General features: G+C 44.7%; 2 protein-coding genes across 3 annotated transcripts in view; one reads left to right on the plus strand and one right to left on the minus strand.

Moving 5' to 3' along the window:
• Positions 1–1760: 1760 nt before the first annotated feature.
• Positions 1761–39667, minus strand: LOC307237545 (xenotropic and polytropic retrovirus receptor 1 homolog; the record flags this gene model as incomplete). 2 transcript variants are annotated; one of them, XM_080010280.1, is made up of 16 exons in its annotated part: positions 1761–1815; positions 1964–2185; positions 2776–2915; positions 3419–3585; positions 3730–3924; positions 4831–4996; positions 5550–5729; positions 6724–6821; positions 7336–7422; positions 7603–7684; positions 8030–8113; positions 8649–8798; positions 9058–9281; positions 9523–9624; positions 21721–21772; positions 39599–39667. In XM_080010280.1, the coding sequence occupies 16 exons, from the start codon at positions 39665–39667 to the stop codon at positions 1761–1763; spliced, it is 2073 nt and encodes a 690-aa protein (XP_079866406.1). The 2 variants fall into 2 exon arrangements, with proteins under 2 accessions (XP_079866406.1, XP_079866405.1); XM_080010279.1 differs by having other exon boundaries at positions 7336–7425.
• A 16901-nt stretch (positions 39668–56568) lies between these two features.
• The window catches only part of LOC307237748 (dual specificity protein phosphatase CDC14AB-like), a gene marked incomplete at its 5' end in the record, with an annotated part of 16619 nt that continues 1098 nt past the window's right edge, over positions 56569–72089 (plus strand). Inside the window, 11 exons of the mRNA XM_080010512.1 lie at positions 56569–56614; positions 61344–61434; positions 64235–64310; positions 64894–64986; positions 65121–65200; positions 69102–69168; positions 69771–69833; positions 70191–70278; positions 70588–70818; positions 70940–71078; positions 71523–71835. Coding sequence (XP_079866638.1) covers positions 56569–56614; positions 61344–61434; positions 64235–64310; positions 64894–64986; positions 65121–65200; positions 69102–69168; positions 69771–69833; positions 70191–70278; positions 70588–70818; positions 70940–71078; positions 71523–71835 — 1287 coding nt within the window. The remainder of the gene's footprint in view (positions 56615–61343; positions 61435–64234; positions 64311–64893; positions 64987–65120; positions 65201–69101; positions 69169–69770; positions 69834–70190; positions 70279–70587; positions 70819–70939; positions 71079–71522; positions 71836–72089) is intronic.

The following is a 72089-nucleotide window of genomic DNA, read 5'->3' on the forward strand; positions in this document are numbered from 1 at the left end:
GGTGTGGTAAAAAAAAAAGGCTGGAACCTACCAAGTACTATATGAGGGGGGAGTATAAAACAGATTAAAAAAAAAAAAAAAAAAAAAAAAAAAAAAAAAAAAAAGAATAATACAAAAGAAAAATAAAAAATCCTGAACTTTGCTTTAAGTGAAGAGGGTTGGAGGAAGGCGTGGGCTGACGGAGAACTCCATCAACATTCCAACACACTGATCTGCCTGACTCTCACTGACAGGAGTTATGTACGTAAATAAAAAAAAACAAAAAAACGTCCACATACATTCAACAGAATGATTCAAAGCTTCCGGGTGAAAGGTTGTTACTTCTTCACGTGTCCACAGGGAGCTACTGTAGAAGAACTGGAGAGGTGGGCCTCCTCCACCCTCCTCCACCATCGCACCACCGGCGAAATTCCTTCTGGGCTCACGATCCACCCCTCACAGTTTGAACTCTTGAATTATTACTTACATTTTTTTTTTTTTTTTTTGTGCATTTCATATATTTTGAGGAATATTTTCGGAATTACTTTCCTCCACTTTGGTCCATAGTTTATCTACAACTTTGTTTACACGCGAGCCCGTGACTATTTAAGCGAGTGGGATTATTATTATTTTTTTTAATGAAGTAGAAAAGAATCCTCGCTGGCGTCGGTCCGTTCTACGAACAATAAAAAGAAAATATTTAATCTTCTGTGTGTGTGTGCTCGCGTGCATATGACAGATAGGCATCACTTCTTGTTCTTGCCGAAAAGTTTCAAGTCTTTCTCCTGTGTGTGTGTGTGTGTGTGTGTGTGTGTGTGTGTGTGGAAAGCATGTAAGGTGCAGGTAGGCAGCTATGTGACGATCTGATTGGGTAAGCTGAGCGGGGCAGGGTGGGGTCACGGGCCTTCAGCAGCCAATCAGGAGGAAGCCTGACGAGCATCAGACAGGCAAGTCCAGGCTCCATCCGGGGTGTGGGGGGGTTTCAAGAATGACCCGTAAAGCAGCCTTTCCACAGAATCAGACGAACGAAAAACAAAAAACTCACAGGAAGTCTAACTTCTGACGCTAAATGTGCACAAACGCACTGGGTCAGCCGCCAGACGGGGGGGGGCAGGCGTTCAGAAGATCTGATCCGTCTTTCGGATTCAGTGTAAAACCGACTTAAGCCCGTCGAGGGTTTTCAAGGTGACGCCGTTGAATCCCGCCCCGAGGGGAGGAAGTGTTCACGCTTTCGGGTCGTTACCCGAAAGCGTGAACACTTCCTCATAGAAGTCCAGCTTCTGGAAGGTTCTTCTAGAAGGTCCAGAAGGTTAGGCCCTTCTCCGACGCAATTCAGGGGCCGGGAAGGAAGTGGTCTACCGATGCGTCGACACGTACAGGAAGGGGAAAGCGGGATGGGATTGCCGGCCTTCGGGATCTGCTTACGTCTGGTTTCACATGAAGGATGTGATGTAAGAGCAGGTTGTAGCAGCCGGGCGGGGCGGGTACGTATAAGTCATCGAAGCCCACTCCTCGTGATTATTTATAGTCGTTTTTAGGCGTCGGGGCAGCTTGAGAGTTTGTCACCGGAGGAAGCCCCCCCCCCCCCCCCCGAGACGCTCTGCACCCGAGGGCCTTTGCGTTGGAGGAAGGCGGGGTCACCCCCAAGGTTCGGCGTCAAGTTTGTCGGTTCATTTTCCACAGGGTTCGACGCCCGACTCGCTGGGTTCCTTCCTTCATGAGGAGGCAGAGTTTCCTCCCTTGAACAAGTTCTGGACCCAGGCGATGGGCGTGGCCTGATGTCAGGAGTCGTCGTCCGTGTCCTCGATCAGCACCTTGGTGTCACGGGTCTTGGACCTTGAGCGGAGAGAGAGAAATTTGGCGATTGACTAGAAATGCCAAAGCAAAAGGTTCAATTATTCCGAGGTCACAGCCACAAATGACATTTCCTCACAACCGACTGAAATGTAAACGTGGAGTCGGCGTGAGCGGGAGCGGGACTCACTGCGAGGCCAGGCGTGGCCGGCGCAGGCTCATGCTGTAGCTCCGCTTCCAGCTCTTCTTGCCCTGGCGGTTCCGCACGCCGTCCTCCTGGTCCATCATCTGCTCCAGCAGCGTCTGGTCGTCGGCGTTCAGCGGCGCCACGCTGATGTCGCGCACCGCCCTGAACTCGCCGCAGTTGTTGAGGTGCTCGTTCTCCAGGCGGAAGAAGTTCCACACGAAGCGCCTGGAGGAGGGAGGCGCAGAGGTTTTTTTCCCCCCGAGAGTTTGGTTTGGCTCGATACGGTACAGAGGTGTCGCGGTTCGGGGACATTTCCAGAAAAATAAATTGGTGAAATATCCTCAGGAAGAATGCCAGAGAATTCACGACTCGATATAAACATTTTAATAAGGCCTGGGAACCTACATTGCTATGACCCGGGTTGAAAAACGACAACCTATGCTGATGGGTGAGGCCACCTACTGGTAGGAAAGGGTATGGCATTGTTAAAAGTAAAGTTATTTTCACAATACATGGATAAATTATCATAGAGGTAAATTCTGGAGACATACTATGATCCGGGGATACTATGATTTAGGGATGCGCGAAAAAACATTTCATTTGGATCCTGAGTACGAGTCACGAGTTTTCACCTTTGGGTAATTGCTGCGATAGTGCATGTAATATTTTTCATTAACTGATTTATATTTCCTGTTTTTACACAAACACACAAGCAGAATACCAGACACAATGGAATTATCAGTGCATCTCTACAAGGAACAAAACAAACCAAAAAAATAAATAATTTCACCCAACCCCAGTGTGTGTGTGTGTACCTGAAGACCTCCATCGGGGCCAGCACGGTGGCCAGTATGTCAGAGATTCCTGGATAACTGCTGAATGTGCTGAGAGAGAGGGTCAGAATCCAAGAGAAACGCAACAACACATCCTCCACTATGGCACTGTAGTAGTAAGCCTAGAAGGAGAGAAAGAGAGAGAGGGAGGGAGAGGGAGGAGGAGCGAGAGGGACGGACAGAGAGGAAAAAATAAAGGAGGGAAGAGACGGAGCGGGTGGAAACAAATGATTGCACTGAGTTTTAAACAACGTATTGAATTAAAAGCAGATGTCACACCTAACACGGGTAATTAGATGTGACGTGCTCTGATCACCTCCGAGCTAGAATTGACAAAAACAACACATTTACAATAGCTTCTCCCGTTAGCCCCGACTGGGAACCAATGGCAAAAGCAATAACTGTGGAAAAAAAAAAGCCTGTTTGGGCAACATCTTTACAATCAATTTTGCAACCGTTTCTACAAGTTTCAGAAAATACATTTTGGAGTACGTCTTCATTTGACGCCGTTCACTAGATCTCAACTGCATACCCTCCTAATATAACAGCTCCTTCAATACTGCTCACCGTTTGAGAGAGAGAGAGAGAGAGAGTGTGTGTGTGTGTGTGTGTGTGTGCGCGCTACCTTTTGCGGATAGACAATCTCCTCTCTCAGGAAGGTGTTCTCGCCGGCGTTCCTGTCGAACAAGCCCCAGTCCATCTTCAGATCCCAGATCAGCGTGTAACAGGAACTGACCACGGAGCAGCCAATGAGCAGGTAGAAGAAGATCTGGGCTTCTGCAGGGTTTTCAACTGGGAGAGAGAGAGTGAGAGTGAGAGAGTGAGAGTGAGAGAGAGAGAGAGAGCGAGCGAGCGAGCGGGGACCAGAGCAGTGTTCAACAGGGGTCTAACATTCACGGTCACATCGTGTCGTGTACGTGTGTGCGTTTGTCGTACCTTTGTGTGTGCTGTAGAGCGCTCCGAAGGTGATGGTGAAGAAGGAGGTGGAGTACTTCCCGGCGTTGACCAGGTGAGGGAACGCCCGCTTGGTGTCGCGGTAACGCCGGAGACACTGAACGAATCGGAACCAGGCGGGGAGGCACTGGATCACCGCGCGCACGCCGTACGAGTACGAGTGGCACGTGTTCTTCCCTGAGGTGAAAAACTAATTCAGCAAACTGCAATATCGATATTGTGTTCGGTAGTGATGCAACTCCTTCTTAAATTAACCACAAATTTATTCATGCAAGTTATTTATACTGGTCAAAAATTATATAAATATATATATATATATTTTTTTTTAGATTAAAATGTATTAGTATTTTTTTTTTAAATATATACCTTTATTAGCCCCATAACAGGGACATTTGCAATTTCTCTGCATTTACCATCATGGTGACTGACGTATCTAGGAGCAGTGTATTGTGTGTGTGTGTGTGTGTGTGTGTGTGTGTGTGTGTGTGTGTGTGTGTGTGTGTGTGTGTGTGTGTGTGTGTGTGTATGTATATATATATATATATATATATATATATATATATATATATATATATACATACACATATATATATATTTACATTTATTAGTACTGTATTAAAAAATACAAAGAAATAATAAAGAGCAAATGAAATATTAAATTTCTGTATAAAACCTGAAATTTGTTCTGTGAAACCTGCATGTTTGTAGTGCACATCAGATGGTAGCAATTCTTATAGTCTATAAAATGACAATATATTGATATATTGTTTTTTGCTCATTATGATCATTATTATTACCATTATTATTATTATTATTATTATTATTATTATTATTATTATTATTATTATCATCATCATTATTATTATTATTATTATTGATAAAATCAAGTCATATTGCGAGACCCATTCAAAAGATTGAATGTTTTAAGTCTTAAAGCCTTGCCCAGTGGACTGCGCTCAAGCAAAGTGCAGCAGAGTGTTAAGCTTCTCAGTAGCTCACAAAGTTCACTCAAGAAACTAAAAAAGACCAACGGCAGAGCAAACCTATCCTTCCAGGCTGCTCTGCGGGGAACCTCTCCGTTACCTTGACTGCTGATGAGGCCGTCGTGCCTGTGCCAGTCCAGCTCGAAGCTGTAGAAGCAGATCATGTACTCCAGGTCCATCAGCACCACGCCCAAAGAGTTGAGCTGGTCGGCCAGCCAGAAGTCGGCAAACTCCACGCGGTGGAAGGGGGCCGTCACCACGCGGAACTGCGGAGCGGGAAGAGCAACGACGTGTTTTAGTGCCGCCCAGAGGAGGAGAGCTCCGGGTTCCAGGGTCAAGATTCGAGAGGTTTATTCGTCATACACATATACATACTTTCATACATATATGCAGTGAAAAGTAATGCAACGCACCCGGTGATAACACACAATATGTCCTAGGGAAAAACTTCTTTCTACTAGACCAACTAACTGATTCCTAAAACGTAATACAGTAAGTCGAATACTTATAGAATAAAAAAATAAAAATATATAGAATAAAATGGAATAAAATAAAATAAAATAAAATGGAATAGATAAAGGGTATATGCTTATGTATATGGGATAGGCAATTACGTATATGAAAAGAGGTAGTGTTTGTGGGATTATACAGCACAGTACACAACAGTACGGCTTAACAATACGGTAACACCGAACAACCCTGAACAGTGACACAGTATGCGGTACAGTATGCTACATACAGTACAGAAGGTAGTGGAGCCTATGTGTGTGGCTCAGTGAGGACCCCTGGTGAGGTCGGGTTAGTTAAGGTGATGGTTACCAGCAGCTTGAGGAGCCAGAAGCGGGACTTGTAGTAGCAGGTCTTGAAGGGGTTGATGAGGAAGAGGAAGAAGAAGCCGTACAGAGCCAGGGGGTTGGCCTGCATGGGCACCAGGATGTTGTCGCTGAACAGGCAGGAGAGCAGGCTGACGCACCACAACACGCCCAGCAGCCCGGCGATCTGCACGGGCGGCAGGAAGACAGCGCTTTAGTACAGCAGCTCTAGGTCAGGGTTTGTGTCGATTCCTCAGCCGGCATCGACAAAAATAAATAAAATAGCTCCTTCGGGTATCTGGTGTAGAAGGGGGACGATTGTTGCTTTTCACAGTTCCTTTGGGAGTGGGTTGGTTTCAGTCCATTTTTACATCTGCATTTTTAATTTTTTTATTTGATTTTATTTTTATTTTTTTAAACGGAGAGAGCTTTTTGATTTGCCATTTAAGAACTCAATTGTGCTTTCTGCGTGACATATTCTGCATAGAAGTATCACAGAAAGAAGTGGAAATATTTTAGTACTCATCTTTTTTTTCTTCCTCCCAAAACATAAAAGAACTATGCGGATCCTGGTCACAAGAAAATGTAACACTGTGCTTTTGATTCGTTTCCAGCACGATTTAAATTGACGTTTGTTGTTGATTTGGCGATTTAATGCAGAAAAGTATCAGCAATTTTGCAGAACTGCAAGCTCTTGCAAATATTGCGGAGATTGCCGTCGAATTTGCATTTATTATCGCAAAATCACAATTTCCTGCAGGGACAGTTGCATGCAGATTTAATGCCTGAAAGTAAAAGCTTCTAATTTCCTAAACATCAGGCAATAGTATGTGGGGTAGTATGTGTACATTAGGATGTGGGGATGGTAGCTCAGGAGGTAGAGCTGGTCATCTAGTAATCTGAAGGTTGTTGGTTCGATCCCAGGCTCCTCCTGCTAGCATGCTGTAGTGTCCTTGAGCAAGACACTTAACCCCTAATTGCTCCTGATGGCTTCGTCCGTCGGTGTTTGAATAATTGTAAGTCGCTTTGGATAAAAGCGTCTGATCAATGCAATGTACTGTAATTTGCCAAGAATGCAAAGAATTAACTTCAGTGCAGACGCCATCTTGTCTCTTTTAACGGGACTCTGTGTGCTTGAGGTGGCGGGTTCCTTGGCTTCGGAAGCGTCAACATACACATACCTCAAAGAGATGCTGGTGTGAGAGATTGTTCCGAGGGTTGAGCTCGAAAATGAGCACGTGGTTCACCCCCGCCTGTCGCCAACCGTAGGTATTGATGCCTGCAGGGCGGAGCACAGATACCGGGTCCCACTCAAAATTCAAGGTGATGTTTGTCGACTTTTCCATCACCACATTCCACAAAATTCCACGTCCAATGAAAAAAAGTGAATTATTGACTTTGTACTCAATTTTAATGAGACAAAAATGTGTTATTGGCATGGACCCTTATGGACAAACCTAGCAAGGAATATAAAAAATAAAAAAAATCACCAGTGTGAATGAATTATGCCGAAACAAGACAAACAGTCTAATAGCAAGAAAAATGACCAAGGATAGATTCAGCCCAGGCATAATGAACCCAGAGTTTAATTTTCATAATTGGAAAACCATTTGGTGTTAAGGTGTTTCCATGTTTCTCCTTGTGAGGACAGCAGAAAAGTCCCATGTAAAAAAAAAAATAATAATAATAAATAAAAACATATATAATAATAATAATAATAAAATCCTTCTCATTTGACTTGATGAATTAACTGTAAGTGTGTGTGTGTATTCATGAGTGTGTCGTTATTCTACCTAACAGGAAAAGGAACTCGATCAGCAGGAAGCCTCCCCGGTAGATTCTGACCAGAGGCCAAACGTCCGCATTCCGGATCACCACGGCTCCTGGAGACGGGAGGATGAGGAAAGAGAGACAAAGGGGAAATTAAAAAAGAGAGGCGTAAGACTACAGAGGAAGACAAAGTAAGTTGGGGCCCATTAGAGCGTAGCGATTGACGTATCATTGTTTTATATTCCAAGACAGCCAGAGTGTGTCCGTACGCCGTCGTACGTGTGTGTTACCTGTGATGACCACGGTGACCATCAGCACCAGGAAAACGCCGCAGTAGAGCCCCACTCTGAATGTGGTCCAGGCCGGGGCTGGCTGCAGACACACGGAGGAAGGAGAGGATTCAAGCAGCCCATAATCACTGTTTTCAATGCGAAAACTTTTGAGATTCTGCGGTGCCAGAGATATTGACTCTGAAAGGGAACTTGATGAATCGTGTTGACATGCACACTAAACCTCCAGCTTTACTTCGAATAAGGCCATTTTTTTTTTTGAATGTTGCAACTGCGATGGCGATACACATCTTTAATTTTTGTGGATTATTTTCATGTAAATCAATGTCTTCAGATGGACAGAAAGGAGGAGCTCGCGGTCCATCGCACGTTGTCCAGGTGCCGACGAGAAGGCAGACGACAGAAAGGGCGCGTTTGTTTCTCTCACCTGTGCAGCACCGAGGGGCGGGACACGGAGCCTCTTCATGGCCTTCTGCCTGTCCCCCCCTTCCAGCTCCGCTGTGACCAACGCCTGGGAGACAGAAAGACGGAGATTTACCATTTCTGCATCAAAATGAGCGCGTATACGCAGGTTTTTAAAACCCAACCCGCTAAAAATAGGCGATTGCGCCCTTCCAAAGTATGCTCTGTATTAATAAAAGAAAAACAGTGAAAGCACCATGGAGTATCCACGCCCACATGGCAGCGCACGATGCGCGGGAGAGCCGCGGCGCACCGGCCCGGTCCTTCGGCAGCGGACTTGGGGCGGTACAGAATTCAAACTCCCCCAAAACAATTCACGGTTCCGAAAAAATTCACTAACTTCTGGTTTTAATTTGGAATTCTAAATAGAATGGGAAATGATCTGATGATACACAGATATTCTTGTCTTTCCGCGCGCCAATGTCCGCACTGAAGCCAGATGTTCACGGGCGTTACCGGATTTTTGGTGCGGTGGAAAAAGGGTAATAGAGACATTTCATTTCATGATGACACCGTACCGCAGAATGAAGACTTGAGTTTGGCGCCAGCGGGGCTGCCGTCCAGCGTCACTACGTGCACTGTACCTCCGTCTCAGAGATCAGCTGTGTGATCTTCTTGCAGGTGTAGAACGGGGCCACTTCCACGTGGGCCACCCTCCAGTCGGCGCCCCGCGAAGTTTCCAGGATCTTGTCATGCTTCTTCAGAATCTTCCGGAAACCCGTGAAGTTCAGGTTCTGTACGAAGACAGACAAGCAGAGAGACAGACAGTCAGTGGGAGAAGTCATGGATAAAGTGCAGGGGTGCATGGGTACCATTACTTCTGACGCCGTCTTGAGACAAGCTAGTAAGATGGCGGCAGGGGACTGGGCCAAATTTTCCTGGGGTTGCCATGGAACCGTCCATCACGCTTCTGTCCTGATGGACTGACCTACGGCCAGGTCCTTCTAAACAGGCTGCCAGCGATTTAACGACAACGCCCCCGTGCGCGCACACCTGATAGTTCTGCAGCAGGATCAGGCTCAGGTAGAACTCGGAGAACGCCAGCTGCAGGTCCTTGATGTTCCTGTGCTTGCATCTCTCCTGCTGCGACAGCGCAAACACCGTCTTCCTGCGGCGCAGGCCCCGCGCGTGGGCCGAGCTCTCCCTCTGGGCGTCCAGCGACGACTGCAGCTCGTTCTGAAGCGTGGCGAACCGGCGCTGGGCCTCGGCCAGCTTCTCTGGAGGAGCAGAGCCGGGACAGGAGATGTGTATGGATATCGCAGGAGGATGGCTACTAAGTGTGGATCCATTCTCAGAGTTGCTTAATAGATATATAAAGTACAATAATTTTAGGCCTGAATTCTCCCTAAACTTAATACTTGTTCAGACTCCTCAATGACTCGCCAAAATCCGGAAAGATAGATGCATGTGTGATGATGCGTTTACGTGTCAAGAGGCTGCATTTACAACTGTGATTACCAGAGTAGAACGTGTTGATCTTGGCAAGCTCCTTCTCACACGCCTGGAAGAACTTCTCCTCAAACTTGGCATAGTATCTCTTAACGGTGTCCTCATCCGTGACTGCAGGAAGACACAAAATACACATTTGGGGAAACTGAACTACAAGGCTCATTATAACATAATTTGAGCTTAGAACTAAAACACACAACAAAAAAAACAAAACAGTCGTATGTATTCAGTATGTGTAGAATTAAATGGTCGTCCCATGTCCTACTGTATTCCTGCCAGCTGCCGTGGTGGCAGCTTATGACCAGCAGGCGGAGCAGTGAGACAGCTCAGAAGCAGGCTCTATAACATGGGTTTTTCTCAAAGGCCTTGTGGCAGCTACACACCAAAGAGACCTTCAGAAGACAGCATCGGGAGATGAGAGCGTGCATTTAACGACTGAAGACGAGGGCTCTCTGAATGATTCTCTTACAATCTTGAAAATTTGTCTGCGACTCAAAATTCCTTCTATAAAAGGTCCCTTGGCACAACCTCAGACTTGGAATTCAACCCAGTCCTCACCCAGTCATGATCATGACATTTTAGCTGACGATGAATTGTCATACAATTAACTGCGATTAATGAATTGTCTTATTTCCTTAATTTCATGTCTATCATAGTATACGTTTATAATGCTATAACAACATACATCAACTCTATGGAACAGAATCATCTATTGACATTAAAACACCTAATTTACTTTTGAATTTGTTGCAACATTTCTCACATTGGGTTGAAATTCACTCGACCTGAAATGAAAACATAATAATGGAGCCGAATGATGTTTTGTTGCTCGTATAGTTTGTTTGATGAAAGAGTCAAACATCTGACAACCCCAGGAGGAATTTTTGCCCTTCAAAGTTCTGCTGTTGTTTCCTCTACAAGGGAAGATAAGCACAACTTTCAGAGCAAGGATCATCTTTATCAGTAAGTATACAGTTGATTGATTCCTTTTTTGGGCCGGAAGAGCTTCTGAATAGGCTGTGTTGGTTATGCACACTGACCTTGATGCATGGTTTAAAACAACAACCTGAAGATTTATAAAAACAAAACAAAAAAAAACAAAAAAAAACACATGAAGCAGATATTTAGTCCAATCCAACACCCCTAGTTCAATACTTCACCTGTATGAAACACATGTGATGGCAGGGAGTAAGGATATCAAGCCTGGATATTTTCCTGACAACAACATACACCGATCAGCCACAACATTAAAACCGCTGACAGGTGAAGTGATAACATTGATCATCTGGTTCCAATGGCACCTGTGAAGGGATGGGATATATAAGGCAGCAAGTGAACAGTCAGTTCTTCAAGTTGATGTGTTGGAAGCAAGAAAAATGGGCGTGGTAAGGATCTAAGCCTCTTTGACAAGGAGCACATTGTGATGCTGGACGACTGGGTCAGAGCATCTCCACAAGCACAGCTCTTGTGGCTGTTCCCACTCTGCAGTGGTTACTAGCTACCAAAAGTGATCCAAGGAAGGACGACCGGTGAACCGGCGACAGGGTCATGGACGCCCAAGGCTCATTGATGCAGGTGGGGAGTGAAGTCCAGCCCGTCTGGTTGGATCCCACAGAAGAACTACTGTAGCACAAAGTGGTGAAACAGTGAATGTTGCTATGATAGAAAGGTGTAGAACACACAGTGCATGGCAGCTTGCTGCGTATGGGAGCTCACAGTGTCCATGCTGACCCCTGTCCACCACCCAAAACACCTACAATGGACACGTGAGCGTCACAACTGGACCATGGAGCAATGGAAGAAGGTGACCTGGTCTGATGAATCACCTTTTCTTCTCCATCATGTGGATGGGGTTTGGGTCCGGTCCGATCCGATGGAGCATCTGTGGGATGTGCTGGAACAACAAGTCTGATCCATGGGGACCCCACCTCACAACTTGCAGGACTTAAAGGATCTGCTGCTAACGTCTTGGTGCCAGATACCACAGGACACCTTCAGAGTCTGGTGGAGTCCAAGCCTCCACAGGTCACAGCTGTTTTGACGGCACCGGGGGGAGCTACACAATATTAGTGGTTATTGGTGATGGTTTTAATGTCGTGGCTGATCGGTGTAAACGTAGAGCGGCACTGTGCTGCTGTCTCTGATCTCAGTTTTCGTTACCACGGGGACGGAAGCCCAACTCCCATGGTGGTCGGCCCACAGAGCATGCTGGCGGGTGAGTGTGGACGACGATCCCTGGCACTGAAATACACTCAGGTTTGAACATTTACTTCGGCTATGTAAACTGAGCAATGCCACATTTTAAACTGCAATGATGGGTCTACAGGTCCACATGTATTGTGCTGTTTGGATGTAAAACATGGAATAAAGAAACCGTACAGTGTCGGTGTCCAAACAGCGGTAATGATGGGGCATTTAGCACCATGTTTACTGTACAGTGCTTTATTAGAACCCTTTCTAAACTCGGCCAGCCAGGGTTCACATTTGCATGATGGTTAGTATTCATATGGTGCTCGATTTTGGCTACAACAACAACTTAGAATTGCTTTTTTATTTGATTAATCTGGAGATTTTTCCCCATTAGTGGATTCCTCTACGCAATTAATGAAGATCATAAATCATCACAATAAGTTCAAATAATAAGCAATTTCAACTTCAGACACCTTGAAATTATTTAATTTCCAGCCAGCAGTTTAAAATATAACTTTATATTTCCATCATATGGAACTCAAGACAGGCATTCAGATGTAGTTCTGATTCTGAAGTTGGGTAAACCAATTATTCGTAAACCAAAATGTAACTCAATTATTTTCATGTTGTCAAATAATTGATTGTTTGGTTAATCATTTAATTATGCAGCCCATTTACTGGGTATGCAGCTGGGAGTTGTTTCAACATGATATAAAATCTGTCAACACAAAAACAAGGAATAAATTAGTCCCGTTTTCCCCACGTGGCTGAGAGAAGCACCCAGACGGTGCAGGTGGGTTTGAGTCAGCCAACGCAGACTCTGATTCAGCGGCTTACGGACTCAAGACTCGGTTTTGTGGAAGACGGCGGATGAAGTAAATTGGAGCGTTTAAGTCTCACATGTATACCGCATGTGCACCACATACACACCCAACCAACCCCACCCACTCTCCACCAGACACGCACGCACACACACACACTTGCGGACGGCAGTAAATCATCTCGGCCCCTTTTTGTTCCTTATTCTGCGGTTGCTTTTGCTCCCTCCCTCCTTGGTGTAATTATGATCATTATCAGTATTACCATTATGACACGTCTGTGTGTCTGTAATAGGCTGTACTTTCCATTCGACAATAGCTGTTTTTTTATTTATTTTTTTTAGACGCCTTCAAACTGATACCTTGCTTAACACGCGCAAGCCTTTCAAACAGTCACACGTGAGCACTGCCCTGTGCCAACAGGGCAGTGCTCAGAGGTGCACCGATGAAGAGCGAGCACTCACTTTTGGGCACTACTTGCTGATACAGAATAAGCAAAGTGGGGAAAGAGGGAAAGTGAAGCCATTTCAGAATGAACTGCCTTTTTTTTTTTTCCTCACAATGTAGTGCTGGACATGCACACAAATATATTTCATATGGAGTCCAGGTCCTGGTGCCTTTATAAGCCGTGCTTTGTTTTCAACTCTTCTTCAGTTTGAATTTGTGGAGCATCTTTGTCCATGGTGAGCTCACAAGTCTTTGAGTGCTAACTTTGCCTCGTTCTGCGTCCAAAAACACGTACTCCATACTACATTTGTGCCTATGATATCAGCATCACATATCTGCATGCTTGAGTATGTGAGGAAAAAGAACAATTGCTTCTTAGAAATACTACATTGTGATATAGCCGCTCCACTTCCGTTCAGCACGTTCTGGGTTGATAACCACACTGCATAAACTTTTCCCCTTGCCCTCAATGAATTGTGGGATATGCTTGCCCATAGAGTGTGCAGTGTTTACATACTATGACATATCACTGGATGTAGCATGTCATCTTGGGACTTTTCATAGAATTTGAACATACTGTTGTTTTCGGACATATTGAAAACACTCACAAACAAGGCAAAGTAAGTAATGCATATTATGCAAATTAGAACAAAGTGGAATTTTACCTGGACTTTGACTCTTCGGTCAAAGTCCAGGTCCTTGCCTGAAATCTCCTATTTAAGAAAAAGCATGAAATCTGTTAGCATTAACCACGCAGTACCCAGGTATATTTGAAAACTATTTAAATACAGGACCAAAACAGTCAATTCACCTGGGGAGCCGTCAGGGATCATACTGACAGAATCCAGCAAAGTTTGGAAAGCTAAGTGAGGTTGTGCAGTATCTGTAACTATCATTTGGCTGAATACAAGGCAGAAGTAATAAATCAGTCTGGGAGTGTGATCTTGAGCCAACAAATTGTTGGCCACACTTGTTTCCGCCTGGTTTCTGGATGGAAAATGACTAGAATTTCTTCACCAGATGACATTGTCACAAAGGCGAACTCTGTGAGGGGAATGCAGTGCACGTGAAGCTTTTGCTTCCACTTATGGAAATCGTGAGTTTATGGAGATCCCACGACCAGCCCCTTTTAATGTTGCTGCATAGAAGTGACTGGGAAGTAAAATGTGGAGTGTCATGGTGTTAATCACACCCAATTTTTACACTGTTTACTTGCCACATTGGTTCATGTAAAGACAGGGCCGCTTGGCTACGTGGGTGGGCGCTCGGGCGAACCTCCCCTTTGCGCGGGGTTGTGGGCACGGGGGCCCCTCCGGCTCGCATGGGGGCTCAGCCGGCTCGCCTGTGGGGCAGGGAGTTCTGCCGGGGTGTCGGTCTGGGACCTGGCATTGGTGGCCCGCGTTCTGCGCCTGTGGGTGCATCGCTATGCCTGCACGTGGGGGGGTGGGGTTGTATGTGTACACATCAGGGGAGGAGCCTTTCCTGCGGTGGTCTTTTCCACTGATTGGAGGCGATATGATATAATTCCGACCTCATACACCAGAACTTATTGGTACAAGTCCCGTGTATTCAACGGTCCACACACAGACACACACACACACACACACACACACACTCTTCCAATTTTGCTGGACTTAATTAACTGTTTTATCTACACATGTTGTCGTCTTATTGCAGCCGTTTCACCTGCCATACGCCACACGAGTGGCAGGTGATGGGGTTGAAAAGTACCACTTTTATTATCGAATGTTGGCAAGGTGGAACAAGCCCAGAGCAGATGGAAAATGTGTCAAGGAACAAGGGCAAGGGCTCCTCTCCTGTGTGTGTGTGGGAGGGGGGGGGGTTACCTGTTGCTCGTTGATAAGTCTAACAAGAAACATGCGCACCTCCGCCCTGATCCTGGGCCCAATTACTGCTTAAGCCACACTACCCCCACACCACATTGATGTTACTATGTTTACCTTTTCCCATGTACATGTTGTTGTTCGTTTCTATGTTTATTTGTCTCACCCGTGGTGATTCTCCCTCTTGGAGTAGTAATGATGATTAGTTGTCTAAAGACCAAAGCATGGTAAGATGGTTCTCCAAAGAGGGAGATTGGTGGTGGTTGTGTGGAACAAAAAGCTGTGCCCTCATCGTCCCACAGGTCGTCCACAGGACAGAGTTGTTGTTGCAGCAGTTGTTGATGATTAAAGAATGAATAAAGAGATGCATTGTAGGTTGAGCTGAACTCCACTTTCAGACTAATCCCGTTTTCACATCAAAATGAGAAAAATCGCTAAAAATAGGCGATTGACACCTTTCCTATTGCCAGGAGAAATGCAGTCTTTTCCGGTCATTGTCATGAACATGTCCAAAAAGAGGCGTGTCAGGGTTCCAATGTGGTTGGGAATGAAACAGTAGAGGAGACGGCAACTTAAACAAACAAAAACAAAGACTTGCGGGGGGTATTTTGACAAAAATACCGTTGCCAAAAAATTGGATCGTTCATGAACGACCCGACACTACAGTAGAGGCAGCACCAGCAGCATGGAGTATGCATGGCTGCATGGAGAAGCAGCATGGAGTATCCATGCTGCCGGTGTGCACAGTGTGACCTAGTGACTCTAAGCGCGGCAGGGAGCGTGGGGGCGGTGAGATCCCTCCACTCACAACATTTTGTGGTCCCCCATGCGTTTAAAAAAAAAAAAAAAAAAGTCATTTACTTCAGATTTTGATTTTAGATTCTCAATGGGAAATGAAATGATGGAATGGTGCACAGATACTCCTGTCTAATTATATGACAGCGGAATTTCAATGCGCGTCGCATCGCGCAGGTAAGGTTTTTCCTTTCCCACTGGTGACAAATGCCGGCTGTTAGTGGCTGTTCGTGGGTTTTTGGTGCAGCGGGAAAGGGGTATAACTCTGTCCTAGATGCAATGGCATACACACACTCTGTTGTCTACCAAACATGCTGACAGGTTTAAAAAAATAATAATTAAAAAAAAAGAAAAAGACAGGGTGGCTGTAAAAGCCCACTTTATATGCTACATTGGACTAAAACAATTAATTGAATTTGAGAAATGTTATAGTTTTGTTTAATTAAATGATGGTCAACAGGTTAAAAATATCTCCCAAGTGATTTCCTCCAACTTCTACTGATGAAAAAAAAATCTTAAAAAGAAGATTGATGAGCAGATTCCTTGTGCCGCACAGAAAGACATAACAGACAAAGAGAGAGAGGCGGAGGGACAGAAAGGAGGGAGAAAATACAGCCAACGAGATAAAAAGATGGAGGAATTTGAGGGACACTCAAGAGGGTGGCATAAGAGGAGAAGATTACGGGGAAAGGGTTGAGTGGAATGATAGATGGTAGGTTCAATTGCTATAACAAGACACACACACACACGCACGCACACGCACACACACACAAAATGTCGGCTCCCTTCGGCCTCAATACTTGTCGCAGCCCATCTTGAAACACAGTGCTGTAGAAAAGTATCTGCAACCTTCATGACTACCTAGATTACCGCAGAATTTTAACGCTGAATGGTTTCAGATCTTTAGGTAAAATGTCATATTAGACAAAGGGAACCTGAGTAAACAAAACCCCTATTTTTAAATAATTACTTCATTTATTTAATGAAAAAAGTTATCAAAAACCCAAATTACAAAGGTGAAAAAGTAATAGCCCCCTTAAACTAACTGGTTGTACTACCTTTCGCAACAATAATTGCAGCGTAATTTGATTTAAGTCATTCACATCGCCGTGGAGGAATTTTAGCCCATTCCTCTTTGCAGCACTGCTTTAATTCAGATACGTGGGGAGGTTTTCAAGCATGAACTGCTGGAACATCATTAAAGTTGGTAGCCTCTCTCAGCCCATACTTCTACCAATAACCTACAACTGGCTTGTCTGTCCTCTACATCATGGGGGCAAAAGTTGGGGAACTAGAACTTTGGAAGGAAGGTTTCTGTCACTGCTTGCTGTCTGCACTGTCAACCCTGGCGGAAGCTGAGCTTTCCATTGGTGGCTGATTGAAAAATATTGACAATACTGTTGGCTGTTATCTTTATACTGTGAATGAGATTTGCACAGCGAGCGTAGATGTCATGTCGCTTATTTTGCAAAAAAACTCCCAAGAAAAACAAAGGCAGAGGCACTTTATTCTCAAGCAGTGTGTGACCATTTACATGTTTCATGAATAACAAAATAACATTGTATTAAATTGGTATCGGTATTAGTGTGCAGAGTTAGCCTCAGTCAATAGTCAGATGAGGCTTTGAACTAAGGCCACCAGTGATACTGTGGTGAAATACACTGATGTTTTTACATATGTCAATAGATCTCATTCTCCTGACAGCTGCAGCACATTTCAGTTGCACCCAATGAGTGTGACATGACTCACACATTAAAGAAAGAAAAATCTAAGAATGAACTGAATCAGAAATAGATTAAGGGCAAAAATGGGAAGAGATAATGACTGTACGTTTCAGAGACATTTGGCTACAGCGTGCATATGACTAACACCGTACGGGTGGAACCATTTATCGGTCATACGTCCCTGTTAGATTGACCTAGCCACGCATCGATCAGTCAGCGGGCTCCACGAGCAGCATGGCAACAGACTGACATTGGCTGTTGTATTTGGACTGCCTCTGAATCACAAGGTCAACAGTGACTGTGCAGGCTATGTATTCTGTTGATCAACCAATCAATGACTCTCCAACTTGGATTGCCCAACGGCGGTTAATTCATGTCTTGGTCATGGGAATCAAATGCCGTAGCTTCTGAATGAGGTTGTCATAACAGGATGTCACATCATCAAAAAATGTAATTTGTAATGCATAGGTGTAATCATATGAGCATTAGACATTAGTCTTAAAAAGTGTTGCTGTGAAGCTGCAAAAGTAATTCCTTGCAAACATATGCTTAGACATTTTTGCAGAGCCTGGTAGTTGCAGAGAAGGGCTGGACGATATGGCCAAAAATGTTATGACGATATGTTTCTTAAATTGATAAATAATAATAATAATAATAACAATGCTCAACATACAGTTTTAAGTGTATTCTCATAGCTTTACCTTAAACACTAAAAATAATAAATTCAATAAATATGTAAACTAAAAGAGAAATAAATATATCAGGGCTGCAGATATTCCTCTATTATCCCATTCAAATTTGTATGCTTTTCATTTTTAATATTAAAATGTATTAAAAATTGTAATGTTCAAATTTAGTTGGGGGGGGGGGGGGGGGGGACTTGCGCACGGTTCGGCAGCTCTGTCAGGGCGATTTTTTTCTCCAAACAACGCAAATAAAAACTCTAACTGTTTTTAATTTACTCCGTTTCCAGCTGCTGCGGAGCAGATTGCATATCGTTCCTGAAAAAATCCCGGCCATTCTCGCGGCCCGCTGGCAAATGGTAGTTGGGAACCTCTGCACTGAAGGACATTCCGTCCGTGATGGTCGGGTTTATTTCCCACTGTCATCGCCACATCAGTGGAATTACTGGACATTCTGGTCAAAGATGGACTTTCCCTTGTACACAGTGAAACACTGGAGGAAATCTGCCATCGCAGACTTTGCACAGGTGCCAGATTATTTCTCTCTAATGTATGTTCACTGTGCAACAAACTGGATGAACTTACACTGAACTTTATTGCTCATTGCATGTGGATTGATTCACTAAGCCAATTTATATTTATAAGCAGTTATTTATTTATTAAAAATACAATCGAAAGGTAACTTCAGCATTCAAATACTTAATGTTTTGAATATTCAAATTCTATTATTGCAATTCAAATTTTGTGACTGCAGCCCTAAAATATATATTATGAACATCATTGTTGCCTGAGAACAGTCCGAAAAGTTGACTCTTTCTGATTTCTCAGTGTCGTCGCTGTCAATCGCTGATTCTTCCTTTAATCGCTCTCAAATTGCGGGAGAGCGCCGGGTGTGGGTTGGGAGGAGGGTGAGTTCAAGTTTCAGGTTGTTGCTTGAGGAAGCACCGGCACTCCTGCTGTACTCAGGCGGTTTGTGTCACATGGTTGTTTCTCTGCTCTGTACGATTGGCTGTTTATGTTGTGTATTTGTAGGTAGAGGAAAACGGACACTGTATCGAACTGTATAGAAAATAAATCTCATAAATTCATCATCATTATCGTGAATGATTTTACCGTGAAAATGATCAAGATCGCTTTATCGCCCAGTCCTACTGCAGAGTACTCAGTTTTTTCAGGGTTTTTTTGTGTGTATATATAAAATATGTGCTGTATATATCATTTTTTATACATCTCTCAAAAGAAGAATTGTTTTTGAACTGGTATCAAAGTCATGGCATCTGTATCAAAAGGTTTAGGCAATATCCAGCTCTAACAACTAAAGTCTGCTGCTGACTTCAAGTGCAGAGAGGAGCTTTGACATCGAGTGCCTTGCTCAAGTTAGTGAAGGTAGAGCTTGGTGAGTCAAACCAATGACATTTATAGTCACAACGGTGCCGCGCCGCACATAACAAAAAAAGAAGGGTTTACAGTGTCCCGTCTGGCCATGATGCAACTGTTGACACCAGCAGACAGTGTCTGTAAATAACCTACAGTTCCGGCTTATCAAATGTCAAATGTTGAGATTACCTTGTGATGTAATCGGTCAATCATGTAATTTAATGATAAGCAGTGGTGTGGAAAAGTCTGCAGGGAGGTGTGGGAAGATTACAGATGACTGGGAAGCATCACACAGGACACTATGTATAGAGTTAAACGATTATGTCGCGTATTATAATGAATGAGTTAAACGGAAAAAAAAGGCGATTCGCAGGGACAATGTGATCCTCGCGTGTGGCCAACACCCAGTAATTACATAACTATTTGACCATAGTAGTTGTACCTCTCCGACAGCCAGTCAGTGAATGCAGCACCTTTAAACCTTCCATGGACCACAATGTGACACAGAAGTCAACCCGTCTGACTGCAGGAGGAGAGAGCGACATCTGTTGCTAACAGTGTCTCAGAGTGTCACATGGGGGGAAAACAGCCTACACCTGTGACTTATTGCACACGTCAATCCTTCCTCTATCCCATGTGTGTGTGTGTGTGTGTGTTATATATATATATATATATATATATATATATATATATATATATATATATATATATATATATATATATATATATATATATATATATATATATATATATATATATATATATATATATGTGTTTATGGTCTTTCCAAGCTACAGCGACGGTGCTTTTTAGTTCATTTAAAGTCCCTGTAAGGCAAGAATAAATGTGTTCTGAGTTAGTCACACCACAGAAAAACATGTTATTAACCACCAAGCCAAATTTGGACGATTAAAGAAGAAAAAAATAAATAAAAATAAAATAAAATAAAACAGAAATCGCAAAGTATATAAAATGTGGTTTCAAAATCGTGAAAACAAAGAGGCAGTTCCCTCTGTTCTTTGACACTGGGGGCGTGTCCGCTGAAGACGATGAAACCACGCCCAATCGCGTTAATGGTGTCAAACGTTGACATTGGAGTAAATTCCATGTCAAAATGCTCTGCTGAAACAAGTCCCTTGTCTCTAGTTTTTCCATCGCGCAATCTAAGCCTTTGTTGTACACAAGGCATTGGCTGAATCAAAACCAAGCGACCCATAAACAACATTTGGTAGAGACAGACCCAAACCAAAGTGATTTAAGTTGGACTGAGGGGGGCTGAACGGTGATAAGCGGTTCATGAAACTGGGAGCTGATTATTAAACTGGCTTCCAGGCAATGCCTGCACGCGACTCTCATTACAGAGAGGGAGAGTTTGACTCTCTGGAGGAAAATACATTTGTTTGGACGAGAAAGTATTAAGAGTCGTACCAGTTTTAGGAAAATTGGTACCGATATAAAGTGTAAATGTAAGTGATGTATGAGGAAATAAGTCTATGCAATTGCCTAATTAATAACAAGCACTTCTAATATCTGGAATCATTGTATAGAAGTTGCTTCTAAGTAACCATTCCATTAGCTTGAATTGCTTATATAAATGCAAAAATACATTCACGCTTAAAACTCTGAGAAACTACTTACAGGGGCTTTAAGCAGACTTCATTATGCATAAATGTAGTCAAATTTCAGATGTGCAAATCCATTTAAATTGATGACACGATTCCCAGTTGATGAAGGATAAATGATGGACAAAAGACTCAAACGTTATCAAACCATATGTGCTCTTATTTACAAGGCAGGACGCGTCTGTCTGGTTGCAAACTCCAAGCGTTGCCATTCTCTGCACGCGTGATTGAATGGAGCGCCGAGCTAACCAACCAAGTTGGCCCGCAAACAGTGAATCTGAGTGCACAAAGAGCTATGTGTACAGTAAAACAAAGACTGCTTCAACTTGGAGATAGATGTTGTGTACGAAAGGTGCTATGCAAAATAAGGTTGTTATTATTAAGGTTATTTGGGCACATAGGAACTTGGCACTACTGACATTAGGGTGGGGCACCCATTCCAGTTCAATCTCTTCTTTTTAAAGAGAGGGAGAGACAAAGGCAAATTGCCGCGGGCCGGTTTGATACCTGGGTGGCTGCTGAAGGCGTTTTGCCTAGGAATGCCTGCTGATCTGGTTCAGTCACCAGGAGGCCCAAGAGTACATTTTTCAGCAAGTGCACAGTGTGTCTGTCGAACTCCGGGTCTGCAGCACCTTCTCCGCAGGAGAAGAAATTGGGACTTACTTACTGGTTCTGATATAATCAGAGCGGCCGCGTGCAAAATTTACCTTCAATCGATGGAGCCTGGTCCTGAGCCGAATACAGCATCTCTTTAAACGCCTGGGGAGGGAGGGGGAGGGAGAGAGAGAGAGGGGAAAGAAAAACAGAAAGGAAGAGAAGAACAAAATAAGCTTCTGTATAATAATTGGGCACATTAAGGTTGCGGACATGCCTTCAGGTGCTGCTAACTGATTTACCAAAGCAGTAATGACCTTGAGGGTGTTAATTATGGTGCAGTGTTGTTTTTTGGCTGCAGGCTTCTTTTTTCCCCACCAGGGAACCAGGGATGAGCAGCACAAGGGAACTAAGGCTCGACCAATTTTTCCCCCAGCAGTGTGAATAACCAATAACCGTAAATAAACAACAGATAAGACAAAAACTTTCCACAGGCGCGGGAAACACCAGGTAACTCACGATGAGATACTGTCATGATGCATTTCCCACAATAACAACCCTATCTCAATATAGGCAATTCTGTGAGACAATATATTTTAAGAAAATCCTTCCACGAGTCTGTGTGATTGAAAATATGCTAAATAGATTTTCTATTTTAGATTGTTTGGAATTAGATTGTATTTTATATTAATTTTATTCCACTATCATAGTGTAATAGTACACATTCACCTAAAAAATAAAAGCCATGAATATTAATAATACATTCATATAAACATTTTGTGAAATTTGGATAGAAGCATGATTGAGAATCAGATGATTTAAAAAAAAAATGGTCGCAATACCGGTATATTTCAAGAAAAAAAAAATAAAATGTGATCAGGTTTTATCTGTGACAACTCTATGCCAAACAACACCTTTCATTGGCTAACAGCAAAGACAAGCACCGGTATTGGCATATTGATTGGGGGGTTGTTTCGGATCTGAATTGATCAATGGAGGTGCATGCTGAGGTGCATGCTGATCCCAGGAGAGGCTACAATTGGTCTGCATCTTATTGAGACAGTCTGGATTTATCTGGACCCGGCAACTTGGCTCAACCGTTGGTTTAGGATCTCCTTCTCTTTCCGAGGTTCGCTAGCTGTGTAGTCCATCCGGCCGTCTGTTGTAGAGAGTGGAGGCAGGGACAGACACTCCATCACCCTCTCTCTCTCTCCCCATCACTCTCTCTCCATCACCCCCTGCTTTGCACTCGATGGACAGCAGCACAGTCGCCCTCTTTCATCCTCTCTCCTCTGTGAGGGTTGCACACCAGGGCAGTCAGTCACTCAAGTTTGTCTAGCGCACAGGACAACAAAGCCCACACTGTGTACCAGCCAGACAAACAGCCAACTAGTCATTCAGCCTGTGAGCCAAAGGGCTAACCAGCTATCTAGACAACAAGCCCCCCCGCCAGCAAGAGTAACCAGCCAATCAGAAATTCAGCCACTGTACATCCAGCCAACATGCCATTCAGCCAGCAAGACCGGCAGTTAACCGAGTAACCAGCCAATCAGACATTCAGCCAGTAGACATCTAGCCCACAAGCCATCCACTTAGCCCAATAAGCCAATTAAGTCTGACAAACAGACAGACAACAAGCCAACCAGTGGGCCAAACAGTTAGATAGCCAGCCAACCAACTGGTTTACTGTTGAGCTGGCTGAACAGACAACCAAACAAACCGCCAATTAAACAACCAGCACACTAGCCGGCCAGCCAACAAGCAAGCCAGCTATACAAGAAGCTAACTGGCTAGTGAGCCAGCCTTCCAGTGAGACAAAAAGCCAGCTAAACAATCAGCCAATTAGCCAGTAAGATATACAGCTAGCCAGTCGACCAAACAGTCGGCTAGCCTTCCAACCAGTTAGTGACAGCCCGCCAAAGAGCAAGCAGGTAATGCAACCACAGCAGAATAGAGGTATAATACCAGTTTCTGCTGCAGACACAAGGCCAAGACAAGGTCACACTGCAGCCCACTCACAGCCAGATACATTGAGTGACTCACCAGCGCACACAGTACATCGCCAATACAGCTGCAATCACAACAAAAGCTTAAACAAGTGCAAAACATATATAAAAAAGGTATTTCTTGTTTGGCGCGCACACGCACACACACACACACACACACACACACACACACACACACACACACACACACACACACAGACGAGTCGACCACCAGGCGAGATAAGACCACCAGGTTGGAACCTGTGATCAATAAGAAAACAAAAAACAAAAAAAACAAAAAAAACAAACTGAAAACCCACTTGTATGTCATTGTAAGTTAAGATTCTCAACAGAGGAGATAGGAGGAGAGAGAAATGCACACAAATATTCTTGCCAGATGTAATAACCCGTCTTCATTTTCCATGCCAAAGAAAACAACCACCCTCCACTCCATCCCTCCCTCCCTCCCTCCCTCCATCACAGGAGGTGTAAGCCCCTGAAGGCGTTCTGTTACAACACAGGACACAACTAACTGCCCTGTTACATGGACCGTCAGAGTGAGAACCTGTCACGCTCAGATAAGGTTTTCCGTGCCGCTGAGAACAGTATGGCTCTATTTTAAAAACCAAAGAAACCCCCAAAAAAAGGCAACGTACGGAATCTGTAACGTTTACCACTGCTTGATGGACCGTTTGACTGGCTGAGGGAAATTTCACCGGCATTATATAAAGTGTCCAGAGATCAAAATAACTCTTAAACTACTGTTCGGTCTTTTTGTAGTTCCAAGTCAGACCGCTGCCAAGTCGGGCTCTACCAAACTTGCATCGGTTACAGAAACTGTACTGGACAACCAGGAAGCAAGACTTACAAGCGTGTGCAAGGTGTGTGTACAATTTACACCTTGATCCCGTTTCCACCAAAAACATTTTTCGGACATCCCGCTTTGGTGTTGAGCGTCGTCTTTCTTGTGAAATTAGGGACGTACTGGATGTTTGGTGCCCGGGGATATGAATAACACCTTGAAACGATGGACCCAAGGGCGGAACATGATGAAAATAGAGCGCTCCCTTATACAGTAGTCCTGCACTGTCAAAGTCAATGACTGCAAACAGGCCAGCAGTGTGTAACCAAAGCACACTGAAACTTGAAAGGCATGTTTGTATGCATGTCTTCTGCAACATCCACATTTGGACGGTAGAAAAAGGTAGACGGTGCACACATGCGGAATGGGAGATATAGGAACGGACGTGGCTAAATTGACTGTGAAAACGGAAACTAACAAGTTGCTCATTCTTGACGACGTCCATATAGATTATTCTACTAATATGTTTGGGGGTTGGGGGTAACAATAATCTGCTGGAACAGTAATTTCAGCACTAAACCTACACACAGCATTGCCTTTGACCCAGTTCCCTGGCTCCATTTTACATCTTACACATCACTGGGTGCAATCTGACAGTTGGTCGGTTATTGCTGGAGTCGAACAGCAGTGAGTTTGATTCCCACCGTGCTTCCTGGGAACCAGAATAATCTGCAGCTCATGTTTCATCATGATACCTCCCGACCACCCTCCCATAGGAACAGACCCACCCGACCTTGCCAAGGATGGGCCAAACACAACCATTTATCTAATACGAGGCAGGATTGATACCATGACGATACAGAAGAGAAATACCTTGGACGCACCTTACCAAGATGGGTGCCGCTGATGCAGAACAGTCTGTTGAATCTGCTGTCAGGATTAAACGAAATGGACGGCATATTTTCTCGAAAAGGAAAAACAAAAAACTGCACTTAAAGCTTTTGTTGATAAGAAAGGTGTGTTTGCCGCACTTCCGACAGGATTTGGTAAAAGTTTAATTTACCAACTGGCCCCGCTGGTCACCATTTTTCCGTCGCTCAGCGCTATGTCACACTCTGATTGGTTGTAGGTCTACCCAGTTGCATCCAGAGACGCTTCGGTCTGCGCGCGATGATAACGCCTTGGAAATTGAACCGAAAGGTGCACATTTGCCAATTGGTCTGGCAATGTCGGGCTAATTCGATCTTGCTTAAGTTTGAAACTCCTTTCTCCGCTACTTGAAGAAAATGTCATTACTTTCAAAACACATTAAAGCGTCAATCCACAAGATTGTCTGCTCGGCGGATGATGCCACAGATTCGACAACGCCATTAAAGCATTTTTCGCTGGGTTCACCCTGTCGTCACCTCGTCACTATCTTTTCTGTAAAGTTTGCATTCTTCTGAGGGACTGATGTTTTTTTTCTTGGTCACTTGAGGTGGTGGGAATATCTTTTCCAGCGTTGCCTACACAGGCTTTATGCTTTTTAGTGCCTACAGCTCGAGAGGATGTTGGATGGTTTCTTTCCTAAAATTAGACGGTTAGTAAAGGTGACAGAACACTTTGGTAGCTGAACCAAAGTCATACTGTCATTAGCACTGCAAAGAACGAACACACACCCCCCCCCCCCTTTGGTGTGAGCCTGTGTGCCGTCAGTAGGCTAGCTCAGCATGTGCTAAGTTTCCAAAACAAAAACACAGAGCACTTCAGGAAGGACTCTGCTGATCCTCTTAGATAACCCTACTTCTGAACCTCCACCCTTTCTCCCCCTCACACGTTTTCTCTCTCTTCCCTCAGTATCCCTCTTCACCGTCTCCCTGTCTCTCTCTCTCTCTCTCCTCAGTCTCAGTGTCTCTCTCTCTCCTTAGTCAGAGCTCGACTGAAGCGAGCGAGCGACACCGATGTTAAAATGTCTTCTCTCTCCCTCTCTCTCTCTCTCTCTCTAACCAATACAGAGCCTCCTTCTTGGCACGCACGCCATTACCCCGTCGCCACATGCAGGAATCATTCCGCATCACCCGACTACAACTCTGTTGGAGTGCGTGTGGGAGAGCTGAAGTGTGTGTCCATAACCAACACCTCTCCCTCACCCTCTCCATCTCCCTTTTTTATCACCTCACGTTCTCTCCTCCGTCACGATTCTCATTTAATCATCTCATCCGCCCGGGCCTCCCGCCCCCCTTCTCCGTGCAGTTCTCACCCTTTTTTCCCATAATACCCTGAGCTCTCTTGTTGCTACCCACTGTCTTCTTCTCTTTCCCACCCCGCCCCTCCTCCCCCTGTTTTTTCCTAATCTCTTCTGTGCATTCCTCTATTTTTGCCTCTATCTCGCTCCCTCCCTCTCTTTTTCCCCTCCCTATCTCCTTGGTGGAGAGAAACGCATCATGACACAAAACTGTCAGAGTTGGATTATATGAATCATAAGTGGATTATGTTCTCATCATGCGTCCTGTGAAAACCTCACAGAACCAATAATCTTCCACAACTGTTTTCTGGTTTTCCCCAAGGCCAGATTTCTTAACTCGACCGGTTGTAAGAGTACCCGGTGCCTTATATTTTTGTGAAGAAGCCCGACTGCAAGAGACTATAGAGTCACGCTGACACTGGGGGGTGGTGATCGAAAACAGCCATCGTCTTTCATGGACTTTCCAGAGATACGCTTGGTAAGGGGGCGGTGACGTCGGGCCGTGTGGGGCACTGATGACGCCAGCACTGTTTTCAAATTCCCAGCCAATCAAACATTCCCAAAGAGAATAGTGGCCGCCCCCGCAAACCACCCATGTGTGTGTGCTATTCAGTAGTGTCCAGTCAGGGGCTAGCACGCAATCCCCTGACATCAAAATGCAAATTGCAATGTACATGGTACCCATCAGCGACATTTAGGCTTACACACATTCTTTGGAAAACCAGCGAGATCTCAGATTGTGCCATGATTGCATTGCGCTGGCACATACAGTATATATGTGTGTGTGTTGAGCAAGCGATATTACTAATACAAGTCATGTGACACAGCAAGGACTATAAAGACTCAATGCCCCATCTTCTTGTCCCTCATGACCAAATTCTTGAATGGTCTTGATTCTCTCATTCACCTCTTATGTTTCTGTCCTTAAGCGGGGGACGATGCACTCAACTCAAGATATCAGTCAACCCCATACAAGATATTCATAATACAATATAGCACATGTGGCTTCATAGCTCATTGCCATGGTAACGGTTGCTGTGGCAAAGTATCAGCGATGCACCAGCGCAGGAGAGAAATCAAAACAGAGTCACCTATTCAATCGAACTTTCCAGCATTTTTTATTAATTCAGCCAAATAGCAAATAGGCCAAGCAGAAATTGGCGTATTTGCTATTTCACAGTGCTAAAACATCATTATTTCAGTGACCTTTTCTCTTAACTTATCATCCCTCTGTACGTCCTGCTCAGCTGATTGCAGCAACAAGTCTCCCATGACGCATTCTGCTGAGTTCTGCAGCACTGAGGTAAAACAACTAGGTGATACTGATAAACAATCACAATGTATGTACTGTGTACTGGTCCTATATTTAACAAGAATGCAGACATATATATTTTTCCTTTTGTTTCCACTGTTGGGTCCTTAATTATACACAGTGCTGACAGAGACATTGAGTGAAACATCTCACTGTTAATTCAGATATTCAGTCAGTTGCTTTGTTTAAACTAAAAATCCGGGCTCGGGCTGGGTGCACTTTTACGGTATCCACCAAACTGAATTAATAATGAGTAATGAAAAATATTTTTTGCTATCTAATATCAAATTTAATTAGCTGAAGTCAGTAGGCCACAAATAAAACTAAAGGTTTGCATACTTTCAATAAATATGACCTTTATCTCGGTACGTCCTGTGTTAAAAATAGAGAACTGGAATTAAAGAATTTCTGGTGTTGAAGTCAAGGCATTGTATTGGTATAATCATGTTGAAAGGGGCCCTATAATGCAAAACTCACTTATTCAGTGCTTGTGCACATACATTTGGGTCTCTGATGGGTCTATTAACACACACGCACGCACACACAGTGAAAAAAGACAACTCAGTCAGTTTTTGTGAGCTGTACGTTTCAGAAAGCATGTCTGAAAACGAGCTGTTCAGCTTTGCTGCCCTAATATATGCCGTCGCAGTAATACTTTAGTAGAATTAGAACCACCCCCCATCTGAGTAACTCCACCCACTCCTGGAGCACGATCAGACATGCTAGCGTCGAAGCTAAGAGCATATCATGGGAAGTGCTGCAGAGACCAGCACAAATATTTTGAAAGAAAGAGGAATTAATAGCAACTGTGACAAAATTGCAGACTAGGGAAATGTTAGTACTAATGTTACTTAGTGTTTTTGTCTGTGTGTGCCCCCACGGTAGGACTGCACTGCAGCCTGCAGTGCGTGATCCTCTCCGTTTCTCCAAACAAAACCCTAGATGTATTTATTTTTATTTTCCGGACGATTCCGTAATTGAATAAAAGAAAGTCCGCCCCAAGCCCCGCCAGATCCCGCTGATTTCTCCAAGCTCCCCGCTGCTCCAGACACTGCGGTGAAAGTAAGAACAAACATTTAAACGAGGCCTTGTAGATCTTGTATGAGTGAAGATTCAACAACTGGATTGATTATTTCTCCTCTCAAATTTGTTCAGAAACAGATTTTTAGTATACAGATAAGGGGAAATCAGTAAAAGTTAACAGAGAAATGCAACACAATCTGGAGTAAAGCTCAAACCCCATTGGCTCACAGAACTTAGGGGCCTCTGGAGGGTGGGGGCCTCCTCCCGCTGAAACAGCCCGTTTTCAGACAGGGTGGATTGGACGCATGTTAGAATGGCTCAAATGCATAATCTGAGTGGTATTATCAGCACAAAAATTAAAAAAATAAAAAATAAAAAATATAAAAATGTGTTGGGGAACTCAGAGGCCATATACTTACTTGGTAAAAAACAATAGGTCCACTTTTAGTGAAACCCAGACCTAGATAGAACACCAAATTGAAAATAAAACACATCAGGATATGGTTTCAGAGCATTATTGCGAGCATAAAATAAATGAGCACAGCAGGTATCTTGAGGACTCAGTGGTGTAGTTCATACCCTGAAACCCCATTAGATGGATAAAATAGTGAGCGTGGAAAGTGACGTTTGTGGCCTTTGTGACACTGTGGCATGCTGAAATAAAAGTTATTCCTTGCCCCTTTCTGTAACTCTTTCATCATCATAAACGTAAAACAAACCAACTGTCCATCTTTCGTGCCCTCCATCCCAGAGAAACACTCCCCATAGTTTGATACTGTACACAATGTCTTATATCCAATAGGAAATTCAATAAGCTTTGTCAAACCTAATACTATGCATGTCAACCTAATAGAGAAAGGACACTAAGTGGTCTGGTATCCAGAGAGCAGTAGGCTATGGATGTGTCTGGTATTCTTTTATTTATTTACATTTTGATTACAACACCGCCCCCCCAAAAAAACAAAAAAACAAAAACAAAAACAAAAAAATTAAAAAAAACACAAAGACCATATACAAACAACGCAAATACACAATACAAGTACAGTACGGCAGAGGTAACAGACAAAAATATTTAAATATAATGAACTTGCTTAGGAAACCACTGTATCACAGATCCTTATCGACAGGACTTCTCCGTTCTACTTAGGTCTACTAAGGTTCAGGTTTCTATTCATTGTACTGGCTTTATACTGTACCTTGAACAGTCAAAACACTTCTTAAACTAAATGTCTCCTATTTATAGTCTTTTAAAAGTGTCCATGTTCCATGTAGGCCCCTACCAGGCTGAGGCTGCACATTCCATCATTATCAGTGTTATAATGTCCTTTAGCCAGTAATTCAAACAAACACAATTTAAATTTCCTTACTTTCCATTTCATAATAATGATTCTTTTCACAGAAAGGAATGCCAATATCGTCAGGCACTGCGTTACTGCAGATTTCAATCCATCCACTATAACTCCCAATAAACACAGTTCTGGGCATAGTGATACAATCCAAATTTAATAATAAACATGACACTTTTTGGACTCCTTCCCAAAATTGTCTGGTTTCCGGGCAGTGTCATAACACATGTATTGAAGATCTTCTCTCTCCACAGCCATGCCAAAAAGTCCTGGAAGTTGTGAGGTGGGGTCTCCACGGATCAGACTTGTTCCAGCGCATCCCATAGATTCTCCATCAGATCGGACCATAACCCCACACATCCACATGATGGAGAAGAAAAGGTGATTCATCAGACCAGGCCACCTTCATCCATTGCTCCATGGTCCAGTTCTGACGCTCACGTGTCCATTGTAGGTGCTTTCAGGGGTGGACAGGGGTCAGCAGACCGAAAGAGCTGTAAGTAGGAAGTTGTAAAGATACTTTGCCTCTATTTACTACTATTTTAATCTCTTTCAATTTACTTGATATGAGTTTCTGCAACATAGATTACAGCTGTAGATACTTGCCAGGAAACACAAATCATTCAGGTTGAAGCTAATTTCAACCTTAATGATTTCTGGTTTTTGCTCGTTAAACCTCATTATTCTCTCGTGCTTTAGTTTGGCCCAAATTCATTACATTATGACTTTTTCACAAAAAATAATCAGAGTCTTCCCTCCAGCAGTAGCAATAATGGGTTCTACCATAATGGACACAAAGGCAACACTAATCCATTGATTGGACATTTATTTTGAATTATCTTTGCTATTTCACATGAGAAACTAATAATTGGGTTCCTAGTGTTTTTATCCACCTTTGTACAATACCACAAAAGAGAGAGGGATATATATATATATATATTATTTTTTTTAATCATCAACAATTTTCTGCCATATCCAGCTGCCGACCTCACACCGCTTGAGATAGGTCCAGAGCACTGACATCTATTTATTTGACATTAAAGGCCAAATAATATGTATATATTTTCGGTATCCCTAACTCCCCATCGTTTCTGTGCTTTGTAAGTTTGAGACTAGACCGACCGATATCAGTTTGGCCGATACATCGGCTATTATTTGACTTTTTTGACGTCAGGATCGGCAGTTATGCGGCCGAGGTGCGAGTATAATAAACAAAAAGAAAACACTGATTATTTATCCTTTACTTGTCTGTTTTACACTACTTTTAAGTTCACTGCATATATCTTTGACCTTATGTATATGTATGTGACAAATAAGCCTCTTGACTCTTTCACTCTCTAAAAATAAGCACACTAGGCATTATAAACCTATACAAGTTTACACTTGTGTTTAGACATTTGCTTTAGACTTTTTCCTATTTGTTTATAAATTTAAATGTTATCAAAGATAGAAACTTTAACATATCCCGTTGGGATATCCTGGAATATGCAGAAAGGTTTTCCCTGCCACTTCAATCCTGTTTTGGTCCTCGGTGCTTTGAAGACGTTTTGTCGATCACTCCACTTCAGCGTGCGGACGATGCGCGGTGTCAGTGGTTCCGATGGGCCGGGTCGCAGACGCAGGGTTTTCTGCTGCCGCTCCACCTCTGGTACCTGGTCGGACTCGTCTGGATCCAATACGTATGGGAGGATCGTTGCCATTTCTGGGTCGGGATCGGAAGTCTCAAACAGGCCCTCCTTCAAACACACAAACACCAGGCTGTTCCTTCTGCCCTGGGATTCCAGGTAGGTGACTTTAGATTTTAAACTGTTGCACTTCTCCGGAAGGGATCCCGGATCGTTTTAGTGCGATCGACTTTGAGGAGAAACGTTCGTCGTGCCAAGTCACAAAATCTCAGAGGTGCGCAACGTTGCGTAGGTCTCCACGCAACCCCTGGCCGTCATTAGCTTTAATGTTATCAATTAATCAACGATTGTTTGTTGAGGTTAACAACTATTGATCAGGGAAATTCCTTTAAATTTGCATCCCTATACTGAACGCTTTTTAAATGACCTGCAGACATCCTATAATAATATTGTGCTACACAATTAAATGTTCTTGTCTATTTTTATGATGATGAACACATATGAAGTTACATTGAAATATTAGATAGAATATTGCTTCCAATAGTTTTTATCTGATATCATACTTACCATTATCAACTACTTCAATGTGATGCACTGTTGATATGTATGTTAGAGATTCGATTTTTAACCGACATGCAGAAATTGTGATATACAAAAGATTGTTACGATAATGTTTACACCCAATATAAATAGTTAAAAAACTAGGTATTTTTCCCCCTTTTCAAATCTATCTGGGACAACCACCCATCACATCACTCATCCCCTAAAGCCGGAAATGTGCTGTGCAGGGCTGAGCCCAATGATGCCCTGTTGGTTCCTGATGTGTTCCATGTACAGAGCCAGCAGGGCTGCGTTCGTTGCTATAGAACTGCTATAGTAACTAGATGCTACTATCAGCTGTTTGTCTATTATGCTACTGTAATAAGCTAATCGTTATCACTAATTTGCCAAAAACATCAAGATGCAGCACTCTTTGCAGCATTTTTGCGTTCTGTTCATTGTTATCCAACAGCCGGTTAAACCGAAAACAAACATAATTTACATTTTTTCCAGTTGTGTTCACATCAACTTCGAGTGACAAAGGACTGATGTGAAATGAGATTTAACATTTCCAAACATTTTGGAATTAATCAAATAAATGTTTATTTTTATTAGTAGGGTATTTTAAAACAAAGTAAAACAGACCGGCATTGCCTGTCAAGGGCGTATTTCCGACTGTGACGGTTGAATTAAGTCAAATAGAAACAAATAGCCTTTCTTAACATTTTCAGATATTAAATGTGAAATAACATAACATTTACGTATGATAGTGTTAAATAAATAAAACAAAATCAAATAGATCAGCATTGCCTTAAGGGATAAGGCCAAAATGCGCTTTCCTGGGACAGTCCCCGTTTATTCTACTTGTCCCTGTTAAATAAACAAACGAGCAAACAGTAATAGACAATGTCTGGCCTGTTTGATTTTCACTTGACTTTGTCGAGGTTCCATGCCAAGAAGACGAGCATGTTCACCTCCTTCAGTTTGAGGAGCAGGCAGGGGGTGAGACTGTTTCCAGCGTTGCTAAAAAAACCTGTTCGGGTGCATTGTTATTACCCATTATTATTATTATTATTATTATTATTATTATTATTAATAATAATTTAAATTATGATTATCATTATTACATAGTCTACTCCAAAAGGGAGATTCAAAACAATGCTTGCTTTGCAATTTTTCCCAGCCCCTTCCAGATCAGGAGCACGGTGAACTTGAAAAACAGCCTCCTTCAGAGCTGCGAGATTATTGCAGGGTGAAGTATTGTTGGCTTTGTTCTAGAGGGATTGTGTGGTGTTTAAGCATACATGAAAGTATTCATGTATGCTTATAAGAAAGGTAGATTATTTTATACATTTTAGAAAGACATTAACTGGCGATTATGACTTTTTTGGGGCGCGTGTGACGAGGACCGTCTATCGCCGATTATAAAATAACCGGCCCAGCACTATATAATATAATATTGTAATCACCCTGGATGCGTTGGAGTATCGTTAACTCAGTCAGTTTTAATGTGTTTTGCTGCAGGCGGTTCACAAGTCTCGGGAGAAGGACTTGGGTTGTCTGGCTGTCGGTTCAACGGCGTCGGTCATGGCCATAACAGTAGCCTAGTAGGTAGCAATAAACCTCAGCGTGTAATAACCGGGTGGCTTCTTCCACCGTCTAGAGCATTACAATATTATTAACCCGTTTAAGCTATGAACGGCATGTTGAGACGCAGCGCAGGGTTCAGGTTGAACAGGGATTTAGAGAAAGATTTCTATTTATTTTGTCTCCTACTTGTATGGAAAATTAGAAATGGAAACCTAACTGAGAATTGGAGGAGAGCCCCCCCCCCCCCATTTACTTGTACAAAACAAATATTTTACACCCAACTAAGGGACTGCCTAGTTCGGCCTTGGAACACAACAGTGGATGGCCGTCGACCGGTTCACAGTACATTTCGATCCATCCAGGTGTCCACGTATTGATGCAGTTGCATCTTTAACGTTAAAACCAGTTTCCAAATCGTTACGCCTTTAAAAGTTAGCCAAGATGAAATCCGAGAATGCCCCATAATGCTGTTCTTCGTATCAGCAGCTTGTAAGGGCATTTCTACGTATCTAACTGCACCGCTGTGCATCTTGACCCAAACCCAGCTGCCATGAGATAACATGACGTGCGTGGAACTGCCCTTGGTCAGCATGCATCTGCCCGGAACTCAAAACATCTCAGCCACGGCTCTACTTGGAAGAGGCTCCGCTGGGCCCGGGGCCAGTCCCCCAGCTGGCTCAAACAACAAGCAACAGCAGAGTTATGGGCTACAACTGCGAGTGCAAACAAACAGACTGCAGCCCATGGAGCGCTGCTGAGCCAGGCAAACAGTGGAAAGGGGCTCCTCAGTTATTGGAACAATTTAGTTGATTTACTCAAGTTTAACGAGGGGGGGATGTATTGTCATCTTTTGTAATTTAGACACCAGTATCTATTCGTGCAGAGTGCATTTTGTGTACCTGTCTCCCTCTCCGACGGTACAGACAATGGACATGCCAGCGATGGGGTGCCGGCGATCGGCCCGCCAAAACTGTGTTTTTATTTTGGACGTAGGTTATTTTATTTTACTTCTACTTATGGAACTAAACAAGTGTGCATGGAATGGTATGGAACGAAACCGTGCATAATGGAGGCACTTTCGCTGCGACTCCCCAGTCGCACCCACTCCATGCGTTATGCACAGATAATAATCTTAATGAGTCTACAAGTCGTGCCCCGTTCCTACGTGTCTGGACAAGTTACTCATATACTTATGATTCCCCTTATTTATAATTTTCCATTGAAATGTTATCCCTGTGCATTTTGTAAGCTTCTATTTTATCCTGTTATTGTAATGCGCACTGACAGAAAGTGTGTGAACTAGATTGGACACGGTAGATCGGTTGTCAAGAAAATCAAAGGACACACAGACAGATTGGACAGACGGAGAACAGATATTCCTTCCTTTATAGTGAGATTAGGGCTGTGAAAATAACTGCATCACCGCAGTATTTAGCTCATTACCGTCATCACTACACACGCACACACACACACACACACACACACACACACACTTTTCTTTTTTTAAATGGTAAAAGTAACAGGAGGATATGAAATATAAACACAATAATTGCTAGGTTCATTGACAATTGTTAAGCTCATTGACTGTCTTTCATCTTACGTTCAGGGACTTCTGGAGAAACTTGTCAGTTGCTCCACTTGTCACTTCAGCTTTGCGCCGTGCTAGGGGCTGACAGAATTTTGTCAATCTAATCAGATTTGACTGTTCAATGCAAATATGAATGGGACACGGGACGCACAGAGAGCCGTGCTCACGTCGGTTTCCCATCATAATTCCCTCTCAGCGCAATTTTAATTAGTGCTGGGCGATAAAAGGATAATTATCACCATATTTTTTTCCTTAAAGTCGAAATAAAATAGATCTGTTCATTTCCGCGTTCCGCAAGTTGCAACAGAGAGCCAATTAGTTTGGACGATCTTAAGCTGACCTTTCACCTCTAACCAATCACGTTTGTCGATATAGAAATAAGCCCCGCACTCTCCCTCGTGGACAGCTTGCGCTTGTAAATACATACGGAGCGGAGATGGAGCCGCAGCGTCGAGAACTCTGAGGAGAAGCAGAAAGATGATGTGTCGTTGACAACAGGACACATACATCCATAGTTTATTTGGATATTTAAGTTCTGACCCAAAGCGGACGGTTAATTTCCATTATGTAAAATGTCGATAAGATGTGCAACAACAAACTTTGGCATATTTATTTTGTTTTTGATTTTATCCAAAATTAATTTAAGTGAAATGTTCATTAAAGCAGCTGCACTTTTTACTTATTGTTCACGAACGGAAACTGTTTTCAAATCGCTATATGTGTTACATTTATTTATCCGTTTTTAAAATGGCATTAACCGACGGGACAAATTTTATTTTGAATATTCAATAAAAAATATACATGCCTTCCTGATTTCTTACTTCTATAGCCTGCCTATCATTTTTTTAAGCTCAAAACACAGATAATATTTGACCGGAATCTCTCCAATTTGTCCGGGGAATTGAAATCTTCCAGGACACGTTGACTGGCAGCAATTTGTTCTGATGGAAACTCTGGATTCCGCAGTTCCGATCAGAGCAATATTTCCTCCAAACAAAGCAAATAAATAACCCTAGATGAATTTAATTTACTCAATCCGTTCTCACGGTGCGGTGGCAAATGCCCCACGGTGCGGCGCAGCCTGCACCGTGGGGCCTGCGGGCCTGCGGTGGTTGGGAACCTCTGCGCTAGAGGACATTCCCTCGACGACGGTCGGTTTATTTCTCACTTTCATCTCCACATCTGTGGAATTACTGGACATTCAGGTAGCTTAGAGCTGGTAACAGTGGCGCCGATGGACGGATTGACCTCGTGTGGGAATTTTGTATTTGTACGGGTGCAGTTCAGATTCCATTCCAAATACAGTACCTGTGAAAGACTTCTGGCACAAAGCTTGGTAGCAGTGTTACAAGGACCTCCCAACTAAGCCAACACGCAATGGGTCAATAGCTGATAGACTGATGATAACTCCCATTCATCAGCCGATAAACATTTTTGTTAATACTGCTTCACAGAAGCCTGGTTCATTGAACGCTTTAAAGACTTCCAGACTGAACCAAACGTCCCATCTTGTGTAAACAGGAAGGCTTTGGTGTTGGGGGAATGTTGGCTCGATGACACAGAATAAAAGTGCTGCAGTCCCACTGTGCTGGACGGACGTGTGAGGCAGCGCAGTGCACAGAGGATGACTTGTGAAAATGCTGCAACGACCGCCACCAGAACCTGCAAGTACTGCTGCTCGCTGCAGGGAAAGAGTGGAAGGAGCCGGGGGGATAAACAGAGCACAACAGAAACAGCCGAAATATTCTTGCTACAATCCATTCATACCTTTCTCGAAGGCAAAGCGGGAGGTGTTTGGTTTGTGGTTTTGGTGTGAATCGAGGTCAACTCCAACTCCCTCCCCACATAACTTAGGATATTTATCTGCATTTCACGCCATGTAAATGACTGTTAAAACACATGTTATTGAAATAGTTCAACTTGCTGTTTGCATATGTTGAATACCGAATTTACCTCCAAATGTATTGGTGTCACTGTAACTCATACAGCCATGACAAAGTCTTTTCATAATAGTTCATAATGTCTGGTCTTGAGGCCTTTACCAACATGAACTGCACTTTGCATTTCATCCATTTCATCACGTGTTTTCAAGCTTAACTCTGGTAACTCTTATGTGACTTGATGTACTTCCTCTCCTTACCTAGTTTCACCGCCTCTTTTAATACTCAAATCTACATTTGTCTCATTTTGAACTTGAACTACCATGTCAGAGAACACACCCCCCCCCCCCCCGAAACACTTTGTTTTGGTAAATCGGGCATTGGTGAGGGAGAGTTTCAGTTTATCGGCTTGTGCTGCAGAGTGAAGGTTAAAGGCTGTACACGGCTTTTCTAACACAATGGAAATGGGGAAATGGGGCAGAATACCGTGCAGTAGGCTATTAACATTTGTTAATGTTGGCTATATTGACTCATAATGTGAATATTGACTATATGACAACTGGCATGCAAGTCACACACTTTCAGTCCGAACTCCGTTTTGCTGCATTGCCTCCATAGCAGCTTGATAAGACTTCAAGACAATTTAAAATGTCTCTAAAACATGAATATTGTTTTTGAGAAAACAAACACACACAGATGCGTTTTACACACCATTAGAACTAATAAATGTTGGTTCTGTGCTGTACACAAGTTCGACAGCTAATGGGTATGGCAAACCGACACTAATTGCCATAGCTTGAATATAGGGATGGACACAGTGATGCAGTTAATGCTTCAACTGAATTAAACTTTATACGACGTGCTTGTGTTACACTTTACACTTAGAATTTAAACTACAAGGAGGCCACTCAAAACCCAGAAGTCAAGAACGGACAGTCAGTTCTGTTGTCTCATACACGGCTTTCAAAGTTCAGATCATATTACACCGGAGGAAAAGGGCAACGGCGAAATGGACATCCTTTGTTTCGTCTTAACAGAGAAATTTTGTGCAAAAACAGTACCGGACATGACACATATATTAAAGGTGATATTGCTCATAGGGAACAGGGGAATGGCAGGAGACCTAGTAAAATTACAGCGTGGAAGCAATTTGTGCCCAATAACAGAACACTTATTCAAATCAAACATTTTTCCCCCTCATAGATTGAGTCAATGAACGCTTAGTTTGTATTATCAGAGCAAAGGTTGACTAACATGCCTGTCTCTGTCACACACAGACATTTGAACTTGTTGATCCCATGTTAAAAAACAAGAAGCCAGTTGCCGCTTGCTCAGCAGTTTGGGGCAGACAGAGGGGGGTGAACATGCATCAAGATCTGCTGAAGAAACGATGACTCAGTCAAACGGTTTTGTCTCCCGAACACACAAGCGTCACGCAGCGTTTAGGTAGTTTTAGTTACCGTTTAGTGAGCTGTACCAGGTAGTTTCTACCCGTTAGTGAGCTGTACCAGCTGTACCGGGTAGTTTCAGTACCCGTTAGTGAGCTATACTTACATACTTTGAGTGCCCGTGCCATGACAGCAGTTTGCTGGTGCTGTCATTGACTGGATGTCAGTGCAGCCATGTCAATAATCGTATCCGACCCAGTCAACACTTGCATCGTTGCCGCCACTTAGAACGTGATGTATGTTCTGATTCTATTGTGTTTTCAGACGGCTGTGCCTGTGTTATTCCGCTCGTCTATCTGCACCACAATGCACCGACCCTCACCAAAACAGATTCCTTGTATATGAAAATGAACTTGGCCCAATAAACAGATTCTGGTTCGGATTACATGATGGGAGAAAGGAACGTTGGAAAAAAAAAACATTAAAAGGAAAAAAAAAAACAATCCACCGAAAACAACGCAAAATACCAAACATAACGAGTGCGTGTGGGTAAAACGGAGATATTTTGTGTGCAATTCCGGCTGTGAAGGCAGCTAACGCCGTGCGCTAGCGGCGGGCTAGCCTAGCGGCTAGCGGGTTAGCCTAGCGGCTAGCAGCGGCTGTCGGGGTGAGCCCGGGCTGGGTGTACCTCATATTGGATGTACTGCTTCCTCCACTCGGGGGTGATGTGCGCCGAGAGATGCTCCGTGAATTTCATCCCGACGTTTTCCCCCGGGACTCCGTCGTCCCGTCGTCCCTGTCAGCGGGTCAAAACGAATCCCCTGAACCGTCTTGGTTTGGGTTTATTTGTTGTTGTTTTTTTTTGTTTTCGTTTCGAGAGGACGTCAATGCCACAGCGGGTGGTTCGGCCGACGTGACCCGCCGACGGTGCTGCTCCTCCGCGGATTAGAGCGGCTCTGGCGACCCGCCGCTCTAGTACTGGTGCTGCGTTCACGTCACACAGGGGGAGACGGAGCAACGAGACTCCAGTGGAAACACCCGCTCACGTCAGCGTAAACCCAATGTCACTTCTTCTGGGGGTTTTTCTTCCCCTTTTATTTAAACTCGGTTATTTTATAAAGTCTTCCCCGTTAATAGTTCATTTGAACCGAGAAATCCCGTTCGGTAACCCTTTAAATATAATAAGACAAGATCGGATAAGGCTGCAGTGCGGATATTACAGCAACAAACAGTGCAAGTCCAGAAAGAGATTTAAAAACTAAACGAAATGAGGATGAAAAGACATGTCCACACCTACAAGGTGAAGGTTTAATGGAGAAGAAGGTGGAGCTTTGATATCAATACTATACCATGATAATACTAGTAATGAGCTGCTATAGTACATATGTGTGTTGCCATATTGCCCATCTATAGTCTGGTGAAAAAGCAGTTCACACATATAGAGATGGTAACAGGGAAGCTCACGTATAGCATCATGTGTAAACTGGCGAACATACGTTTATTCAGTTTATATTGCTCTGTTATTAATCAACATTTCCATGTTGTTTTCGCGGGCGGACGAGTGTTAAATTCTGCAAATTCCACCGGACGTGAACGCAGCCTCGGCAAACAACACTTGGCTTGCTAACAGCTCGTTTCAGCCCTGGGTGCAAACGTGTCAGGGCGACCGGGCGGCCACGGGGGTTTGGGCAACTGCGTTCCCCTCTCCACCTGCCGGGGATAAGGGATGGAAGGTGGAAGGCTGGGAGGAGGGGAATACGGCTTGTCCGCCCTCTGATAAACAAGCGGTCGGGGCAGGGCGCTAGCCGCGGGTCCCTCCCGCTCTCTCCCCCCCTCCGCCTCCCTCTGTCGGTCAGTGTCGCTCCACACGAGCTTCGTTGGGCTGATGTTTGGATAAGAACGACACGCTGGCTGCTCTTTGTTTATTCTGTTCTTATTTATTCACCATGAATGAAACTTGTTGTTCAAACATTCAGGACGTGAATTGGGCTTTTCGTCACGTTTGATATTTTCTGTTTTATTTGTTTGTTTTAGTTTTGTCATCATCACCTCCTTGTTTTGATGTGTGCTGCTGCTATCTATCTACCTGTCTATCTATCCACCTGTCTATCTGTCTATCTATCTACCTGTCTATCTATCTACCTGTTTATCTATCTATCTGTCTATCTATCTACCTGTCTATCTATCTACCTGTCTATCTATCTACCTGTTTATCTATCTACCTGTCTATCTGTCTATCTATCTACCTATCTATCTACCTGTCTATCTATCTATCTATCTATCTATCTGTCTGTCTATCTATCTATCTATCTATCTATCTATCTATCTATCTATCTATCTATCTATCTATCTATCTATCTATCTATCTATCTATATAGTTAATATGTTGAGTGACTCGCTAGTAGTTCAATATTTCTCAAACTGATTAATAATTCTCTAACAAATCAACATAGTACCAGATAGATTCATAGAGGAGGTTTAATACAGGGTTAGGGTCCAAACTGCACACACACACGCACACCATTTGCCCTATCCATAGGTCATTCATGGGCCAATTCACACAGACTGGATTACATCCACTAACAGCACCATGACTGACGCATCCATTGCTCCCACTATCGGCGCCGTCTCAGCGTCCGATTAACAAAAGATGTTTCACTCATGAGGTGCCGGCGCAAACACGCCCGTAAAGTTTTGCAGCTCGGTGCAATTTGCCCTCGCAATTATCCGTGTGGCAAAGTAAGAACGGTGGCGTTGGGATAAGAGAGTGACAGAGAGAGAGTCCCCACGGTGCTGTTTTTGTTTGCTTCAATCAGGTAACGGAGGGGAACGGGGCACGGCCACGCAGAGAGTGTGGCTGCTCTGTCCTGCGGGCCTGTATATATAATATAAAATATATATGCAAGCGCTGAAAACAAGAACAGTATAATAACCTTATTATTATTCTCAATTATGCTTAAAATGGAGACAATTTGGTTGTGAATGTTGAAAACCGGGATATTTTAGTTTTTCTACGACGTCTTGAAACCGGGACGTCTGGTCGCTGTATTCTAACTGTGTGTGGACGTCAGCGCCGGTGTTTGTGGATTGGACCTTTTATTGCAACGGTTTACATAGAAAGGGGGCAATTTTGCACCAAATGCATGAATAATTCATTTAGGTTCAAGAGGTTTATTTGTCACATACATACTTTCATACATATATGCAGTGAAATGTCTCTGCAACACACCCAGAGATTATGCACAATAGTTACTAAACCAAACATAATAACTAACCTAATTCCTGCCTTGGTAACCAACTGAAACTAACGGATTCCTAAAACGTAATGCAGATAGTGAATAGAATAATATCAATAAAATAAAATAAATATAAATGTATGTGTGTATGTATCGTATATGTGCAGTAAAGTGCATGTGAATAAAGTGAGTATGGAGGTATACAGTACAGTATACAACAGTAAGACACAGCAATACAGTAACACCGAACAGAACAGCAATACAGTGCAGTATGCAGTAACCCAGAGCAGTGATACAGTAAATTTGCAGTACAGTATGCTACATACAAAACAGTACAGTAAGGCAGTGTAAGTGACTCAGTGCTTTTTGTTAGGAGCCCTGGTGAGTTCAGCGTTGACAGTCTTTATGGCTTGTGGGAGGAAACTCTCCGTCTCAGTCTCTCTGTCCTCGCTGTGTGGCTGCGGAGGCGCTTGCCCGGCCGCAGCAGCCGAAACAGTCCGTTGTTGGGGTGGTGAGGATGCTTGATGATCCTGCGGGCTCCAGCTACTACACCTCCCGGTGTGCAAGTCCTGCAGGGAGGGGAGGGTGGTTCCAGTGGTACGTTCCCAGTACAGTTCCCAAAGCAGGCAGTGGTGTTGCCTGCCAGGATGCTCTCCACCGCTCCAGAGGAGAAGGACTTGAGGATCCCCACCGAGACCCTAATACCTCATTTAAATATGTGCAAATAGCACCGGAGCACCTTCAGGCTATTTGCGTGGCGGTGCAGTGTCACTCAAAGCAAACGGTGCGTTTCACCGTTTGCTTTGAGAATTAGACGCTTTCTTTATGTCTTGTTTGTGCAGGTTTAGCGGCCGTAAAAACCGCAGAACCCTTCTATGAATTCCCCCGAATGAGTGATAGATGTGTGTGTGTGTGTGTGTGTGTCTAAATTGAACAGAAGTTCCACACTCATACAGGTAATGTAACTCTCTCTCTCTCTCTCTCTCTCTCTTTCTCTTTCTCGCTCTCTCCCCTCTCCCCCCCCCCCCCCCCCCCTCTCTCTCTCTCGGACACCCTCCTGTCTTTTGCTACTCCCAAGCTGGGGGAGTTTGAGGCAGTAAGCAAGAAAGAACCTACACCTGCGTCAAAGTGGCACACCTACGCTCTCTGGCAGGGATGCCGGTGTCGAGGCGGACCCAGTTCTTGGGCCCAGGAGCATCCCCGAATGGCAAACTCTGTACAAGCCCCCCGTCAACAAACCTCCAGTGGAGGATCGCACATGGGGCGGTTGCTACCAACAGGTATCTGGCACACCTGGATCCCAGCACAGGGGTGGGATGTGGCACCTAGATCCCAGCACAGGGGTGGGATGTGGCACCTGGATCCCAGCACAGGGGTGGGATGTGGCACCCGGATCCCAGCACAGGGGTGAAATTTGGCACCCGGATCCCAGCACAGGGGTGGGATGCATCTTGTGGTCTGAGAGCGAGACGCTGCAGCACCTGTTGGTCCTGTGCCCTGGGTTGCAGGGGCTGTTCGGGCTACTGGAGCGGTAGATTCAGGGTCTGGGGGTGAGCTCCTCTTTCAAACTCTTTATCTTCGGTCCTGTTTACACTGTGTCAAACAAATCTGTCCATGTCCTGGTGAACACTGTTTCAGGGGTTTGGAAGCAGGAAGAACGCTGTGAGGGGTCAGTTGTCAGTGGATCCGGTCCAGATGACGATCAGTCTACTCTCAGCCCGCCTCAGGGTGGAGTTTGAGTTTTACAAACCGACTGGAACATTGGACACTTTCAAAAGTGTTTGGGGAGGTGCTGTGCTATGTCCAGGATGATTCCCTCATTATTGACCTATGATTTTCCTGTGGTTTGTCGAGCTTCTGCTGCTGTGACATGACTTACTGCAAATAAAGGAACCTTAATAGTCAAAACCTCTCCTCCCAGCCCCGAGGTCATCGTTCTAGGAAGATATGAGTGCACCGGTTAAATAATAAGTTAGTTCAAATGTGTCGCTGTCACTGAGAGTCAATGAAAATAACAAGATCCAGTAAATGTTCCTCATATTTATGTATCATATGAATATAAGTACAAATTAGGAGGAGCACCAAAAACATCAGTTAAGCGCGGCAGTTATTTTTAATTGCCAATGTTTGGACATTCACTGTTAGAACAGTTCAAAACGTTTTTAATCACAGAAATACAAATACCAAAGGATGTGGAAGCGGATGGTTTGGAGTCAGTTCCGAAACCCTTCTGGTGGCGCTGGTGGAACGTGCGGATAATTCACACAAATGCCAAGTTTTATCCTGTTGAGTCGGTTAGAAAAAAGAGACGACTGACGGAGAAACGGCGTCATGCTGCGTTCCTTACATCCCAAATGAACTGAGTAGGTGAAAAGGGAAATCTGTGCTGGAAATATCCTTCATGCGGCAGTTGGAAAACTGGGCCAAAAAAATCAATATTTGACAGGCAGAGAAAGCGGTTACAGGGCGGTGACGTGGTGATGAGGTGATGTAATCGAGTCACAAAAAAGTAACTGTAATCCACTCATGGGCGGTTGGTCCGAGTTACGCTTTCAAACAGTACGTGATTACTTTTCAAGACGTGAACACTGCCAAGTGTTTTCCATCGTTTTTAAATAGTTCAGGAGGCTTTCGCTGTCAACCAGTTCAAAGTTTATTCACATAGCACATTTTATTATAAAACAACAACCACGTTTGACCAAAGTGCTGAACAGGCTTGAAATGTGAAATACACGAATAATACAGAAGCACCATAGGAATGCAGTAAAACAGTTGTATCAGAAAACTTAAATAAAAAGATTATACAGCAAATAAAAAGAAAGAGAATAAACCCCTTCCATGTAAAAATGAAGATAAACAAATTATTTTAAAAAGTAAGAGAAATAAAATAATTGATAATAAATACAATAAAATAAAGGAATAATACAAATAAAAAATATATATTTATATAAAATGATTGATAATAAATAAAATAAAATAAAATAAAGGAAAAAAAAATATATATATATATATATATATAAAATAATTGATAAGATAAGATAAACCTACATTAGTCCCACAACGGGGAAATTTACAATAAATATAATAAATCAAATAAAATAAAGGAATAATAAAAATATATATATCAATAAAATAATTGCTTCACGCTGAGCTTACTTAATGTGAAGCAATGTGAAGGTTGCTCAAGGGGAAGCTCACTCCCTTCCTCTGCTTTGGGTGTTAAAGCAGTGACAGTCGGAGCCAAACGGCTGCTCTGATGCAAGCTCTGATGTCTGCGTCCAGAACCCATCACACCTTCACTTAACTGCCACTGTAACCCTTTAAAAGCCCTTTCTAACTCCGTTTTACTCAACACTGTATAGAATGCAAATCATGTTTTGGATTGGAAGGTTTTTGCGTAAAAAAAAAGAAAAAAAAAAAGAATTAAATTTGAAAAATAAATAAAAATCTGATACCCTAATACAGCCCTCGTATTCACTTATTGGATTCACTTAAAAAGATAATAATAATAATCTGACCTGGCTATTAAAAACAGTCATTTTAATATTTTTTGTAATTTAGGGCAAATTACATGCGTGCACACAAAAATACCCTTCTGCCATTGCCCATGAGCAAGGCACAGGCCCCAGGAGAGCAGAGCTGGTCCCCTGGCACCGGACTACCACACTGCCCCGGATATTTAGGATGTGTTTAACGCAGAGGAAACATTCTGGGCGTGGGCAACAGCAAATACAATTCTCACAAGGTTGTAGATGGTTTTTCCAGCGAAGCAGCAAATGGTTCCTCATGTGAAATGTTGGGAATTTTAAGGGTAAAGCACAGGCTGAGACGCTTCAGCGCATGATTGCAAATACACACAACCCGAGGGGAAGACCGGGACCATCCCCCCTTGACACTAATTATTCACCAGCTGAAGCGTAAAACTCAAATCTGAAATCAGAAAATAAGAAAAGTTCTACTATGACGATATGACGATATGACTATATGACGATATGATGATATGACGATATGACGATATGACGGTACGACGATACGACGGTACGACGATACGACGATAAGACGGTACGACGGTATGATGATATGATGATATGATGGTATGATGATATGATGATATGATGGTATGATGATATGATGGTATGATGATATGATGATATGATGGTATGATGATATGATGATATGATGGTACGATGATATGATGACTTATATTATTGTGAAAATGCAGCCGCTCCTTTACCATCATATTATTTTATCGCCCTGGTTTTGTGTCATGTTACACCCCCACCCCCACCTTCTGCATCTCTGTCCTCTCCAAGGTCACGACCACCGCCCCCCCCCATCCAGACCACCCCCCCCTTCCCTCCCTCGAGTGCGAGAAAGAGAACGTTGTCAACAAGCGCCCCCTGGTGCGCACATGCGGAATTGCACCAAGACGTTACACTATTTCTAAAGGGAAAAACAATTTTTTTAATTATTTTATCGTAATTCTCTGTGTTTTGATGAGTGTGAGCAAGTAATATACAAATACAATGTATTGTTATTATTATTATTATTATTAATAATAATAATAATAATAATAATAATAATAATAATAATAATAATAATAATAATAATAATAATAATAATAATATCAATAATAATAATAATAATAATAATAATATCAATAATAATAATAATAATAATAATAATAATAATAATTATGTGGCTATATAAATAAATACATTTATTAAAATACAGATGGGCATGTTCATTTGTGCAGTCGCTGAGCAAGACGTTATAGTATATTTTTGGTCCATTATTTTTAGACCACGGTTAAAGCTTATTTTGTCATGCATCATCTTCTTCTGATTGCTCCATAAACAGAACAGGAAAGATGATGATTATCATTGTATGTAATGTCATGAGACATGACATCTTCTTTCTCAGCATTGTTGTCACTATAACGTTGTCGGCAGTTGTGTTTAATCGGCGCTGACGCCCAAACCGTAACCAAATTGCGCAAATGTCCCCTGAACGGCGAGCGGGGCGACGTCCGTGTTGTGACGCAGCCCCTCAGAGAGCGTTCAGATCGAAGCTATCGATTCACAAAGCACACGGAGTGGGAGGGGAAAGAAACGACCGGTGGGGTTGCGTGACATCTCCGTGCAGTTTGAATCTGTGTCGGCCTGCGTGCAAAAAATAAACAAAAAGGACACAACAACCACGCTGCGACGTTGGGGGGAAAGCTTTTATTTTTGTGTTGGTGCATCCCGAGCGGCCCAGTTCTCGCGGCGACACAGAGCGACGGAGTGGTGCAGGAGGGTCAGGGATCAGAGGTCAACCAAGGTCGGACTGGACTGACCCCACGTTACACAACGGGCATGTCGGTGTGAACGGGTAAGCGCCTGCGGGTGAAGGGAAAAACGCAACCGTACTGTCCCGCAGCGACACCCGTGCACCGTCCATGCTCCCTGGAGCGCCGGGCGCCGATGGGTTGGGCCCCTTTGCAAGATCCCGGTGGCGGCCATGTCGCCCCTGCTCTGCGAGGGGCCCAACTCACGATGGAGGTCGCACGTACGTACGCATCGACTGGCGGTGAGCTTCCAGGCGGCGGACGGAAACGCAGACGGTCCGGGAGGAGACGTCAAACTGTGCCGAATTTTTTTACCTTTTTTAGCGAACGACTCGGCGGGGGTGAAGCGGTCGGATCCAGGCCCCTGGAAGAGCACGGCGCCCGACCGATGTGTCATACAACCGCTGCCGCTTGCCGTCATTAAATGCATGAAAGAATAAAAACTCCCTCTTCATATCTCAGAGCTGCTATCACGTCAGAAGAGCTCCCGTTCTCCGGGCGCCGGTCCACAGTCGCCACTCAGGACACATTCAAACTGCTGACGCGGGGATTTTGGACGCCAGCGCTCAGCTCTCACCCGCTTCACACCACCTGGAGAAACACACTGGACTCCACGCGGAAACACCATCGGGCGGCGAAGCAGCGGCTTAGCGTTCTGTTTAGATCCAGGTTGAGGTTTGGGTTTAGTCATCAGGCAGTGTGGGCCGGACGCCTGGTACGCCGACACCCGGAGGAAGTTTCGCCTGACGTAGGGAAACAGATTATTTCCTCAACAGCCGCACCCAGAGCCGGCGGAGTGCTGACGGGGAGGAGGTGGTGTTTGAACACGGTGCTGCCCTGAAAGGAAGGGAAGGAGAGGGCAAAGAGGGGGAGAAAGGGGAAGGGGAAGGGACGGCTGCGAAGAAGTGATGGAGGGATGAGCGCCGAGGTTTTTGGGGTGGTGCGCGGGGGGCGGAGGGGCTAGAGCCGTCCGTTCTGAGGTCAGGAGGCTCCTCTCTTGGCATTCACCGCGTGCCTTAATTGACTGTTTTTAAATCAAGGTCCACTGTGAACACTGAGAGACAGAGCCTAAATTCACAGACAGAGAGAGAGAGAGAGAGAGAGAGAGAGAGGGAGGGAGGGAGGGAGGGAGAGAGAGAGAGAGGGGGAGAGAGGGACGGGGATGTAAAAGGGAAGGAGGCTCAGTGAGAGAAATACGTATAAATCACAAACATATGGCGTACACACATCATACTTAATGCTCATCTTTCCAGTCGGGGAAGGCGGACCCCGCCACCAACAAGGGAAACAGCGTGCGGGCCTCCATCGGCGCGCACAGAACGCAGACACCTTGACACATGGCTATTTATAATGAAGAGTCGGCCAAATAAAGTATTAAATATGGGAGCCTTACGGATTACCGCTTTAACGCCACCCGGCGCCACCCAGTATTTACAAGTGCCTCAGCAGACGTCTTCACTATTTTACAAGTGAAAATCGAGGAGAGGACATTATTATTATTATTATTATTATTATTATTATTATTGATTTATCTGTATATTTTTCTCCATCTCCTCTCTGCACGAAGGCATGGCCCCGTCGTGTGACCGGCGGCCGTGCAGGGCTGGGCTGCGTCGAGCTGGAGGCAGGGCCCGCATCCTGCTGCAGTGACCTGCCTCAGGAAAACGCCTCAGTGTGGACGGAGGCTTTGAAAAGCCACCGAGCGACCTGCTGCAGCCCGCACTGACGCAGCCCAGGCCGGACCACACGGCGGAATACGCCGGAGTTATCTTTCATAACCCGATGATGACATTTAACGAGGGGCTATTAACCCCCCCCCCCCTTCCTGATGTGAATCACATCACAGGCCTTTGGAAAAACTGCAATACAATGCAAACGATGAAAATACACAAAAAAACACACAAAAAAACAGAAAATATAAATATCGGTTATAATAATAATAATAATAATAATAATAATAACAATAATGGCGACAATAATAATAATAATAATAATAATCGGTTTCAGGAATAATTATTTTATGAAACACGCACCTATGATAAATGATAAAGCAAAGATGGGTGGAGAGGTGACCAGAACATACAGCCCCACACTGACGGAGTCGCATTGTCTTGTCCTCTCGCCTCCTCGTCGCTCCATCCCTCCCCGTCCTTACCCTCCTCTTTTCATCCGGCGGCGCGTCTCCGAATCGGGGGTAATCCCGCAACAATTCCGCCTTCAGTAACAGTCGCGTTTTTTTAGTATTTTTTTAGTATTTTTTTTTTTTTGTATTTTTTTTTTTTCGTCGTGTCGCTCCTGAGCTCATTTTCTTCCGTTTCCGGATTCGTCTTTGGTTTAAAAAAAAAAAAAAAATTAAAAAAGAAAACTAAAAAATCTCGTTGGATGGAGAATCCTTCACAGCGCGAGCGGCGCCTGGGATGGGGATGGGGCTGGTGACGTCACCATGCAGCCAGACGCTCTGCAAGCACTCTCCTCCTCCTCCTCCTCCTCCTCCTCCTCCTCCTCCTCCTCCTCCTCCTCCCCCTCCCCCATCCAACCATCCATCCTTCTAACCCCCCTCCCAACCCTATCCTCCCCGAACCCCCCTCGCCCAGGCCCTCGCCCCACCCTCCCCCCATCCTCTTCATCCTACCCGTCCTCCATCTTCCTCACCCTCCTAAATCCTCCCCCGCCACCGACCCCCCCTCCAAACTTCCTCACCCTCACGGTCCTGCCCATCCCCCCCGCCACCACCCCCCATCCTCCCTGATGCCCTTCAGACTATCTGCTATGTAGGCCAACCACCTTCCAGCGTGTCTCCATGTTTGAGCGGCTTAGATGCAAACGATACCGACGTGTGAGAAGCAGCTTCAGCAGCTTCTGCAGCAGCTTCAGCTTCGACTGCTGAAGCTGCTTGTGCTGCTGCTGCTTCTGCTGCTGCTGGTGCTGCTGCTGCTGCTGAAGGATTTTGGGGGGGTCACAGCGATTACGCTTAAAAGCCATTTATTCCGCGGGCCTCTGCCCTGATGGATTGGGTTGTCCCACTCTGTGTTTGTTGGTGGTTTTGTTTTTTTTCTGCTTGAGCCTTTCGCATGTTGACGCATTGCAAACGCGCTTCCTTCCCACACGGGGTTGAGATGAACCACGACCTCCATCTGCACTCGTCACCGAGCCGGGGTCGAGGGGCGTTGACGGTCACTGGGACGGCAATGTGCGGAGAGGAGGGGGGGGAGGGGGTAGAGAGAGAGAGAGAGAACGAGGGAGGGAGAGAGGGAGGACATTTTAACATCGGTGTCGCTCTTCAGTCGAGCTCCGGGGGGGGGGGGGTCAGGGTTTGGACGGGTACATTTTGAGGCCCGATCCGGGGAGGAAGGAGGTAAAACACGCGGGGCGTCCCTGGCCTCGCTCCGCAGGCCTTCGGTCCTGGGCCTCCAAGCCGTCACGCGCGTTTCCCTCTCGGGGCCGTTGTCGTGGATGTGGTGGCTGAGCTGTTGTAAGCTGTTCTAGAATCCACGGAACTGATTTTTATTTCCTTTATCCGAAACAGAACACGTACGCAATACACAAACAGAGCAGATAGGGGTAAGCCTACAATTTTACTGGAATATCTTGTACTTTTCATTAATGTTAGTTAATAGTATTTCATAACTAATGTAAGTTCCATATCCTTTTTGTCAGCGGAAATGAAAAGGCAGAAATATCTAGGTACATTTTATTTTATTTTTTGACGCCCATTCATGTCCATTTTTTTTCGAATAAATAATATAAAAATCAACTGACTAAATAAATAAATGATAATCAGAATAGAAATTATAATCATAAAAAACACATTTCCAAAAATAATGCAAAAGGACTTCCGGTGTACAACAGCGCTTCCTCTGAAAGTAGCACCAGTACCGAGAGGCTACCACTAGATGGCGCTGTCCCCTCTGTAGCCCTACACGGCGCATAGACCTGGACGTGTCGTCATGAGATAGATTTTCTACCAGGTTTTTTTTTATTATTTTTTTAAATTTAATTAAATTTTTTCAACTTCGAACTTTTTAGTGAAATCCTTTGAAAGTCACTTGCGGTGAAAGTTGGAGGACAGAATTTTGACAAAATGTACTTGAACAATGTGAAGCGTTGGCCTGGACAGAGTTGGCCTGTTTAAGTGGTTTCTGCACCTACAGTGGTATATTAAACAGAGGGTCAACAAACACAATATAATCTCCATCAAACAGCCTTCGTTTGCTGTCACGCTCTGCGATGATTTCCTGCGGAATCTTGAAGATGCACATTTCAAGATAAACTTAAAAAAAATAAAAATAAAATAAAAAATCAAACGCCACAATCAAACCATCAAACCGACCGGGAAGAACAAACAAGAGCCCGACTACGAAATGTCTTGTTGAAATGTTGTCTTGAAATGAGTGTTTCTGAAACTCCCCCTCTCCTCCCCTCCTCTCCCCCTCTCCTCCCATCCTCTCCCCCTCTCCTCCCCTCACGCCACCTCTCCTTCCATCCTCTCCCCCTCTCCTCCCCTCACGCCACCTCTCCTCCCATCCTCTCCCCCTCTCCTCCCCTCACGCCACCTCTCCTTCCATCCTCTCCCCCTCTCCTCCCCTCCTCTCCCCCTCTCCTCCCATCCTCTGCCCCTCTCCTCCCATCCTCTGCCCCTCTCCTCCCATCCTCTCCCCCTCTCCTCCCATCCTCTGCCCCTCTCCTCCCCTCACGCCACCTCTCCTCCCATCCTCTCCCCCTCTCCTCCCCTCACGCCACCTCTCCTTCATCCTCTCAACCTCTCCTCCCATCCTCTCCCCCTCTCCTCCCATCCTCTCCCCCTCTCCTCCCCTCACGCCACCTCTCCTTCCATCCTCTCCCCCTCTCCTCCCATCCTCTGCCCCTCTCCTCCCCTCATGTCACCTCTCCTTCCATCCTCTCAACCTCTCCTCCCATCCTCTCCCCCTCTCCTCCCATCCTCTGCCCCTCTCCTCCCATCCTCTCCCCCTCTCCTCCCCTCACGCCACCTCTCCTCCCATCCTCTCCCCCTCTCCTCCCCTCACGCCACCTCTCCTCCCATCCTCTCCCCCTCTCCTCCCCTCATGCCACCTCTCCTCCCATCCTCTCCCTCTCTCCTCCCCTCATGCCACCTCTCCTCTGCTGGGCCTCGTAGTAGAATAATCAGTGTGTGGTTGAGGGTTGATGCCGAGGTTTCTGCCGGTGGATTGTTACGGACACAAGACAAGCGCTGAACCAGTCTGGAGACTTCCCGCCCCAAATATTATTATTAGCTACTCCCACAAAAGGATTATATTCAGTTATGTAAAGCGATCTCTAGTCACATTTATTTATTTGTTTCATCTGTTAATACATTTATTTAGTTGTTATTCATTTTATTAGTGCATTTATTTATACATTAATTGATGTATTCATCTACACATTAATTGTGCATATATTTATTAATACATGTATTGACACACACACGCACACACATACACACATATACAGTATATATATATATATATATATATATATATGTGTGTGTGCAAGCATGTGTTGTAGTGTGGTGTGTTGTGTGACAAATCAAGACTGTTTCTTCTTCTCTCTCTCTCTCTCTCTCTCTCTATATATATATATATATATATATATATATATTAAAGTCCCATTTTGGCCTAGTAGTCACCTCCCTTCAGCTGCACACATGAGCTCACCAAAACAGAGATAGAAAGAAGGACATTGTATATTCAAAAGCTTTATATAACTATTAAGCCACGCAAAAATAAGTTGAATGACTCTTGGAGAGGCTTCTAGTCTGATAAAATGAAAATAAGCACAAGCGCACAGTCCTTGAGCACAAGGTGCAGCGCCTCTTGAGTCCAGTGTAGTAATTATTTATTTTCAGTATTTATTATATTCTTTTGTTGTCCTTGTGTGTTTTGCTGTGTTGTCCTGCTAGTGATCTGAATTGGAACTAGGTGTTGCCATCCACTTTAACTGCGTAAGGCTCTCCCGTGTTGCACCTCTCACTGTTTACACCGTGAGTAAACAACCTTAAATTAAAATAAATGTATAATTTTACCTTATTGTTCACGAAGCACTGAAATGCAAATGTCCCATATGCAGGGGTGGATTGGTAACGGCTAAAACTAAGTGATGGGCTCACAGCCTCACACGCCTGCAGAGAGCTGAATGGATAAATTGATCGCAATTTAATGTTGTTTACGCCCAACAGCTACAGGCAAAACACTAGGGAATCTGACACAGAGCTACTTGAATATTGTTGTTATTATTTTTTTATGTATTTATGTGTTGTGTCAGTTGGTCTGTCTTTTTGACTGAAAACAGTCTATCACATAATAAAAATGAACCTTGATTTTGTTAAAAAAACAAAAAAAAAAAGAGGGGGGGGGGGGGGGTGTCACCAAAGTCCTCTCCGCGAGGTGTTGCGGTGTCCTGAGCGGTGACCCTGCTGCTCCTTCCTGCTGCTAATCTGACGTCTAATTGGAGAATTGGAACGGATGGAGCTTAGACCACGAATAGGCCTGCACGTCCCACACGGTGTGTGTGTGTGTGTGTGTGTGCGCGCGCGCCTGCGTGTGTGTGCGTGCGTGTGCGTGCGCGCATGCACGGGATGCACGTGCGTGTTGTGTGCACGAGCAATCATGCAAATAGTTGATGAAGTGCAACTTCAGCAGAGAAATCCTTCCGGTGAGGTGAGACGCTCCGTTCCGTGTTCACGGTGTACTGTGGACTGGTGTGCAGGCCGGTCGCCCTGGAAACACGCGCCGCTGGTCTGTGTTTCGCGCGTATCGGTTGCCTCGCCGCCGGGTGCAGCGGCGCGTCGCGCAGGTGAGGTCTGATTCACGGCAGCCGACTGAGAAGCGAAGTCCCTGCAAACGCCAAACACCCCCCCCCCCCCCAAAAAGGCTGATTTCCACGGGCGGAGCGGAGGTGGAGGGCGGGGCTGTGCATGACCTGCGCTGCAGGAATAACACACCTTGACGCTTTAATAAAACGTACAAATGAAAGACGTCATGCGTCTCGTCCTTCAGGATGCCGAACTTAGGCTGCTGACCGAAAAGTGTGTGCGCGTTCAGACAGCCGCACTGACAAACCGATGCACGTCGCCCCCGACACGACGCGAGCGCGGCGTGTGGTGGAAGCGTCGGGGGGGGGGCAGGGCAAATCTGTGCAGCAGTGAACAGGTAACAGGTAAGGCAAGCACCCCCAGGAGGCATTCATCTCGCTTTTAAAAGACCAAGGAGGACAGGCCACCCAACAGAGATCCCTCTCCTCCCGGGAGCCACCTGTGGGCCGCAAGCCAGACGTTGATCCACCCTGATCTGCAGTTCACCCCCTGGATTATCTGCGCTCATGACTGTGCACAATAATCCGTCTCATCTCTTGTTTTAGCTGCTCCAGACTGTTGTGATCATCCACTGATCCAGGGAGGATGCAAAGTTCTGCCACGGACGGATGGACAGACAGACAGACAGACAGACAGACAGACAGACAGACAGACAGACAGACAGACAGACAGACAGACAGACAGACAGACAGATTGATAGATAGATAGACAATCATCATCATGAGTGAGGTTGAGTTATATTTTGTGGGGGAGAGAGCAAACAAAACACCAATTACAGTAAAAATAAAAAAATATTAATAAAAAAAAATCCGCTCTTCTATTCCGTTCAGGACCCCGAGGGGCCCCGGGCCCCGGGCCCCGTTTGGGGAGGAGTCACAGTGCGGGGCTGGACGCTGGGTGTTTAGAAACAGCTCAGTCAGCAGCAGCAGAGTGTGAACCGGAGCCGCTCCTGGAGACTTTCAGGGTGAGGAGCCTAAGTTTGTGAGTGAGTGTGTGTGTGAGTGTGTGAGTGTGTGTGTGAGTGTGAGTGTGTGAGAGTGTGAGTGTGAGTGTGAGTGTGTGAGAGTGTGAGTGTGAGTGTGTGAGAGTGTGAGTGTGAGTGTGTGTGTGTATGTGTGTGTGTGAGTGTGTGAGTGTGTGTATGTGTGTGTGTGTGAGAGTGTGTGTGTGTGTGTGTGAGTATGTGTGTGTGTGTGTGTGAGTGTGTGTGTGTGTGTGGATTATGTGTGTGTTTGTGTGTGTGGATTATGTGTGTGTGTGTGTGTGTGTGGATTAAGTGTGCGTGTGTGTGTGTGGGGATGGTAGCTCATGTGGTAGAGCTGGTGGTCTAGTGATCTAAAGGTTGCTGGTTGGATCCCAGGCTCCTCCTGCTAGCATGCTGTAGTGTCCTTGAGCAAGACACTTAACCCCTCATTGCTCCTGATGGCTCCGTCCGTCGCTGTTGAAACAACTGTAAATCGCTTTGGATAAAAGCGTCTGATCAATGTAATGTAATGTAATAATATGTAATATGTGTGTGTGTATTATGTGTGTGTGTGTGTGTGTGTGTGTGTGTGTGTATTATGTGTGTGTGTGTGTGTGTGTGGATTATGTGTGTGTGTGTGTGTGTGGATTATGTGTGTGTGTGTATTATGTGTGTGTGTGTGTGTGTGTGTGTGTGTGTGGATTATGTGTGTGTGTGTGTGTGTGTGGATTATGTGTGTGTGTGTGTGTGTGTGGGGGGGGGGTTGCGCACGCCCGCCCGCACGCACGCACGGACGTGTGCGCACATCCTGGTTGCAGCGCGTCATTGCGCGCTGTGCGTAAAGACGGAGCGTGTGCAGAGCGCGCTGCGCGGTGGAGGTGAAGCGCAGCGCGCAGCAGCTCCTCCGGACCAGACGAAGCCTTCTGCGAGTTTCCAGCCCCAGTGACACGAGACGTTGAGTCTTTGTTTTTTTGTTTCTCTGTTTTTTTGTTTTTTTTGTTTGTTTCCCCCCCAAAAAACGGAGCCAGTGCGTCAACCGGCGACGGACGCACGGGGCTTGGAGAGCCCGGGGTTGGACGCGCGTCCGGCGGCTCTGACGCGCGCACCGCAGCGAGGCTCGGACCGAGGACCGAGGACCGTCGACCGCCCCGGACCGTCGCCGAGCGATGAGAAGCCTTTCTCTTGGCGGTGACGCCGGACCCGGACCGCGCCGCGCGTCGAGGGGACCGCCCCGGACCCTTCGCTTCTCCCAGCGCAGATAACGCCGCCGCCGGCGCCCGTCGGGGCTTTCTTCGGCCGGATGGCGGAAGAATACGAGCGGCACGGCGCGGCGGAGTTCGTCAAAGGTGAGAGACGCACCGGCGTCAATATTTAATGTGGCGCAACTGAGCCGATGTGGAAAAAGAGTTTAGAACAGTATCACAAAGCAACATGTTGTTGTTGTGTGACCTGAACTCCGCGCTGAGTGATGATAGTCAAGTCATAGGTATAGTAATATATACAATACTAAATGTAATAACTAGTATACTAAGTACTAAGTATAGTAACAAGCAGTCATGAGGTACAGGGGTGTCACATGCACTGCAAGTGGTGAAACAAATGATGCTGAAGTCCTGTCACTTGTGGAAATCCTCTCAAGTGTGCAGACAAACGAATTAGTAAGAAAGTGCAGCACAGTATATATATATAATCTCATAATTCAAGGTGAAGGTGAAGTTTAAAAAGGAGGGAGAGGAAAAAAATATCTCATCTAGCTGAGCAAAAAAAAAAAAAAGCTTATTAATAGGAATGTACTTATGGATGTAGAAGAAAATAAACTGTTTTTGAAATGAACTCAGAAAAGAACAGGATGATTTAAAAAATTCCTTCCTAAATATGACTTCCTAAATGTATGAGTACAAATACTATATCCGGGTGGTGATAACACCGCCCGTCTGATTACTACATGCACATGGATTAAAAAAAATAGCCTTAATCTTTAATTAACATTATTACAGCCCACTATGAATCGAGAAAACACCCATTAATTCAACTCAGCGTTCAGTGAATTCAATGAATAAACCAAGGCACCAGGGAAATGTAAACAGACCAAATGGACGCCAATTTTATGATGCTGCCTCTGTTCCTCATGTCAAGCTTATTTTTACAGTGAGAGTTATTTTAGTCATTTTTCAGGGACAGTGGACATTAATAAACAAGAGTCAGACTAAAATCACACGCAATGTATGAGTGAATGAAGTTGAAAAGACGGCACAGTTGTAGGCAATAACGACGACGTAGGCTGGTGTGCGCAGGAACATGGAGATGTACATTTGACAACCAAAGCAAAACATAAATGGGACGCACACCAGTTTGCACCTTCTCCACTTGTTCCTGTGGTTTCCTCCAAAACACAAAACACCTGCGTGGAGCAAACACACCGACTAAAGCCGTCCCTTGAGTCATGGGGAGCGGTTTCCCAGACCTGGACTCAAGCTGCTCCTAATAGTCAGAAGGTGCCATCTATAACCGAATACCTACACTTAACCATCCATAACCTAATACCTACACTTAACCATCTATAACCTAATACCTACACTTAACCATCTATAACCGAATACCTACACTTAACCATCCATAACCCAATACCTACACTTAACCATCTATAACCTAATACCTACACTTAACCATCTATAACCTAATACCTAAACTTAACCATCTATAACCTAATACCTAAACTTAACCATCTATAACCGAATACCTACACTTAACCATCCATAACCTAATACCTACACTTAACCATCTATAACCTAATACCTACACTTAACCATCTATAACCTAATACCTACACTTAACCATCTATAACCTAATACCTAAACTTAACCATCTATAACCTAATACCTAAACTTAACCATCTATAACCGAATACCTACACTTAACCATCCATAACCTAATACCTACACTTAACCATCTATAACCTAATACCTACACTTAACCATCTATAACCTAATACCTACACTTAACCATCTATAACCTAATACCTAAACTTAACCATCTATAACCTAATACCTAAACTTAACCATCTATAACCGAATACCTACACTTAACCATCTATAACCTAATACCTAAACTTAACCATCTATAACCGAATACCTAAACTTAACCATCTATAACCTAATACCTACACTTAACCATCTATAACCTAATACCTAAACTTAACCATCTTTAACCTAATACCTAAACTTAAGCATCTATAACCGAATACCTAAACTTAACCATCTATAACTGAATAACTAAACTTAACCATCTATAACCGAATACCTAAACTTAACCATCTTTAACCTAATACCTAAACTTAAGCATCTATAACCGAATACCTAAACTTAACCATCTATAACTGAATAACTAAACTTAACCATCTATAACCGAATACCTAAACGTAACCATCTATAACCGAATACCTAAACTTAACCATCTATAACCTAATACCTAAACTTAACCATCTATAACATCATACCTCAACTTAACCATCTATAACATCATACCTCAACTTAACCATCTATAACATTATACCTCAACTTAACCATCTATAACATTATACCTAAACTTTACCATCCATAACATTATACATAACTTAACCATCTATAACATTATACCTAAACTTAACCATCTATAACATTATACATAACTTAACCATCTATAACATTATACATAACTTAACCATCTATAACATTATACCTAAACTTAACCATCTATAACATTATACATAACTTAACCATCTATAACATTATACATAACTTAACCATCTATAACATTATACATAACTTAATCATCTATAACATTATACATAACTTAACCATCTATAACATTATACCTAAACTTAACCATCTATAACATTATACATAACTTAACCATCTATAACATTATACCTAAACTTAACCATCTATAACATTATACATAACTTAACCATCTATAACATTATACCTAAACTTAACCATCTATAACATTATACCTAAACTTAACCATCTATAACATTATACATAACTTAACCATCTATAACATTATACATAACTTAACCATCTATAACATTATACATAACTTAACCATCTATAACATTATACATAACTTAACCATCTATAACATTATACCTAAACTTAACCATCTATAACATTATACATAACGTAACCATCTATAACATTATACATAACTTAACCATCTATAACATTATACATAACTTAACCATCTATAACATTATACCTAAACTTAACCATTTATAACATTATACATAACTTAACCATCTATAACATCATACCTCAACTTAACCATCTATAACATTATACCTCAACTTAACCATCTATAACATTATACCTAAACTTAACCATCCATAACATTATACATAACTTAACCATCTATAACATTATACCTCAACTTAACCATCTATAACATTATACATAAACTTTACCATCTATAACATTATACCTAAACTTAACCATCTATAACATTATACCTAAACTTAACCATCTATAACATTATACCTAAACTTAACCATCTATAACATTATACATAACTTAACCATCTATAACATTATACATAACTTAACCATCTATAACATTATACATAACTTAACCATTTATAACATTATACATAACTTAACCATCTATAACATTATACCTAAACTTAACCATCTATAACATTATACATAACTTAACCATCTATAACATTATACCTAAACTTAACCATCTATAACATTATACATAACTTAACCATCTATAACATTATACATAACTAAACCATCTATAACATTATACATAACTTAACCATCTATAACATTATACATAACTTAACCATCTATAACATTATACCTCAACTTAACCATCTATAACATTATACATAAACTTTACCATCTATAACATTATACATAACTTAACCATCTATAACATTATACATAACTTAACCATCTATAACATTATACCTAAACTTAACCATCTATAACATTATACCTAAACTTAACCATCTATAACATTATACATAAACTTAACCATCTATAACATTATACCTAAACTTAACCATCTATAACATTATACATAACTTAACCATCTATAACATTATACCTAAACTTAACCATCTATAACATTATACATAACTTAACCATCTATAACATTATACCTAAACTTAACCATCTATAACATTATACCTAACTTAACCATCTATAACATTATACATAACTAAACCATCTATAACATTATACATAACTTAACCATCTATAACATTATACATAACTTAACCATCTATAACATTATACCTCAACTTAACCATCTATAACATTATACATAAACTTAACCATCTATAACATTATACCTAAACTTAACCATCTATAACATTATACATAACTTAACCATCTATAACATTATACATAACTTAACCATCTATAACATTATACATAAACTTAACCATCTATAACATTATACATAAACTTAACCATCTATAACATTATACATAACTTAACCATCTATAACATTATACATAACTTAACCATCTATAACATTATACATAACTAAACCATCTATAACATTATACATAACTTAACCATCTATAACATTATACATAACTTAACCATCTATAACATTATACATAACTTAACCATCTATAACATTATACATAACTTAACCATCTATAACATTATAGATAACTTAACCATCTATAACATTATACATAACTTAACCATCTATAACATTATACATAACTTAACCATCTATAACATTATACATAACTTAACCATCTATAACATTATACATAACTTAACCATCTATAACATTATAGATAACTTAACCATCTATAACATTATACATAACTTAACCATCTATAACCTGACATTTTTCAGACTTCTGCTGTTTCAGCACTTAGACCTGGCTGGATACATATTTTATATGACTCCTCCTGCGTCTACGTCGTCCTCCTCCTTCACAGTGTCAGTTTTCTCTCAACACCTCCTCCTCCTCCTCCTCCTCCTCCTCGTCTCCTCCTCCTCCTCCTCCTCCTCCTCCTCGTCTCCTCCTCCTCCTCCTCCTCCTCCCTCGTTCCCTCCTTCCACCACAGAGCGTCTGTACTTTGCAACCCTCCGCGTCAAACCCAAGAACACGGCCGACGCCCACTACTTCAGCACGGACGACGAGTACGTCTACGAGAGGTGAGAGCAACACCTTTTGCACTTCAATGCAGGGTTCAAAATGTGTCAACGTCAGACGTCTGGGTGGAGGCTGCATCCGTCACGTCCCGCGCCGCTCACGCTGCGCCTCCTGCCGTTCGCTTTTAGCTCCTTGGCGGAGCTGGTGACGGAGGCGTCTCTCCGTCACCTAAACATTCCCGCTCGCCCTCCGTTCCCATCACTTTCCCGTCTCCCCTCCCTGTCTTTGCTTTGTTTGTCCCTCGCCCCCTCCCTTCATCCTTTCTGCCCCCTTCCTTCCCTCTCTCCTTATCTCCTTTTGTCCTTCCTCTCTTCCTTCCTTATTTCCCTCCTCTCTTCCTTCCCTCTCTCCCTACCTCTCCTCCTTCCCCTCCTCCTTTTTCCTTCCCTCCTTTCTTCGTACAAATCCCTCCTTCCTACTTTCCCTCCTCTCCTCCTTCCTTCCTTCCTTCCTTCCTTCCTTCCTTCATACAAATCCCTCCCTCCATCCCTCCTTCCTTATTTCCTTTTTTCCTTCCTCTCTTCCTTCCTTTTTTCCTTCCTGTCTTCCTCCCCCTTCCTTATTTCCTTCCTCTCCCCTGCCTTCCTTTCTTCCTTTCTTCCTTCCTTCCTTCCTTCCTTCCTTCATACAAATCCCTCCTTGCTTCACTCCTTCCTTATTTCCTTCCTTCCTTTCTTCCCTCCTTCCTTCCTTACCTCATACAAATCCCTCCTTCCAGCCCTCCTTCCTTACTTCTTTCCTGCCCTCCTTCCTTCCTTCCTTCATACAAATCCCTCCTTCCTTGCTTCCTTCCTTATTTCCTTCCTCTCTTCCTTCCCTCCTGCCTACTTTCCTACCCCTCCTCCTTGCGTCACTCCTTCCTTCCTTCCTTCCTTCCTTTCTTCCCTCCTTCCTTCCTTACTTCATACAAATCCCCCCTTCCATCCCTCCTTCCTTACTTCTTTCCTGCCCTCCTTCCTTCCTTCCTTCATACAAATCCCTCCTTCCTTCCTTCCTTCCTTCCTTCCTTCCTTCCTTGTTTCCTTCCTTCCTTGTTTCCATCCTTCCTCCCTTCATACAAATCCTTCTTCCTTCCCTCCCTCCTTTCCTCCCCCTCCCTACCTCCCTCCCTCCCTCCATCCCTCCTTCCTTCCTTCCTTCCTTCCTTCCTTCATACAAATCCTTCTTCCTTCCCTCCCTCCTTTCCTCCCCCTCCCTACCTCCCTCCTCCCTTCCTTCCTTCCCGGGCTACACACATGAATGCATGCCCACAGCACCATACGGGTTAAAGATGGCCGCCTTCTCTCCTGGAGGTTCTGAACGTCCACGACGCCGAATGAATCATGACTCACTTCAAAATAACTCATTCATCAATTTATTCACGGTAAGACAGAGAACGTGGAGACATTTCTTGGTTTTGAATTCCGGTCTGATAGGCCAAGCGTGCCGTTCATCCCCAGGAGAGTTAAGCCGCTGGTTTTGATCCCGCCGTAAGATGTGGGTCAAGTTGAGATCAGCGGCCCCGGCGGTGGACAGGGATTTAGGACGGAGCGTTGTCGGGCGAGCGGCGCCAAGGTGCCGGAAGGGAGCGAGGGAGAAGCGTTCCGGCACCGGGAGCCTTCCCGCACCGGGAAACCCCGACGGTCGCCGCGGGGGTTCCCAGACTGTGCGGCGGTCACATCGGACGCCGTGTTTCGGCCTCTCGGGTTTCCCATCTCAGAGCTGAGTTCCTCCTGTGGGGAAAAAGGCCCAAATTCCTAAGCAGCACAAAAGGAGTTCCTGTTTGCTGGAAATGGCACCTGTGGTTGGAACGCCACCGGAGTGAACCAGCACCTCTCTACGGGCATGTCGTCGCCACCCGACACCGCCCGAATCACCTCGTTGCGGCCGCGGCGCGGGGGTGCGACGGGATTTCGCGGCTGCCCCCCCGAAATGAAACGAAAAATGAACCCCGGAGAGAAAAGATGGAAAGAAAGGCCGCCTCTAAGCAGCTCCTCCACCCGCAGGTCCGCGGCGTGGGGGCTCGCTTGGAGGCACCTTGATGACGCGTGGATGCGTGGACTTTACGTCAGTGTGCTTCACCGCCCCGTGGTCACAGCGTTTAATTTACGGGCTGAGTGTTCCCCCAAACTTCTGTAATGAAAGTGCAACCAGGGTGGGAAGTGGTGTCGGTCAACAGGACGACACGCGCACCCCAAGACGGAGTTTGAGGGGATTAGTCACACCAACGTGCTGATTTTCTATTATTCCGGGTGTTATTTAATATTTTTGGCCGACTACCACAGGTGGATATATTACTGTCACCCCCAGTGCTCTGCACCAGCCGTGATGAGGAAAATGACTTCATCGGAAAGTTATTTCACTTTAAAACTACTCGCGGAATTACTTATTGAGTTGCCTTTTTCACACTGTGAATTTTGGAGCACGCGAGGCAAAGGCACTGAGCCTGTACTGATTCATGTTAAAATACACACTTTGTGGTCGAAAATAGCAGAGCACAACGCACTGTTGGAAAAATGAAAAGGAAAAGTGCTTTTATTCCCACTCGTTTAAGCGCCGTGATGGAGGTGAAAGCGGAGGCTCGGGATCCGCCTGCAACTGCAGGGTAGGGAGTTCTGGGAGACGTCTCTCATCCTTCACCCGGGATACACCCCAGAATGTTCACTGCGAGAGTACAAATATCCCAACATGCATTTTTGGGAATTGGGATTTCAGCTCTCGCGCTAAAGCGCCTATAACACTGTATCTGAAACCGGCGTGGGTGTGTGTGTGTGCGTGTGTGTGGGTGTGTGTGTGTGTGTGTGTGTGCGCGCGTGTTTTCAGTTTCTACGCAGACTTCGGCCCCCTCAACCTGGCCATGCTGTACAGATACTGCGGCAAACTCAACAAGAAGCTCAAGGTGAGAGATCATCGCTGCGAAACTCAAGCCGTATTTACCCCGAGGTTATGGAGCGGGCGGACCCCCCCCCCCTCCCCGCGTGTCTCACCGTATTCGGCCCCACGACGGCCAGCTGCCCGGGGGACCCAAATGCAATCGGATCGGCCGCCGCCCTGCGGCCAGACGTCGGGGACGCTCTGATTCTCTCCGGCGGCTCTTCCGCCGCGGGGGGGCCGCAACGCCACCCAGCTTTGGCCGATGATTAATTCACGGCCCTTATTTTGGTGTCTCTGTCATGTGAACCAACCCGAGGGTCCTGGCCGCTGGGCGGCACACGGCGTCATGGGGACATCTTTGTTTTCGTCCGCTTTCCTATTCCGACGCCATTTTCCATCCGTCAGTCCACATCAACTCCCTCATTGATTTCTACTGTTCAGACCTTTATTAACATTTGTGAACATGGACCCCAGAGATGATGTGTAGTGGCTTCATTTTGGTTTTCTCTTCTCTTCCTGGAATAAGGTTTTATATTCAGGGCATTTTGTTTGTGAGGGTCTGTGTCTTCCTGAGTAAACTGAACAAGAACAACTCTGCACGTCCTCAGTCCTTCAGCACGTCCAGAAAGAGGTTGATCCACTACACCAGCTTTGACCAGAAGAAGAGAGCCAACGCTGCAGTGCTCATAGGTGCCTACGCTGTGAGTACCTCCATCCATCCATCATCCATCCATCCACCCATCATCCATCCATCTATCTATCTATCTGTCTGTCTGTCTGTCTGTCTGTCTGTCTGTCTGTCTATCTGTCTAACTCTTAAACTGAACCTCTCCAGGTAATCTATCTGAAGAGGAGTCCAGACGAGGCTTACATGACTCTGATGTCAGGAAACAACCCAGCTTGCATCCCTTTCAGGTAGGACACACACGCACACGCGCACGCACACACACAAAACTGTTTTTACAGGCAGGAGTGTGTGTGTGTATGTTCTCTTCAGGCGGCAATTGACCAACTGTATAATCTTACCCCAAGCAAGCTCCCCCGCACCTTCATTTAATATCCATCATCCCAATCCACGCGGGGACCTCCAGCAGGTTAACAGAGTGGGCGTGTGAGTGTGTGTGTGTGTGTGTGTGTGTGTGTGTGTGTGTGTGCGTGTCTAGTGAAGTGCTTCCAGAGAGGGCAAGTCCTTTGATGCTCAAAATGTTTATTTGGAAGGCAAAATACAAAAAAATGCAAAAGAGGGTATTTGTTCCGAAGATCATTGATACGGATAATCATAATCACAATATTTAGCAAAATAATCTGGATGATCTTTTTAGCGATAATCATGTACGGACATGCATGTGTGTGTTTGTCTGTTCGCGTGTGTCTGTTTGCGTGTGCGCGTGTGTGTGTGTGTGTGTGTGTGATTGGTGATCTGGACTTGCTGCTAATACGTGCTCATCCCGGCCTGGCGCTGTGCACGCTGGAGGTGTACACACACGTCATTATCTCTCCCTGCACCTGTCTTCGGATAGAAGTGGGCGTGGCTTGTACCGGAAGCCATGTCACAAATGTCGTATTTCTAACAAAACAATCACTGGCGATGCAATGTTTGTGACTTCAAAGCATCTAATTGATTTGATATTGGCATATGATTAATTATGAAACATATGTCTACATCCTCATACTGTACTTTTCGTCTCTGTCTCTCTCTCTTCTTTTTTGTTTTTATTAAGAACTGAACAAACTTTTATGAACTGTCTGAACCCCATCATGATAGCTGGTAGCTCAGGAGGTAGAGCTGGTGGTCTAGTGATCTAAAGGTTCCTGGTTGGATCTCAGGCTCCTCCTGCTAGCATGCTGTAGTGTCCTTGAGCAAGACACTTAACCCCTAATTGCTCCTGATGGCTGCGTCCGTCGGTGTTTGAATAATTTTAAGTCACTTTGGATAAAAGCGTCTGATCAATGTAATGTAAAAAAACCACCTCCACCCTCCCTTTACATCTTGTCAGCACTCTCCTGCTGAGGACTCCAAGCACACGAACCTTGCTCCCCGAGCGAGTGAGACGCGTCTGTCTGCGCTCGGGTCGACGCTCGGGTCGACGCCCCGGCGGCGCTGCCTTTTCAGAGGCCGGAGCACAGACATCTCAGTCCAACCCTTTTCCCCCGAAAAATAACGAGCAACTTTGTGTCGAAGAAATGTCCCATTTCCATCGCATTATCTGTGCTTTCCAGAAAAACGTATGTGGATTCGGGTACAACCCTAGTCCTAGCCCACACACACGCACGCACACACGCACGCACACACGCACGCACACAGACACACACACACACACATGCACGCACACACGCACGCACACAGACACACACACACACACACGCACGCACACACGCACGCACACAGACACACACACACACACGCATGCATACACACCCACGCACACACACACACACACACACACGCATGCACGCACGCGCACGCACACAAACGCATTCACGCACACACCCGCACACACTCATACGCACCCACGCACGCACACACGCACACACATGCACGCGCATGCACACACTCCACACACACACGCACGCACTCACACACACATGCACACACACACACGCACGCACGCACGCACGCACGCACGCACTCACACGCACGCACGCACGCACACACACACACACACACACACACACATCCTTCTCACAATAAACAGTGATGTCATCGTGTGTTTGGTTCAAACACCGATGATGTTAAATCCCGTCGGTTGCTCAGGTCACAGATTAAACCCTCGGGGTCAGATCGTCGGTGTGAGGTCACGACCAAACAGGATCACACCCCGTGGCGCAGCGCGGGAGTCGAGCGGTTCCCGCCGACAGCCGGGGGTTCCGCTCGTCAACCTTTTTTTTTTTCAAAGCTGACTCGAGATCTGTTTTCCACGTGGATTGGGGCGCCGCTAATCCCAGCAGCGCGTCGGGAAGCGACCGCGAGCCCCCGTCCCCCAGCCATGACGGTTTCAGACCTCGGGAAACGAGTGAATCGTTCTTCCCAAACAGTGCTGGCGTCATGTGCCAGTCTTCCAACGTTAGGTCCCGATCTGTTTGTTCAGTCCGTCCGAGCGTTATTTCAGGACAACATCTCACAGAAACCGAGGAGCCATCAAAAATATAATAAAACTTGTATGAACAAATGCCATATAAATAACAATTAAACTCGCAGTTTGGTGATTTGAAATGAGTTACGGATTAAAATCTTGATATTTAAGGGAATCCCGTTTTTTTTACCCTTCCAGTCCCCGCCACACAGGGGGGTTTGCTGTAGAACTGCTGTAGAAGGACGACGTACAGAACCAGCAGAACTTCACGGTCCAGAGTTGTGTTCTTAACACTCATGCTACCCATAATGCACTTGTCTGTGTTAAGAAAGCTTGTTCTTACCGTTCCAGTTTCGTGAGGTCAGAGTGAGGATGTGAGAGTTATGCAAAGAATGTTGTTTGCCAGCGTCAGTCAACACCAGGTTGTCAGCAGGGCTACGTTCTGTACCCGTAAGGTTGGGTGGAGCTGGGGTCAAGGTTGGGATGGTTAGGATTAGGCAGAATTGGGGTGGGTTATGGATGGGGTTAGGGTTAGGTAGGGTTAGGGTTTCATTAGGCAGGGTTAGTTAGGCTAAGGGCTTGGTAGGGTTAGGGTTTAATTGGGGTTAGGTAGTGTTGGAGTATGTTTGGGTTATATAGGGTTAGGGTTTCATTTGGGTGAGGTAGAGTTGGAGTATGTTAGGGTTATATAGGGTTAGGTTTAGGGTTTCATTGTCATGGTTGACACACCGCACTACAACACATGCATATATATATATATATATACACACACACACACACACACACACACACACACACATGCTTTCTGGGTGGTGGCTGGTGAAATGAGGCCTCTGCATTTCTCTTATCCTGGCTTGTCCTTCCTCCGGGGGGCAGCCAGGAGCAGTGGGCAGCATTCGACGACGACGCCCGGGTACCAGGTCCTGTCCATCGCTAGTCAGACAATGGTGATGTGTGCATGTTTTTGGTGGGGGTCCTTACTGATGTTAGGTGGAGGAAAGCACGGGAAGAACATGCAAACTCCACACAGAAAGGCTCCACGGGCTCTAAGGGTAAGATAGGGTTAGAGCTTGGTAGGGTCAGGGTTTCATTGGGTTAGGCAGGGTTAGGTAGAGTTAGGTAGGGGTAGTTAGAGTTAGGGCCTGGTAGGGTTAGGGTCTCATATGGGTTAGGCAGGGTTAGGTAGAGTTAGGTAGGGGTAGTTAGGGTTAGATAGGGTTAGGGCTTGGTAGGGCTAGGGTGTCATTTGGGTTAGGCAGAGTTAGGTAGTAATTTAGGGTAAGATAGGGTTAGGGGTTGGTAGGGTCAGGGTTTCAATGGGGTTTGGCAGGGTTAGGTCGGGTCAGTGGTGTAAGCACTGACGGCGCAGCTCCACCGGGGCCCAGTCCCCACTGGGGGCCCATGCCACTATTGGCGTTCCAGCGATGGGGCAAATAAAAACCTTTTATTTTACTCCGTTTCCTTATTGAACGGACTCTGGACGAAGGTCGCTCCAGGACTCTGCTCCAGGACTCTGCTCCAGGACTCTGCTCCAGGACTCTGGTCGGCCTGAGCCGCAGAGGATGAGTGGCAGCTTTTAAATCTCTTCTTAAAACTCACTTTTACTGGAAAGCTTATCCTGATATTAGTTTGGTTGTCTTTTTATTTGGTACAGTAGTAGATTAAGCTTAATGCTGACATAATGGTCAAAGAATGAATAATATTTTTCTGTGTGTGTGTGTGTGTGTGTGTGTTGTTACCAGGGATGCGGCGGTGGGAGACTGCTTCTACAACCTCACCGTTCTGGACTGCCTTCAAGGAATATGCAAGGTAGGGAAAAAAATAAATAAAATAAAAAATAAAAGGGGACACCACGGAGACAAAACGCTGCCGAGGCCAGAACAGATAAAAATAAATCCATATTGTACCGAACCCCGAAACGGCGCAGAAAACCATCAAAACCAACGCCCGAGAAATCCCGCCTGAAACCTTGTTGTTACACATGTACTGGTGCAGCGATACACAGATACTCTCCGTGGTTACCATGGTTAATCCTTTAGTCCCACTGGGGTTTAGCGAGAGAACGGTAAACATAACAAGGGAGAGAGAGAGAGTAGGAGAGAGAGAGAGAGAGAGAGAGAGAGGGAGAGAGAGAGAGAGAGAGAGAGAGGGAGAGAGAGATAGAGAGAGATAGAGAGAGAGAGAGAGATAGAGAGAGGGAGAGAGCGATAGAGAGAGGGAGAGAGAGAGAGAGAGGATGAGGTAGACAGAAGTTACATCACACAGACGGGGTTAGTCTAGGTCAGATTCAATCACACGCTGCACTGAGTCAGTGAATAACATGCGCCCTCCAATCCCTCCCTCGCTCGCTCGCTCCCTCCCTCCCTCTCTCTTTCTGTCTCTCTCCCTCTCTCGCTCTGTCCATCCTGTAGGCGGTGCAGTACGGCTTTTTGGACTTTGAAAGCTTTGATGTGGAGGAATATGAACATTATGAGGTGAGGACAGTCACCGGAACGCTGCCGCAAGGACTTCCCTTGGAGTTAGGCTGATTTATCCTTTCTTTCTTTCTTTCTTTCATATTTTATTTCTTTCATTCTTTTTTCTTACCTTTTTTTATTTCCTTCTTTCTTTATTTTTTCTTTCTTTCTTTCTTTCTTTCTTTCTTTCTTTCTTTCTTTCTGTCTTTCTGCCTCGCTCAGTTCTTGAAAAAAAGTAAATTTCGAGTGTTATTTATTCGATGAGGCTATGTTTGTACTTCCAAAGCATGCAAATACAATGTAACAACAACAACAATCAAAGTGACATCGTGGCTACGCCTCTGACATCATGGCTACGCCTCCCTCTCTCCGTAGCGGGTGGAGAACGGAGACATGAACTGGATCATCCCGGGGAAGGTTCTCGCGTTCAGCGGCCCCCACCCTCGCAGTAAGATCGAGAACGGTGAGTGTGAATTGGCGCCCGGGGACCACGAAAAGTTAATTTGACTCTCTCTCTTCCTCCCTGACGTTTGGGCGGCGCGCCCGGCAGCGAGTTTACCGCCACATGGCCCCTCCGGGGATTTGGTTTAGCGTTTCTTTTCCGTCCATTTCCAGCCGACGTGTCCCCGGTGAACAATGATGCCACGATATGAAAAAAGTTTAAAATGTCCTTTCACATCAGGCGCCGCGTCTCACTACGATATAACTTGTCCTCCATTATTCGATATTGATCTGTGGTTTCATGAGTTTGGCTGCTGACCGCCCCCTGCAGGCTACCCCCTCCACGCCCCGGAGGCGTACTTCCAGCACTTCCGGCAGAACGACGTGGCGGCGGTGGTGCGTCTCAACAGGAAGTTGTACGACGGCCGGCGCTTTGCGGACGCCGGCTTCGAGCACCACGACCTCTTCTTCATGGACGGCACCACGCCCTCCGACCTCATCCTCAGGCGATTCCTCAATGTGTGTGAAACGGTCGACGGGGCCGTGGCCGTGCACTGTAAAGGTGTGTGTGTGTGTGTGTGTGTGTGTGTGTGCGCACGCGCGCGCATGTGTGTTATCCCCGAAAACAAAGTATGGCAAATTGAGAATATCAAGGTGTACATTTTGGATCTGTCCACTCCCAGCGGGTCTGGGCCGTACGGGCACCCTGATTGGCTGCTACCTGATGAAGCACTACCGCTTCACGGCGGCCGAGGCCATCGCCTGGATCCGGATCTGCCGGCCGGGCTCCATCATCGGGCCCCAGCAGAACTTCCTGGAGGAGTGAGTCTGCTTTGAGCGCCGATGTTTTCTTATTTATTTTTATGTGTTTGATCGGTTCTTAGATCGGATCTTAGATCAGTTATTTATCCGTCTCCTGATAATATTCAACACTGTGCAGACTGAGTATCTGTCAGTGTCACCGCAGCGTCTGCTCTGGTTGTTCCTCCTGCACCAGCTCCCATCCTGATCACACTTTACGCTCTTTTTTTTTTCAAGAAAAACTGCGATGATTGCAATTTATTTTGGAATGGCACTTACCATATAGTATATACAGTATACTGTTTTATATCCTAATGATATGAATTTCTATACTGTATACTCAAAATATTTTCCCAAGTTTGGCAGGTCTGGTAATGTGGAAAATAATGACGTGTGTGTGTGTGTGTGTGTGTGTGTGTGTGTGTGTGCGTGTGTGGGTGCGTGCGTGCGTGCGTGCGTGTGCAGGAAGCAGCACAGCATGTGGGTGCAGGGCGACGTCCATCGCTCCAAGCAGAAGATCCTGCAGCAGAGAATCGAGCGTCGGCAGCAACTTCAGCAGCAGAGACAGCGACAAACACAGCAGCCACAACAGCCGCAACAACCACAACGACAACAACAAACGCAAACACAGCAAACACGACAACAACAAGCACAGCACCGTCAGCCCCGCAGCTCGGCCATGGATGCCGGCGAGCGAGAGCCTCTGTCCTGCCTCCCGTCCAGCATGGACGACCTGTCCATCAACACCACGCTCTATAAGTCCTACAGCCCCGTCGAGGTGAGGGGCGGGGCTTAGCCCGGAGGATCAAAACGTTCCTTAACGAACACCCCTAAAAAAAACAAACAAAAATAAATAAATACACCCAACCCCCCACATCTTTAGACCCAGTATTGTGATAAAATTATATATATATATATATATATATATGTATATTGCTATTTCTGCTGACTAGACCGTGGAAAACAATTGAATCATTTCTCCAAAGAAATGTGGAAATAACGTGTGACCATGATTGTGTGTGTGTGTGTGTG

Source organism: Zeus faber (genome assembly GCF_960531495.2).
Source record: "Zeus faber genome assembly, chromosome: 12".
In the NCBI taxonomy this organism is placed as follows: Eukaryota; Metazoa; Chordata; class Actinopteri; order Zeiformes; family Zeidae; genus Zeus; species Zeus faber.